The 72,089-nt window shown below is 41.4% G+C and overlaps 2 protein-coding genes across 5 annotated transcripts; both read left to right on the top strand.

Moving 5' to 3' along the window:
* The first annotated feature begins 15,282 nt into the window (after positions 1-15,282).
* Positions 15,283-40,796, top strand: wars2 (tryptophanyl tRNA synthetase 2, mitochondrial). Of its 4 annotated transcripts, none has more exons than XM_048979152.1 (8): positions 15,283-15,422; positions 26,630-26,722; positions 26,824-26,885; positions 27,308-27,571; positions 36,512-36,592; positions 39,018-39,100; positions 39,332-39,450; positions 39,987-40,796. In XM_048979152.1, exons 2-8 carry the CDS (start codon positions 26,650-26,652, stop codon positions 40,433-40,435), a joined length of 1,131 nt encoding a protein of 376 aa, XP_048835109.1. In that variant the 5' UTR covers positions 15,283-15,422; positions 26,630-26,649; the 3' UTR covers positions 40,436-40,796. The 4 variants fall into 4 exon arrangements, with proteins under 4 accessions (XP_048835109.1, XP_048835111.1, XP_048835110.1 ...); XM_048979153.1 differs by having other exon boundaries at positions 15,291-15,422; positions 26,827-26,885; XM_048979155.1 differs by lacking the exon at positions 26,630-26,722 and having other exon boundaries at positions 15,291-15,422.
* A 5,442-nt stretch (positions 40,797-46,238) lies between these two features.
* tbx15 (T-box transcription factor 15) lies at positions 46,239-68,316 on the top strand. Its single transcript, XM_048979151.1, has 8 exons — positions 46,239-46,794; positions 53,564-53,771; positions 56,388-56,489; positions 57,685-57,856; positions 58,811-58,978; positions 62,320-62,384; positions 65,145-65,242; positions 65,769-68,316. Exons 1-8 carry the CDS (start codon positions 46,593-46,595, stop codon positions 66,578-66,580), a joined length of 1,827 nt encoding a protein of 608 aa, XP_048835108.1. The 5' UTR covers positions 46,239-46,592; the 3' UTR covers positions 66,581-68,316.
* Positions 68,317-72,089: the final 3,773 nt, after the last annotated feature.

Genomic DNA, 72,089 nt, shown 5'->3' with positions numbered 1-72,089 from the left:
GTAAAAGATTGATGGAAAATTAAGCCAGAAAGCAGAATATAACCAACATTATTAAATGGCTGAAGTCTGCAGCAGTAGCCCTCTCCTGGTACTTTAAGCACCATATTATCTAGTACTTGAACTTCTGTACTATTTCATTGTAATTGCTATCTATCAAAGGAAACTTTGTCTTTGTCTTTGTGGATTAACGACTGTAGCAGCACACCATGGTGTTAGGAGGATAGAGGCTGCATCCTGGTTTGTGTCATTAAGGGCAAATGATGGTGTAATCAGGTCTCATTATAAGACTGGTCTTTAATGATGAGGAGTAGTGAGTAAAAACCCAGGGAAGGTGTATGGCTGTCCATTTCCATAATGGTCCAAGTGATCTACTTGGTGAGTACTTCCCATTTTCCTGAATATTTTGACATGCTCCCCTGTCCTGGGTTGTTCCCTGCCTTGTGCCTGTAGCCTCCAGGATAGGCTCCAGACCCCCTGCAACCCTGAAAAGTACAAGCGATTACAGGAAATAGATGGGAGGATGGATTTAGACATTCTTGACAATTCCTCAGAAATAAAAAATAATAATAAATTTGAAGAACTACTGAAATTATTATGAGTTTAAGGGAATATGATAAGGCCAGATGATCATTCAGAAAAAAATACTGCCTTGTACCGAATGTCTGGCAATCTACCTTGCCGAAATCAAACCAGCAATATCATTGCAGGTAAGAAAAATATCCATCCATCCATCAATCCATCCATTTTCCAAACTGCTTATCCTTCTGGGTTGCTGGGGGTCCGGAGCTTATCCCGGAAGCTATGGGCACGAGGCAGGGGATAACCCAGGATGGGGGGCCAGCCCATCACAGGCGTGCCCTATCATACTCTGAAAAAATGACGCTAAGGAAAAACTGTAGCTGGACAGAGGAATAAGAAAAAAAGACCTTTGTTCCTTATTCATGTCTTAGTTTTTTTTGACAATCTGTGCATCAGTGAGTAAGCTGAATCAGTACATAAGCATTAATACAGGGTGACAGTAGGCAGACCTGATCGCATCTACTGCAGACTTTGGAGTGGTGGTTAGATCACTGGACTCCAGACCGGAGAGTTTTGCAGATGTAGAACGGGGTTGAAACTTCCAATATGTGCGGCAGTATAAAATGACATAACAGTAAAATCTGGAATTTTATAGATATTATAAATGTGTCAGACTGAGGTGACGATGTCCGCACGGACTGACTCACATATATAACACATTAAATCTGGAGCCAAGCTTTCTTCCTCTCTGTCTATCTCCTTTTCTCCCTTTCTCTCTCACTTAGGATCTGGTTTCCATTTCTGCAAAATGAAGAGGTTGTGAAAATGGAAATACCTTTCCTTGCAAACCAAATTTGTGCAGGATGCAGTGAAAATCTAGCCTTTATAAGTTTGTTTATGTTGAATTTAGGCCTACTCTCAGTCCTGTACTACATAAACGTGTACGTGAAACCAGACTGAGGTATGTAAAACACAATGTTACAGAACCCAACCAACAATTTTCCCCCTGATACACTGATACATCACATTATTTACATTTAAGGTATTATGTTTCCTAGGAAACTCAATTTTCAAAAAATTCATTTTTCAACAACTGCGACGTAGATCATCCGTCAGGAACTGAACTACTTGGAATGAGGATTTTTCTTCATGGTAATGAAGAACTTTATTATAAAGCACCCCGTCTTCAATAAGTCATGCCTGTCTTTGGATATTCCCACACCACATTCTCACACCGATAGTTTATGTCATCCCCATTAGCACGGTGCTTAGTATGTATACCCAACCCTGGGATGCAGCTCACATTCTATGTTTTACTTTCTATCTACACTTACTCACAATATAGTCATAAATATTTCAGTGTTTCTTTTTCCCAAATGCTTCTGTGCATGCTGTAATACAGGGGTGTCAAACTCCAGTCCTGGGGGACCAGGGCCCTAAACATTTTTAGGTTTCCCCTCATTTAACACACCTGATTCAACTCCTTGTGCTAATTACCACACAGCTCTTGAGCTGAATCATTTGTGGTGGAACAGGGAGAGAACTAAGCTACACAGGGCTCCATCCATCCAGGACTGCTGTAATACATTGACTGAGGCAGTTTTATATCGTCCCCTAGAGGGCATTGTCAACATAGGAATGTTGTTTTCCGATTGCATTGTTAGAAAATGAAAACACTTGGTGTCATCAAACAAAACACTCTTCCATTGTATACTGCTGATTGGAAATTTGTATAAGGAATATTTCCAAGTAATAGTCATGTATCAGTCTCCTCAGAAAAGTTAGCGTATTCTTTTCTGGCCTCAGTTCAAGCGTCCAAATTTCCACAGCTCAAATATTTGTGCAGAAGAAAGTCACACGCATTGAAATGCTGAGCTGGAATGCAAACATCTCACCAGATATTAATAAGCTGGTTGTATTCCAGCAGGTCAATTCAAAGTCCAGAATTTACACTGTAATCTGATGCTCTCGTGCTGACTGGCAAATCGTGAAACACGAGACAGTTAGGAAGTGTCTATAGGATAGAATTCCCAGTGTTTTTAGCTGCATACTACAGAATATTTATGCAAAATATTTTTATCTTGGAACATAAAATCCCCATGCAAAACATTTAGAACTACAAATCATTTAAGATATTCAAACATATAGGTATTTAAGTTATTGATATTTATGTACAGCTGACCCTGTATATTGAAGGGCTGAATATATATAATAGATTTCGTGTTATATCAGTATCCATCTGAAGTAAATGCAAATGATATTTATTGACTTTACACTGAGGCCTCTGCAACTACAAGAATATAATCTTAGTTCCCACATTGACTTCAGATTCCAGTAATACAGTTCTGAAGGTCTCCCAGGATATCCCCACAAGGATTTGGTGGGTGGGTTATCAGCACATAGCTGTTACACAGGTGACACCCCACAAGGATCTGGTGGGTGGGGTTTCAGCACATAGCTGTTACACAGGTGACTGTTACTGTAATTCAGTCATTTTATCAGTTTATTTATTTAGCTGACACTTTTGTTTAAAGTGACATGCAAGTGTGGAGAGATTGGGGACTGAGAGCAGGGTCAGCTGCCATTCAGCTATACTGGAGCAAGTGGGGAACTTTGCTCAAGGGCCTAACTGTGAACTATGGGATTTCATCCTGCAATCTTCTGGATGCTAATCCACCGAGTTCCACGACATCCCACCAGTGCAACCTTGCAGACAGATAGCACCCTCATGGAGAACTCATTACAAGGATATGAGCAAGAAGTACTGTTATGTCAGGGCACATAGTCGGACCATATGAATTTGGCAGACTGAGGGTCAAGACAAGCAGGGGAGACCATGCATAGTTAGTGATGTTGCAGTTCCATATAATACCAGCAGAGGGACAACCTGAAGCATCCATCCATCCATCCATTTTCCAAACCGCTTATCCTATCGGGTCGCAGGGGGTCCGGAGCCTATCCCGGAAGCAATGGGCACGAGGCAGGGAACAACCCAGGATGGGGGGCCAGCCCATCGCAGGGCACACTCACACACCATTCACTCACACATGCACACCTATGGGCAATTTAGCGACTCCAATTAGCCTCAGCATGTTTTTGGACTGTGGGGGGAAACCGGAGTACCCGGAGGAAACCCCACGACGACATGGGGAGAACATGCAAACTCCACACACATGTGACCCAGGTGGAGACTCGAACCCTGGTCCCAGCGGTGTGAGGCAACAGTGCTAACCACTACACCACCATGCCGCCCCAACCTGAAGCAGATTGTCTAAAATTGTTAAACATGTGATTTATTTTCATGGTGCATTTAACTCCGGATCTCTTTATTAAATAAGTGTGCCCTACAGTGCTATTTGGTTATTTAACTTTTAAAATTCTGTTTTCATAAATAAGTTTAAGTTAAATCTTCGTATTATCTGAGAGACTTCCAAAAATGTACTTTTTAATGGAAGCTATATCATTGTTTTAAAGTTTTTTTTTTTTTTCTGATTCAGGACTAATTTAGGTTTCGGGTGAATACATCATTCTAGTGTGGTAGAAACATTATAAATCAAGCTCTCTGATAACACAGAGAGTCACTTAGAATAAAAGTCTGAACCTCTCAGTTTGGTGAGTAAAGGAAATCTCTTTAATTCTAGCAATCCAGCAAAGCGCTCCCCTCACACTCTGGCACTTGGTACCAAGTCACACGGAGCACACAGAGCAACCAGTTGATAAAGCATAACTCAGAATTCCCAATAAGGATATCTAAGTCCTGATTGGTCACAAAACACCAACAAACTGAGCTCAAACGTATAACAAACACAATTCTCCTGCTCTATTGGTTCACCTTGGTAGCAAGGTAAAATCCATCCATCTTCCTCAATTTACCGGAATCTGTCTCGGCTTCTAGACTCTACTTGAGATATGTATATAGATATTGATCATATGACGTTGAATCACTATTAATATTTGAGTGTTCCATTGATTAATGATTAACACATTGACGTATTGTCATTGAATCACTGGAAATACGTAGTTAACATACGATTAGTATGATTAACGTGATTACTTATACTTTTGCACTCCCACGTAACATACTATATATTGTCTGCTGCAACTATTTTATAAAGCTATACCTCATTGTGCACCAGTTGAGGCAGCTTTGAATATCTTCCTGCAGGTGGTTTCTCCCCTGTTTTGTTCCGCTGTCTGCCTCTATGAGGTCCGAGCTTTCCTCAGGGTCTGCGGAACTTACTGTAGACAGCTATCGCGAAGCGAGGTCGCACAGTATTCAAAACAATCTCTTCTTGCCTAAGGCCTGAGACATAACACACCCAAAATGCCTCCCTCCAATTTTGTCCAACTTTACTTCCACACTAGCCATTTCAGTAAAAACACAGAATATGTTCTTTGAAGGAAAAAAAAAACAAGTGGAACAGCTTGTCCCAGAAAGGGTTCTGCTTTTTGTAGCCCCAATAAACATCTACCTGTAAAAAGCGTAAACTGTGAGGTTTCAGATGAAAGTGTCCAGTAAGGAATAAAATGACAAAATAAATAAATTCCTGTTCCACACCTACATGCCGTCTGCTGACCGGGAAGCTGAACCTCCTTAGACCTGGTTCCCAATGAAATGTGAAAGGTACATTTCCTCTTCCTCCTCCGTGGGGAATGGGCCGCAGTCCCCGCAGTAAAACTGCTGCTTTATGAGTCAGGTCAGACACAGGGCTGAGAAGTGGCCACCCAGAGGCACCTGTGGCCAAAACAGATGATGAAACCCTCGTTACAAAAAGCAATAATTCTCCTGTAACATTAAACTACATTATGTGACATTTTTTTGGGATATTTATTATTAGAGTTATTGATTTTATTGGAATTTTCTGAAACAGAGCAAGCAATTCTTTTTAAAAACATCAAAGGTACCATGCAAAATTTCTAGAATAACATAGGAATGTTCCAGCAATGGGAGGGGTACAGAAGCCACACAGGGATAATACTGGATGATAAGCTGCAAAGGAACCTTTTTGACAGCTGACTGACTAACGTTGCATGTGTGGAAGGTACCTTCGCTTATGTCAGGGGTAGATACATGCTGGATTAAACCTTGACATATGAATGAATATTGGTTATTCCCATTGGCTGCCCCAGAACCGTGGTTACAGTTCTGGCTGTTAAGCTCAGACTCACAGAGTGATTTGTCAGAGACACCCTAACTGGCTGAGTCCTACACTTTGTTTTGTCATCCTCACAGCTGCAGAGAGGTGAAGTGTCAGTAGAGTGCAATGGGGCTGTTTTCGCTATGCCCCAGGGCTCTGTTCAGTGTGACAGACAGGCAGAGTCCTTAATGGCTGAACTTTCCCATGACAGGTTCATTGGAGTGTAGAACAATAAATTACAGAGCCGTGCACTTGGCTCCTGCTTTTGTTTTTATTGCCAATGCAGAGTGAGTCAGAGCAGGGCTGTCGGGCTGCTTCCTGTTCTGGCCATACCCACTTCATCTCAGGTCCTGCTGGAGGAGCATATAAGATATCAGTCTAAAAATCATGATGTTTAGGTAATGGAGAGGAAATCAGTAGTAAAGTTAGTTCTCTGTTCCACTTTTGGGTACCATCTATAATAAATAAAATAATTAATAAAAAAGACTGTTTTAACTGGTGTTATAACCTAATGAATAACCTAATTATAACCCCTTTATTAGAGCAGTCTTACTGTAAAGTAATACCCATTCCTGTCCATTCCTGTATTTGATGTAAAGTGTGACACATCTTGTTCCAAAAACAGAGTGATTAGGTTCTTGGTCTCACTTTTTAATGTAATTTATAAGTCTAGTTTGGCCATAATTGTGTCTCTTTCAAGCAGGATCTGATCACCAATAAATGGGCATTGTGGTTTGAACACCACTACAATGACTTTAAGACATTTAAATATCCTCTTTTTGATTGTAAAAAATGCAAATGTATACCTTGTAAAAATCATTCAGTGATCAAACTCTGGCTGTCCTCCACATGGTCCCCATGGCTATTTCTGTGTTTTTGATGGGATTCTCGGCGGTCACTGTGTTTTCAAATGAAACCTACTGTTAGTTACTTGAGAAACATCTGATGATTATTTTTTAAAGGAGTCAAATAAACCCTTGCTTTAAAAGAAAAAAAAGTCCCACAAATATGTTAATTAGGATTCAATCCTATTTTTGTCATCAGAAGACAACCATCCATCAGCATCGGCCATTTGGTCACAAACAAGATGACAGTAGACGGTGATTGGCGTTCCCTTCTGCTGATGCTGGCTTTGGTGCTGCTCTGACCATGATACAGACACCATGTATGGCAATACATGGCTCATCTGAGATGTTTACAATTTGCTTTAAAAATGCACAAATCTCCAAGGAGCTGAGCCCAGTGTCAGATGAGAGAGCCACACTGCAGTGGGTGGGGCCGCTCGGTGCTCCTTACTCAGGAAGTATCTGTAAATAGTAGCGTGTGGGCACCTGACAGTGCCCATTGTGCACTGTAAATACTACCAGCCTCACACACACACAGTGGAGTCTAGGGAGGGGAATATTTGGGGAGTGTGACCAGTTGCATACCAATCCTACAGTGTGGCGGAATGCAAAGTCTAAACACATGATCTGCTATCGCCCCCCCCCCCCAGCTTCTTAAAGAAATAAAATGGAGTCATTGTCCTTTGAAGAACTTGTATAGTTTAAACTATGAAGATGGTCTCTGAATTCTCTTACCATGTTATTTTCATATTTCAATGACCTTACACTGATTAAATCACAATGATATTTGGAGTGAGTCCATACTGTGTTTTCCATAGTGTGGTACCCTGCACATTAAATATCCTGCACAATAAATATCCCGCACAATAAATATCCTGCACAATAAATGCCCTGTGGTGTATTGTGGTTAGAATGATCAATGAGTATTCTGTATATGGAGCTTTACTGATTACTGAGTCTCTTGTACTTTACTGAGATGGATACAGTCGCACAAATAGGTATGAATGTAACAGTTTACACAGATAGATCTGAATGCGACAGGGCACATAGGCAGGTTGGGTGAGAGAGGTCACATAGACAGGTGAGGTTGAAGCAAGTCACCCAGACAGGTCTGAATGCGACAGGTTGCGTAGGCAGGTTGGGTGAGAGAGGTCACATAGACAGGTGAGGTTGAAGCAAGTCACCCAGACAGGTCTGAATGCGACAGGTCACATAGGCAGGTTGGGTGAGAGAGGTCACATAGACAGGTGAGGTTGAAGCAAGTCACCCAGACAGGTCTGAATGCGACAGGTTGCGTAGGCAGGTTGGGTGAGAGAGGTCACATAAACAGGTGAGGTTGAAGCAAGTCACCCAGACAGGTCTGAATGCGACAGGTTGCGTAGGCAGGTTGGGTGAGAGAGGTCGCATAGACAGGTGAGGTTGAAGCAAGTCACCCAGACAGGTCTGAATGCGACAGGTTGCGTAGGCAGGTTGGGTGAGAGAGGTCACATAAACAGGTGAGGTTGAAGCAAGTCACCCCGACAGGTCTGAATGAGACAGGTTGCACAGACTGTTACAGTACAGATGAGACAGATCACGCACACAGGTGTGGGTGAGACAATTTACATACATATGTGAAGGTGAGACAGGTCATACAGACAGGTGTGGGTGAGACAGTGTCTTTACTTGATATGCATCACTGCATTCAATGCATACATCAAGAACAAAAAAGTTTTATAAACTTTATAAAAAAGTTTTTGATGAAGAAAAACATCAAAAGTGAAACAAACAGAATTAGTGCCATCCAACAGAGTTTAAGACAAAAACAGTTAATGAGTAAATAAATTAGTAGCTTAGCTTTTCCATTTAATCAGCTGTCACCAGCCTGACTGCATCTTCCCACTCTCCAAAAGTGCTCCACACCAATACATAAATGAAAACACACAAATTGTATCCTATTCTCCCACTTTGCTGCGTGTGTGACTGTTCTGACCACATCTTGTGCCAAAATGATTCACAGATGAGAAAAATGATGGTCAAAGAAATGACTCACAGATGAGAGGGGTTCTTCACTGAACTCTTTAAACTTGACTGACATCTGCACATCTCTGTCTCACTCACTCTCTCTAAGGAGTTCCAAATAATTCCAGCTGCATTCAGCAAAGCAAGGGAACGAAGAAAGGATAAAAAGTAACATACACAATTAAACATCAGAAGGAACAGAGAAGAGGTATTTAAAATAATGAATGTCACACAGACTGAGTACAGCTTGATCACAAAAGCACTTTGCCACTTTGTGGAAATAAATGTTTTTTGGTTGACAGTAAATTAGTAAAGCCTAGATGGCATTTGTTTCCTTTTGTGGACTCATTAGGAGAAGTTCTGCCTTGCCAGTCTCTATCATTCCAAATGGTCTTGCTACTCACCCACACGAACATGCTGTATCTGATTGGACACAGCAGGACAGCTTCTGATCTGCAGGGTTTCGTACAAGGGGGCATGGTGACAGCCTTACTGCCCCCATACCTGGCCTCCTACCTCCAGGTCTGGCTGCCCCTCCAAATCTTTACAGTCCCCCTTATCTTCTCATATACAGTTATTTTCTCTTTGTATTAAAGTGCCGTTCTCAACAGAACATACAGACAGATCTGAAGGAGACAGGTTACATATGCAGGTGTGGGTGAGACAGGTCACATAGACTGGTGTGAGTGAGACAGGTCACATAGACTGGTGTGAGTGAGACAGGTGAAACACCATTCGGAACCTGAACCACTAGCTTAGAGGTCATGATCTTATCCTCCCTTTCCTCACGTCAATGCAGTTTCCTAGCCAGATCAATAGGAGGCAGGCTTGGCTCTCAAACTCAGGACATGGCTCCTTTATTATTCCTAGTTTAAACCAAACGTAATTTATCCCTGCTAGTGTAGCGGCCTTCTGCTCGGCAGCCACTAGATGCTAAATGCTGAGTGTGAACAAAAGTGAACAAATATATTTTATATGGAAAATCAGTCAGATTATGACATTGCATTCAAAAAGGATCAGAACTGTAGTATATGTTGTCATGGATTTTAGCTTAGAGCCCCTGGCGTGTAATAAAAGGAGCAGGAAAAGGAACACACTTCATATCCCAGATTAATACTGTTAGTGACTTTCTTTCTTCGTTTTTATATCTGTTCTCCATTTTGTATTAAAGGAAACTGTACTTACTGCAGCCCAGTACATGAATCAGCGGCTGGAGGATGGATGGTTAGATGGAAACTGCACTTGTAACTAAAAGACAGGGCAGTAAGTGTCCTCATCAGAAGTAATATGACATGAATTACTTCTGGTCCCAAAATCCAAACCTTTTGGGGCATATCCCTGTCACCTGTGCATATTACCTGCATAGGTGATACAAAGTGACCATTTTGCAAAGAAATTCCAACACACATCAATTATGTTAGTGATGATGTCATGATAGGCAGCTACTATAATGGGAGGCTATCTGAGTGGTCCATTAAGTAGCACTGTTGTCTCACACCTCCAGGATTGGGAGTTTAAATGCAGCCTTCCTATGCTTCTTTTCAGATCTAGAGGGTCAGAGGTGAGGGGTTCAAGTCTAGTGTGACTGAGAGTCTCTGAATCTCATATTAGAAAAACAAGCTTATCATCGTCTCAAGAAGTCACAATCTGCAAGATTCCCAGTGAAAGAAGTATGTAGGGCAGTTGCATAGATGCTGTGACCCTACAAGGCCACACTACAACATAAGGCCATTTCGAAACCGAATTGCATTTTCCTTGATAACAATTACAACCTGCCAGGGGGAACAAGAGAGACTGAAATATCTGAGTAAACATCATGTGAATTTGGTCTCCTGCATTGTTTATTACTGTTACTGAAGGTTCACTTAAAAAATTATGCAAATGCTAATAAACCTGCACTGTGGGTGCCACAAGGATAAAACCAGAGCTGTCTTTGGGTGCCGTGACTCATGTCAATCAGACAACGCAGTTGACCGGAAGGCACATCTTTCATCAGGTGGAAACAACCCCCCTCAGCCCAACAAAGCAGAATGCCTCTGCCACCCAGGGTGTGCCTATTATTACAGCTGGGGGAGGAGGGCTCAGCCACTGCCACCCGAGCAGCGAAGGTGGGAGGTTCACTAAGCTTTGCCCCTAGCATGTAGAGTCAGCACAGGGGTGCAAAGGCAAAACGTGCCCCACATGAGGGATTGACGTGAAGGCTTCCACAGTGGTGACAGCTTATGCTTGTGGGGGGAGATGGGAAGCATATGCAGTGTGTCACATCCAGCCTGTCATGTCTGCCTGACCCCCTTGATGGGCCACACCTGATGTTTGTTGCCCCATGTTAGTCTTTAAGTACCTGTTGGTCTCGTCCTCGCCAGTCCGCTCATTAATGTTGCTTGTAATGTGACATAGTGATTATCGCATTATTCAAATACTCCAAAAAACCTTGCCTTTGCAATATGAGACAGCATTTCCTTGACTCCCATAATGCACATAGACAGAGCGAGCTAGAGGTGTGCCCCATGTATTTCCTGTGTGTGTGCCCATGCATCAAGATACCAGTATGAATGTCGGTGCCGACAGCCTTCGACACCCTTATCTTTTAGCTCCTGTAGTGTTTCGACCTGCAGTGTGCAAAATCACAGATGAGATAGACACTGGTTGGAATTTTAGAAACACAACACCTAGCCTGCCTTATCTAATGTTATCATTTCGAAAAAAAAATTACTTTCATAAGAATTTTAATGCAAATTTACCAAAAGTCATGTGTGCACTTTGGTCAGCTTTCTGCCAACCTGCTTCTCTAGGAAAAAATGAGTACAAAAAAACTGACAGTCCCCATATAATGTATACCAAGAGTGCCATTATAACATTTTCCTCACACCTCCAGGTGAAATTATTTGTTTATAAGACTCCAGTTTCCTCACTATGTGTGGCCTCTTTGACAAAGACAAGGCGCACTGGGTCCTCTGTTACTGACAAGCCACGCAAAGCCTGACGACTGTAACCTGAAGCGAAGGGAAGCGGGACTCGGATGGCAGGGGAGGCAGGGAGGAAGAGAGCGATGTGTAACATAAGGAGTTTATTAGGCACGCCAACTGATGGAGAAGAGGTCTGCTGGGTGGGGTAGAGGGCGCTGACAGAGCCGCTGAGGGACCCATGAGTGGGTGGCCAGGAAGTGGAGAGCAGGAAGTGCGAACCTGTGCAAGAGAGCCGCGGATACAGTGACAGCAGCGGCAGTGCGAGGGGGCAGTGCGAGGCGGCAGGGGGAGGCGGCAGGGGGAACCTGCACAGGAGGCTCCCATTTCAATGCAAAGCCTACAGCCCCAGGAAATAAGAATGAATATGGAATGATATTTCTGCAAATGCCTCCAGATGGAAGAGTAAGATATTACCAGCAGATGTTGGGTTACAGGGATAAAATAAAAGGATCTGACCTCCAAGGACAAGTTCTGTACCTCGTCTGTGGCTTCAGAGACTCCATAATTAGGCATGAGCAGATCGATAACTCAGTATGGATATCCAAAAGTTACCCCTTTGGTAGTGATTACCATTTAAGTATCCATTACAAATGTTTGTTTTTCCTTAAAGGTGGTCATTCTCTTGTCATGATACGCAAATATCTCAAAACTTAGTAGGGGTACTTTGCAAGGTCCACAATTGCTCCACACTACCCTGGATGCTCTCACACTGATCTCAGAAGCTTTTTTAGTTTGCTGTAAGCTTTTTTTGTGCCATTGATCAACAATAAATTGTTGTAGTTTAAACCAGAGGCTGCTCATGAAACGACATCCATCCATCCATTTTCCCCGCTAATCCAGGGTCTGGTCACAGCAGTCTAAGCAGGGATGCCCAGATCCCCCTCTCACCAGCCACCTCCTCCAGCTCCTCTGGGGGAATACCAAAGTGTTCCCAGGCCAGCTGAAAGACATAATCTCTCCAGTGTGTCCTGGGTCTGCCTTGGGGCCTCCTCCCAATTGGGCATGCCCGATGCACCTTCCCAGGGAGCGGCCTAGGATGCATCCTAGATAGATGGCCGGAACAGCTCAACTGACTCCTTTCAATGAAGAGGAACAGCGGCTCTACTTTGAGCCCCTCCTGAATGTCTGAGCTCCTCACCCTATCCCTAAGGCTAAGCCTGACACCCTCACCTTCCATCTCAGCTCCCTCTTTGCCACAATATCTACATTGCTGCCAACGCTGCACCAATCAGTCTATCGATATCTTGCTCCCTTCTTCTCTCACTCGTGAACAAAACCCCAAAATACTTCAACTCCTCCACTTTGGACAGCAACTCATCCCCCACTTGGAGCAGGCAATCCACCCTTTTCTGGTCGAGAGCCATGACTTCAGACTTAGAGGTGCTGACCCTTATTCCGGCTGCCTCATATTCAGCTGCAAGAGCATGCTGCAGGTCATCAGCCGACGACACCAATAGGACAACATCATCTACAAAAAGATGAGGCCCTAAGGCCCCTGAACCTGACCCCCTCCACCCCTTGGCTACGCCTAGTAATTCTTTCCATAAAAGTTAACAGAATCAGTGACAAAGGGTAGCCCTGGCAGAGTCTAGCACCCACCGGGAATGAGTCCGACTTACTGCTGGCAATGGGAACCAAGCTTTTCCTACATTTATACAGGGACTTGATGGCCCACAACAACAAGCCTCGTACCTCACACTCCTGAAGCACCCCCCCAGAGAACCCCAAGGGATATGGTCATATTGTCACGCCCACACGGGCAGGACCAAGCACCTGCAGACAATCACCGGCTACTCGCTCCACTTCTCAAGCTGGCGAGCCCAGAGGCTCAATGCGAAGTATTGTTGCCATTGTCTATAATGTGCCTTACCGAGCGTCTTTCTGTCTTTTGTTCTCCCCGATTGCCCTACCTGCTCTGTCCCGCCCTGCTGCCCCATCCACGTCGTTCCTCCCTTCCCCTCGTCTGTCTTTCCTCGAAGGACTGACTCTCCCGGACACTGACCTCTTGCCTGCCCCTCGATTACGATTCTGGATTTCCCCTTTTGCTGTGTGTATCACTGGTTTATTCATTAAACCGTTCTGCTACCACATTACGGGGTCTGCCTCCTCTGTCTTTGCCGTACATCACACATATTTACTTTCCAAGTCCACAAAGCACATGTAGACTGGGGAAAACTCCTATGAACTCTCCAGTATTCTTATGAAGGTGAAAAGCTGACACAGGGTTCCTTGGCCAGGACTGAATCCGTATTGTTCCTCTTGGATCCAAGGTTCGACCAACCAATGGACCCTCCTCTCCAGTACCCTAGCATTGACCTTCCCAAGGAGGCTGAGGATTGTGATCCCCCTGAAGTTGGAACACATCCTCCGGTTCCAGTTCTTAAAGATTGGGACCACCACCTCAGTCATGAAGCACAAATACCTCAAAACATCACTGCCAAATTTTCTGCCATACCCAGTGCATACTTATCCAGAAAAATGCAAGAAACAATTTATGAATATATAAGATTTTAAAAAGATCACTTCAATGCTAACCAAACTTGAACTTCAATGCTACATGTTTTTTTTTAACCCAGGAAACAAAAAAAAGTGATGATAATGGATGCGTGAACAAATGAAAGATCCAAGCGTAAATTACTGTGGACAAGATAAGATAAGATAAGTTAAGATAAAAAAAAAACTTTATTTATCCCGAGGGAAATTCTTTTGTCCTTTACACGCTCAGTGCAACAATAGGAGTAAAGGTAAGGTAAAGAAAATAATACTGCAAAATAACTATGAGTAATACTTTGTATTATAACTATATAAATACTCATAAATACTCATACTCTGTAAAAAGTTAAAAAAGAAAAAACTATAACTAAGCTATAACAAACATAATAAAATAACAGATTATTAGTGCATGTGCAATGAAAAGTGACTAAGTGTTTGTGCCTTGAATAATTGCAATAGCAGCATGTGATGATGGATAAAACAAACATTCGATAACAAACAGAGGAGTAATATTGCACGATCCAAATGAGTCTTAATGACAGATTCTGAAAAAGTCATCTACAGAATGAGGAAGAGTTATACAGTCTTATTGCTACCGGTAGAAAGGATTTCCTGTGGCGTTCGGTTCTGCATTTGGAGGCAATTAGTCTTTTGCTGTGGGAGCTCTGATGACCCATCATGGCTGCGTGCATGGGGTGGGAGGGGTTGTCCATGATACTGAGAAGCTTTTTCAGCATTCTCCTCTCAGACACTCTGCCAGGTTCTCCAGTCTGACCCCCAGGACAGAACCAGCCTTTTTAAGCTATGTAATTCTGATGTAATATTATATATAAAAAGGGGTTCAACATAAAATTTCTCACAAAACCATGGGAAAAAGTGATTAAATATTGTCTCAGAGAATGCATGAGGCGCTCATACAAAAGCAGAGGAGATCAGCTTTAAACTGATTTTAACCATACAGCTACGAGATAATCTTGAAAAGACATAACCAATACAATTGCAAAACTTGATATTTTCCCCATATGACAGTAAAAATGTTTTAGCGACACGTAAACGCCCTGGTCCGTACAGAACTGAAAGTACAAAAAAGCCTGAAGTTAAGCTGACTAGCGATGTAAGACCTACATGTTCATAACATGTGATGCTGGTATTATTATCGCACATCATCCAGCCCTGTAACATATTACAGACATTTTTCGAATTTAGTACAAAATACCCCGGCTTGCGTTGTGATATCATTCAGCCGCGATAACAGTTGTTATGCTAATGAAACCATCTAATTTTAAAGTTCACGAGTAAATTGTCCTACTGAGGATCCGTAGTTACGTAATGCCCTGACATTTTTGTAAACCAAAATGGCGCTACGCTGTTTGAATAATGTGAGAAGTGTCATTGGACTAATTCAACAATTGAAAGTGATGAGAAGGACAATTAGCATTGCAGCTCAAACACTGAATAAGGTAATATGGATATTTTATTTTCGGGTCACTTTTCTGTGATAAAAAAACGTTTTAGATGGTTGCTGCTGGAGAACGATACCTTCAGATCCTTTCATATGAGTATGCTGTATGCCTGCATACACAGGTATCTTTATTTGGAGTAGTTAAAACGTCAAAAGCATTTACGTTCTCTGTTTAATACGATTTATGGTCTACTGAATTTAGTTTGTAAATAAAAGGTACTTGTGCATTACAAAATGTAAAATGAGCTTGTTGTACCTGATATATTCTAGTGAACCATGTATTGCTAAATGCAGTATTACGTATTGTTTATGATTAACATTGTAATCAATCATGTTAATCGTCTTTCTCCTTGAGAGAGGTTTTAAATCACATCAACCGATAAAATCTTTAGCACACAGTAGTAATATTTTGGGGGATCTACATGGCACAATACTGTTTGTTCGTTTGCTGGACGCAGGCGACACAAACACTGCTCAGCGTTGTAACTTTGTTCAATATGTTGGCAGTCGTTAACAGTATTCTTTGCATATTATTAAATAAACGACGTACGCGTCCGCTAGTGAACCACCGAGACTTCCTTTAATTTTTTGTCCGTCGCTGACATCTGACACGTGTTGCTGTAGATTTGGTGACGATAAGTCAAGTGGTGTAAGTTTCGTAGCTAAGAGTATTGCGAAGACTTTGGGAAGCTTCAATTAACTTGGTTTTTATGCTTGTGGTTGGTTAGTGAAGAATGGGTAGTTCTTGTACTGGTTATGTTCATAAGTTTTTATTTTTGCCCGAGCACTGGTTCTCTCATTTAAAATTTAGGTTTAATTATTTTAATGTTGAGGCTAGAAAAAAGTTATGTGAAAATCTAAATACTAACAGCCAGAACTAGGGATCCCTACCACAGATTGGTCTCAATGATTTTTTTTTCACACTGCTGTTCTTTTGACCCTGTGACATTTGTCTTTACCTCTCAGTCCCAAGACATGGGGTCCCTCTCAGCAGGATGAATTAGCTGAAGGGCATGAAGTGTCCCACCTGCTGATAAGTGACTTTGGTGTGGTTATTCAAGGGCAAATGCAACTCTTCTGCAGCTTTTTGGGAAAGGAAATCAGTCTGGAAATCTACCTTTAATAAAATGTTTCACATGAAATAATGTCTGTGTGACCCGACACTGTGTAAGTGATTATGGAACATTAATGGATGTTTCCGTCTGTCTTCATTCATTCATTCATTCATTCATTCATTCATTCATTCATTCATATATGTGCTAAAGACTCTCCAAATATCAGTAGCACAGAATACACAAAGAAGGCACTTTTAGGGACTGTTAGTTAATGGGTGTATGCTGAGTGCATTACAGTGTGGTAAAGTACCCCCCCATCAGCTTCTTTTCTTCCTCCCCCTGTTCCCCCTGATCTTGCCCTGTGATGGACGAGCTGTGTTTGCTGTGGAAATCCAAGCCTTCTGCTGACCCCTATCTGGGTTTTGTTAAAGTGGAGTATGTAGGCTCTGGAGAGGTGTGTGAGCCCAGTTGGAGTGAGGGGGTTGATGGCTTGGCCCCTGGCATACAGCAGGGGTTTGTTACCAAGAATAACATCATAAATGGGGTGTTGGTTTTCATTTGTTGTAATTTCCACCAAATGTGCTTGGGGGGCGGTGTTACATAAGGCCTTTAAGTGTGCTGTGTGTTTGAAAACTGAGTTCTTCCCTGTTATTCAGTTTGTTATGTTATTTAAGACAGAATATTCTGCTACAGTGCTCTTTTGGCTCGTTGGCCCTTGTCCAGGACGTGTGGCATCTCAGTCTGTCTTGAGAAGCTGATTCTCTCTGTTCGGCCTGGTTAAGGCATTGCATTATGGGATTTCAGAGTACACAAGTCTGCAGGTGCCAGTGTTGCCTGCCTTCATGCCTTCTATATGCTGCGTGGCCTGTGATGGGTGACAGGGGTCATGTGTCTGCCTGTACACTCCAACAAAAGAGTTGAGTCCAACAGAGTCACTGAGTACTGAAAGCCTCAGTAAATGATGCTTATTTTGTTAAGATGCCAACAAAGTACTATAATTCACACCGGTTATTTTGGTGTATTATTTTTCCTCTGGCCATCAGGGAGGTGGGCTGGGGTCTGGATATATGATGACCACCACCATGAAATCCTCTTAATGTTCCATGCTCATTTGATGCCTTGGTGGTGGGCGGGACTTGGCATCCAAGGCCACACCCATCTCTCATACAAGCCCATGGCCCAGATAGAATATTTTGTGGTCCTTAATTAGAATGAGGTGCAGTTGTAGCGCCTGCTATGCTCTCCTGGGCATGGGAGCAAGTTGGCATGTGCTTCAGAGAGAGCCCCAGTGTTCCCTGAAACTGCGTAAAGTGTCAGTGTAAACACACCACCTTCAATTTATGGAGTGTCGAATCCATAGCTGCAGCCGTGCTGTTTGCTTAACATTTAAGCCACATTATTAGTATGTTAGGAATTTGCTTTAAAAAAATGGGTTCCAAGCTTTTAATAAAGGACAAATGTGAGTCTTTAATTAATATTAATTTTGAAATAGTGTGCAGCCCAGTAAAGACCATGCTGCTCTTTCTGCCTAGTGGTTCCCAAACTTTTTCTGCCAGGCCCCCCTTTAGCAGATAAGATTTTTGTGCCCCTCCCCCATTAAACACAGGTCTCACCTCTATGCGAACTGCAGATTATTGAAGGAAACCCCTGTAAAGCTCTTATTATAGCATTGGCATTAAGTTTGAACAAGCAGTTTTTAAGGACACAGATTTAACTGTGGATGTGATATTTAGAGAGAGATAAGGAGCCTGCACTGATACAGCATGTTGCCTCACCCACCACACAACAAACCACCTCAGGGATGGGAACCTGAATGCAGTCAGTGGTATCTCAACACTACACTAGTTTGAATGGAGTGGAACAGTGTGAAGTTTTTACTGGTTGCTGGAGTGCCCATCCTGCTACCAATCCTCAAATTTTCCCTGAAAGTTGGAGGTCCTGCTTGCAGGGCTGGATCTAGGTTAACACCATACCCAGGATGCAGAAATTGCAGGTTTAGGGCCTTGCTCAAGTGCCCAACAGAGTAGAATTTAGGGCTGCAGCTATTATTGCAGATTATTTCAGTAATCGAGTACTCTATCAATTATTCCCTCGATTAATCGGATAAGAAATATTTTTGTCTTATGAAAGAGCATTAGTAACTATTTGAAAAAGAAAAAATAGACAGGTGTCTTTTTAGGAACATTTTTAATGATTGAACTCCATACAACAACAGACAATAGAGCTAAACCATTTTAGTGCATTTATGTACATATCTTTTTTTTTTTTTTTAAAGAAAACACTTTCTTAAATGCAAAAGTAAATGTGAAATAGAATTACTGAAAAAGGGTATACATATCTTAAACTAAGGCATAAATTAAAATGGCCTTTACTCTTTGTATTCTTGTACATTTATAGGAGGCATAAAAAAAGTTCTGACAGGATTGTATCTCCTGCATGAGGTAGTAATGGTGTGTGTATGTTCGTGTGTGTGTAAGTGAATGTGTAAATGAGAGTGTGTGTGTAAGTGTGTTAGAGAATGAGTGTGTAAGCCTTTAAAGGAGCATGTGGTGGTTGGATAATTCAGTGTCTCAGAGTGTTACTGGCCCAAGGCTGTTGGGGAAGTGGGGGTGGGTAATTTTTATATTATAAAACCCAGGATGGGGGGGGCAAACTCCCAACTCATGCAAACATGAGACTCGAACCTCGGTCCCAGAGGTGTGAGGCAACAGTGATAACCACTGCACCACCATGCCGCCCCTATTATTATAAGTGTGCAATAATATTCATATTAATCTAAATCTGCAAAATAATATTAATAAAGCCTTGAAATGGATCTGGTTGAGTACACCCCATGCTCCCCTTTAGACTCATTGACAAATTGTGACGGCTGCTGTCAGCCTGCTGCAAGTCGCCAAATTTAAATATTGTGTCAAACTAAGCTAACAGTTTATCTGCATACAAACAGCTTCTACTTTAACTTGTATAGCTTTACTGTAGCCTTGCTGCTGTGGAAGACAAACGGCGGTGGATGGGAGCAGCTGAAAACATCGCTTTTCTTCACCTTTCAGCTTGTTGAACAGCTGGTTTGGTTAAGGACTCTCGCCAGCTCTTTACCAGTAAAAGTTTAGTAGCGATTACAAGCACTGCTGTCGTTTTCCTTCACTCCACCTGAGTTCACCATCTCTGTAACGGAACCGTCTCTTTGCTCTTAGTGTATAGACAGGCTCCAGCTCTGTGTTAATTAACTACGACAGCATCATTTTCATTGCTGTTATGTTTTTATTGAGGAAAAATAGGGGCCGCTTGGGCTGAATCTCGTTATACCTTTTTTATTCACACATATGCCCATAAATACGTTTCTATCGCAGGTTTATTTTAGCCGCAGATGTTAGTGAAACACTCGCACTTACCAGGTACTGGTTCCGCTCTGTGGACTGGATGCATAGACTGGGTGCTTTCTGTTGAGATGTTGAATCATTAACATTATACTATTGTGGTAAGCTAATTCGGATTTACAATCGATACACTGTACAGTGTTTTCGCTTTTCTTTTGTTTGAAATGGTCCCAAACTTTAGATATTTTCCGTCTTTTTCTCGGACTTCCCTCGCTATTTTCCCTGTCTTTCTCCATTGCACCATCAAATCATCCCTGCTCCACGTAATGCAGCATAAGCTCACTGCGACAGAAATAATCCTCTGAGTGAAACACGCTGATCACTAAGCAGTACATAGTTGTGCGGATTACACAAAGCATCGAAGCAAAGAATTTGCATCGAGTGTTTTTTATAATTGAGTTATTCGATGAATTATTGCAGCTCTAGTAAAATCTCTCATGGCATTAACAGGATTTGAACCGACAACCTTCAGATTGCCAGCACAGATCCTTAACCTCAGGGCCACCACCGTATTCACATCCAAAAAATCCACCTTTCGAGTGTATCCAGTGCGTAGAACCTGAATACAGAAAACTCAAGTGTCCCGTCTCAAAAATATAAACAAGTATCAAAGTAGTGAACACCAGCTGGGTTGTGCTTTTTTCTATACCCTGTTCCGTCTACTGTGCCGGATTTCAAAATATTCAAAGAAAACATCAGCTGTTTATTTTTATTCATTTCAGAAAGACACTTTGCTGTTTGTTATTTAGCCATTACTGCCGCTCCATGCAGCTTGCACTGATTCTTGTTTTCTTTTGCATTAAATGTGAAATTTATCCATATGTCATTGTTTTCCCTACCTAAAGCCGACTGTGACACAGTCATAATTGCAAAACAGTTTACAGACAAGAGTTCACAGGTAAAACTGCATAGTTTCTGCTTGTCAGGTACATGGTTTACATGCTTTAAGTTGGTTAAATCAACATTATCATAGTCAACACTAACTAAAAACAGTTTCAAATTCATAACTTTCTGAAATTTTTGTCTTTTATTAATAGACAAAATGTGAGCGCATCATAGTTTTGTGTAATGGTGAATTTTTCTAAAATCTTTTTGTCAATGAAAAATCTTTGCCAAATAATTTTTTATTGTAGTTTTAATCAATGAAATTAACACTGGTTCAGGCGTTGCAAACCTCCCATCCCCCCCCCCCCTCAAGTGGGTGTACCTTCCAGTTTAGGAAACTCTGAGTTAAAATGTGTTTTGTGTTATCGGTTGGATTGGGGGGGGGTTCCAGTGTTTGAGGACCTGGTGATTGGTTTAAATCCATTTTGGCCCCTGATCATGCTAGAGCCATCATCAAAGGCCTGGGCCGATGATGGGGGAGGTTGCTGGTTCAAAGCCCCGGAAAGGGCAGCTTGGTCAGCAGGACTTGCAGGTGTGCAAACGAACTAAGCTGGAATTCTCCGGCATCCCTAGCATCCGCCAGGCCGCCACGTAAATAGCAGCCGGTCAGGGGGCTCCTGGCTTCTCCCTGCCCCCGCTCCCTTGGCTACACTCATGCTCTCTGGATAGTTATTTTTGGAGCATGTCGCTCTTTTGCTAAACGGCCCGGCTTCTATTAATCAGCCATTGGGACCCCACTGTGCATGTAGGGGTGGGGTGGGGAGGCCTGGCTGGCCCCCTTTGCTCCGCTCAGCACAGCGTGAAGCACAGAGGAACCTCATCAATCTCACCTGTCTGCTGTCAGCCGCTGGTGGAATCAAAAGTTTCATTCTCTCCCCCCACCCCCCTGCACTAGGCTCCCATAGTCATTTACACTTTATGCTCATTCTCTCTCCCCCCACCTCTTAATTCTCTAATCCTCCATACATTTTGAATTTCATGCTGTGTGCTTTAATGTAGACCAAGCACACGTGTGCGTGCTGCACTTATATCCACAGCGTCACAGTCGAGGGGGGGGGTGGCTCAGGGCGGTATTAGAAGTAATTTCCTGTCTGACGGCTGACTGAGGGGCATGGGGACGGGGCTCCTATAGGGCTGCTTGCTTTTCATTGTGGTGTCTGTAATCGGGCCATGGGCTGGTTCTTTAAATGTGGGCCAGCTAACAGCCTTCAGCACGGTCAAAGCAGAACCCCCCCTCCATGGCCGGACCTGTCAGGGGTAAAACAGGCCACTGATGAGTGTTGCAGTTGGCATGGCCAGCGCTGGAGCTCGGCTCGGCGGGGATGCTTGCATTTTGACCCGCAAGCGCCAGTCGGTCAGGGGTTCCTGTCCCGTTGAGCAGCTGTGAAGTAGGCAGCTCCGCCGCTGGGTGATTTGTGGCTCTCTTGCACTGAGCTAATGGCAGGAGTAGAGTAGGTCTTTGTTCCTCTGAGTCCTCACTACAAACACTCCATGCTGCCCTCTTTCTGTTGCCTCAGCGCTGCGAAGGTCCACAAGTTCCCGATGTCCCTGTGAGGTTTAGGTGGTTCTGAAGAATCCAGCTTCACAGGACCTGCATGGCCTCAGATAAATGGCCTGCACATGTTCCGTATCCTTCTTAACTCTGTTTCTTGTTTCATTCCTCCATAGAATAAGGACTTCTCCATTGCGGGGTTTGGATTCAAATCCGGAAAACAGGAGCAGAGCCAGGGAGGGGTTTGGGCGTGCTATAGATACCCATATGACAGCCAAACCAACCCCAGGAAATTTCTGTGGTTTGTTTAGAATTTTTATTTGGAATTTTGAATGTCATTGTAACTCACAGAGTGGGTGCTGCTTACACGTGTGTTTGTGTAGGCATTTCAGGGGTGTCGCAGTAGAAGTTAAACTGTGGCAACCAGCATATTAAAAAGAAACCTTAAATTTCAAAGCTCCCTCATTGAAAAGTCAAGCAACCCCATAGCACCAAAAAATAAAATCTGTGGCTTCATCCCTGCTGAAGAAGCAGGTCACTGGATGAGAATGATGTCACACTCAGTTACTTATAGCTTATTCCTGAAACGAATGCAAAGGCAAGCAGATGTCTATGAATTATTAGTGCAGATCGATGTGAATTGAAAATGCAGAGGTCAGGACACACAGTTGTCCTGCAGCCGGGCACTGTAGTGCTGTAGCGCTGTAGCACTGTAGCACTGTAGCGCTGTAGCGCTGTAGCACTGTAGCACTGAAGCACTGTAGCACTGAAGCACTGTAGCACTGAAGCACTGTAGCACTGAAGCACTGTAGCTTGGGATTTGTTCATGCAGCCAGGTCTGTAAAGCACCATGAAACTGCCTCAGGATCTTGATTACTCCCCTAGCTTGTCCATCTTGTTCCCGAAGGATCTGCCATTTCCCATGACGATAGCCGATGGACGGTTTGTGTTTTGTCCTGTCCTCCCTCTGCTTAGCTCTATCCCTGCCGCCTTCTCAGTTTCCTTGGGAATTCAGCTCTGTGTTTTGGTATTAATGTTGGTTAGCAAAGCGTTTTTAGCTGGCCCTGTATATAAACGATACCTTCATTTTCGTGTGCAACTCCCAGAGATGGGTAGTTCAAGTCCAGAGAGTAAAAGTCCGGACCAAGATTTTGTTTTCTGCAAAATGTCACCAGTTAAAAGACAAATGAATCAAAGTAAAGTGGTAAAGTAGTGTGCAGAGAAAAGTTAGAGTATTAAAAGAAAGTAGCCAAGCTGCCACAGCAAGCTGACATTAGCATGACGCCCATGTTAATGCAGCCTCTCACGGCTACTGCTGTGTTTTGTTAGACTGACATAATATAGCAGGAGCCAGATGATCAACATAGCTGTTCTGCTACAATTCATTCTGGTGTTAGATGGCAGGCACCATGTCTTCCTGTCCCTGTCAGATGCACAATAAAAACCCAGATCAGCCGGGAGCCTTCCTGTGCTGGCCAGGGCCCTGCAACCTGTTTTACATTCACTCAGAGTCATGCATGCATTTTGTGTGTGTTTTGGCCAGCTGCTCCATGGACCCGCCCCCGCCCCCCAGTATGGACATGGGCTTAGAGACCCAGCAGTCTAGGTGAATAAATGACACTGGTCCCCAATTAATGTTTTTTTTTTTTTTTTATTAATTGTTGACCCTCATGAAGTTCTTAAGTACATTCTGGAGGTTCTCCTCCTGAGCACCCTTTCTGCTGTGCTGTTTGAGAGGCATTACATGGTGCCTACACCCCTGAGTGTCATAAGCGGCAGTGGTTTGCTAGCTGTGTGCTTGTTCAGGCCTCCTTGTCTAATTGCCTTGCCTGTAGGTGCAGTATGCAAGGGCAGGTAACAAAACTAAACCCTGTGGTTCATCCTGTGGCCTCCCCTGTTTACAGAATGTCAGCCAAATCGCTTCAGCTACAGATGGGTTGCTAGCTGGAACATGACCCCGGAATGGCCTGTAAACGCCACGTGTCGCCTTCATTGGAAATGAATTATTCCGTTTCGCACTGGGATAGAAACAGCCCACAAGATCTGTAGTTCTTATATCAGTTGCCAACTTAGATTTTTGCCTAGATTAGCATTAATACATAACAGGATACAATTAGATTTATAGAACTGCATTACCAGTGCCAATCTGTGTTTTATATTTATTGTTATTATTATTATTATTATTATTATTATCTTTTTAAAATTTATTAACAGAACTGAAAGTTTCCAGAACCTCACATATGAAGTTCCTTGGATGGCCCACCCAATGCACTTAGCTGTTTTCTGTTCCCTCTGTGCAATTTTGATGAAGTTCTTCATGTTGTTCTCTGTTGTGCTACAGGGCTTCATATGTTCTAACACAGGCTCTGAAACTGGTCCCTTTGCTCTGCACTTTTGTTAAGCTGCACAGTGACTCGGTAGATGAAGCGCTTGCATCATACCTACAGTGGCTGGACTCTTCTTTCTGTGTGTGTGGAGCTTGTATGTTTTTTTTGTGTTATACAAGCTTCCTCCCCCAAGTTTAAAGCATGCGTCTAGCAAAACTGGCATCTTTGAAAAATACTCATTATCGACATTTTTTCTGTGACAAGAACAGAACAAAAACTAAATAAAAATGTGCCGTTAATGACAAAAACGAAGACTAATGCTCTTAAAATCACTGCTGACGAAAACTAAACAAAATAGACAACTGAACAATGAGAGATGTAAAGCTCTCTGCATATCTCTATTCCATTTGATACGGTCTGCCAGCAAATAGAGTACAATTGCAGTGGTGCAATTTTAAAAACTTGTATGCATGCTTGTAATTGGATAACACTAATTTGGGCACCATGAGAAAATAATCACGTCAAGCAGAATCCTGCTTCGCTGCACTATGCCAGCCAACAGGATTCTGACTGTTTCTTACCTCTCGTTCCTGCCACTGTGTGATTCACTTCAGCTGCATCTCGTTTTGCTCCCTTATTATTCCTTCTCTAAAAGTGTTTCCCAGTCCTGGCATTAATATCCATTCTGTTTATAGGGTTCCGTGCCCCCGGTTTTCATCTCCCTTGATCCAGGGTTACCAACTCTCACGCATCAGATGTGATGCTCGCACTTTCTGACTCTCACGCAAGAAAGCTTGCACCGAATCTATTTTATTCCATTTAAACCTATTTAAACCTAAAATTAGCTACATTAAAAGTGTTGGGGTAGTTTGCAAACCCTACAGACTATTTGAAAGTTAATGAAACTGTTACACACATGCAAATGCGTTTGCAGACTTGTCTTGAATTGAAAATGACATAGCTGACCAGAGTTGGCAACCCTGCCATGATCTGGTTCCTTTCTGTTTTGGTCTATTAGTTTACTATTAGTTTGAAGTATTCATTTTGGACTGTAGGTGTCACGATCGCGGTCGGGCGAAGCGGCGATCGTGCGGGTCGGCAGGCAGGAACGGGCAGACAAGCCGAATTCAGGGCTAACAAGGGGTTTATTATGATACGGAGCACGAACATCGACCAACATCAATGACGGACCAAGGACTCCGGTAAGACACGGACTGAAATACACAGGACTGATTGAAAATAAGCAGACACAGCTGGGTACAATCCGGGAAACACACGTGGGTAAGCAGGGGGCGTGGCACACAGGAGGAGCCGACGAGCAGGTCATGACAGTAGGACTGTTAATTTAATATTTCTTTAATAAAGCCCAGTTTGTTTGCCCCATCTCCTGCTCTCATATCCTTCGTCCCTTACTGCATGACAGTCTGATACTTGATACTTGATTGACACTTGAATTTTTTTTGTTTGTTTTTAATAATATGGTATGTGTAATAAGATGTTAATATGCAAGTATTTAGTTTGAGACTAAACTTTGGCATTATATTTTATTTATTGATCAAGTTCATATAAAGTCATTTTAGAATTTATACAGAATTGCTGTTTTTCGCATTACAGTAGTTAAATCTGTCTTTAAAGACTGCATGTTCATCTTAATGGCATGCTATTACAACAGCTTTACAGATGTTTCCTTTAGGAATCTACAGCAAAGAGAGTTAGACTGTGTAATGTGTACATGCATGTGTTAGACTACGACCAAAGCTGTTAGTTTTATTTGACTGCATGTACTGTAGATTTAGTCGACTAAATATCCCGTCATTTTCATTGACTAAAACGAGACCTAAAGCAGAAGAGAAACAGATTACTAAAATATGACAAAAACTAAGTTGCATTTTCGTCAAAGGGCTAAGACTAAAATGAGCAGAGCAAGACTTTGGGTTTTGATGTATTGGGAGCTGTGGTATACATTTATTGTTCGTTCTCTCTGTGACTGTTTGTATAAGAGAGAGAGAGGAATGATTGCGCCTGTTTGTGCTGCATGCTGCCATATCGTGTCTCTTTGCTTATGGCAGAAACGTACACAGAGCTGCCCATGACCCAGCAGGAAAGGGGGTCTGTGTGTCTCCTCCTGTCAGAAGCCGATATCTATAGTCTAATGTGTGCAGGTAATGGCTGTCCTTGACTTTTTCGGCCTTTGGCAGACGGCACCCAGATTTATGACACTAAATCATAAACACCCTTTCTTTTGTGTGTTTGTCTGCACAAGGAGGATTCATGATGGGAAAAACAACTGGATGGGATGTTCCCCCGGGTAAAGCAAGGCTGTGGGTCTGTACTTTCGAAAACTGTCAAAGTAAACAGTATCCCATCCAGTTTTCCGCTCAATTAGGCATTATGTCTTTACAGTGTTGCCATTTTCTCTTTGGTGCAGGGAGGCCCAGGGGGCATACTTGACACATGCGAACCATTAACAAGCAGCATGCTTTGCTTTGCAGTAAATTGGAGTCTTTTGCGTTTATTAGCACTGGATGTCCGTGCCTGGGTGAAGATGGCTTAGCAGAAACTAACTGTTTCTGGTGTTGTATGTGGGTTTGGCAAATCTCATGCTGCTGTCTGTGGTGTTACAAATATGCTAATGGATCTACCATCCATGCAGACACTGTGGTACTCCAAGACTGGAAAAAAGAGTAGCACAGGTGTTGCTGCTACAGTAGAATTCCTGAGTTCCTTCTCCTCCACCTTCTCTGCAGCATAGCTCCATCCCAGCAGTGCGCGTGTTCTCAGGGATCCAGCCCACGGGAATACCTCATCTGGGGAACTACCTGGGTGCCCTGGAGAGCTGGGTGGCCCTTCAAGAAAACTACAGCTCCATCCTCTACAGCATTGTGGACCTGCACTCCATCACTGTGCCCCAGGATCCTGCCCAACTGCGCAAAAACACCTTGGATGTCACCGCCAGTCTACTGGCCTGTGGGATCGACCCCTCTCGTGTCATCCTGTTCCAGCAGTCTCAGGTGGGTTTCTCAGGAAAACACTCTATCTATAGAGAAGCAGTATTGCTATTGTTCGGTCACTGCTGACACAGATTCGGTGTTGCTCTTGGACAGTAACTTAACCAGCAGAGATGCAACACTACTTGTGGTCAGTTTTCCTGAATTCCCCAGTCAGTGCTGTAAAATCTCGCCATTAATTCTGCCTCCGGTTCTGTATCAGAGTGTCTGCCCCTCTGTAGCTAAAGTAACGTTACCTATCTTCCTCATCAACTTCAGGCACCTTTCTCTTCTTGGGGAACTATTTAAGCAAACTCATTTGAAAATGCAATCAGGAATATTTTAATACGTAGCTTGTATACACATCACTGGCAATTGCTATTTGGTTTGGTTAGCTGGACCATTATGTCTGCACTCCCTGCATCCTTCATTTTAAACTAAAAGCTCTTTGCAGCGTTGTGCTATTGTGGCTTCATTACATTTCATAAGATCCTGAATCAGCAATAATTTTATTAGCAGAAATACTGTATCGTCTTGTGATGTTCTAAAAGGAAAATACTAGGGGAATACTGAAAAATGTCATGTTTATTTCAGTGCTTCATATCACGCTGACGTAGCTGGCCCTGGCTTCGTCACCTGTATAAATTCACACATCTTTTATTAAATATTAGCTGGAAACTTGCATAGTGCATTCAGTACAGTTACTGGAGATGTTTCATGTTCAAGAGAAGCACTCAAACTGAGTGCATTAGTGAAAAGTTAAGACTATATGCAGCTGTTCTGGTGTGAGAGCCATGTCCTGTTCAAAAGCATCATGCTTGAACACATCAGTGAACAGGAGAGGAGTGAGGATGCAAGGTTTTCAGGGCAGATGGTAATCACAAGTGTGTGTGTGTGTGTGTGTGTGTGTGTGTGTGTGTGTGTGTGTGTGTGTGTGTGTGCACATGTGCACACGTGTTTATACACACACCTCTGCACTCTGACTTTATTTCGGTTTAGCTTCATGCCACATATCTTGGCAGAGTGTGGGACCTCCCACTACACACACACGAGTCTGCACCATATGTCAAAATAGAGCTTTCGCCCAAGGAAAACACTGGACGTTACTGTGAACGGTGACAAGCTGAAATCAATAGTTTCTTAAGTGGGGGTTGTGGGGACTGTAGGGAGGAGGAAGGGGAGCCAGTCACTGTGTGTGTGTGTGTGTGTGTGTGTGTGTGTGTGTGTGTGTGTGTGTGTGTGTGTGTGTGTGTGTGTGTGTGTGTGTGTGTGTGTGAGTGATGGGGGGGGGGGGGGGGATTGGGTGGTGGTGCTCCTTGGAGGGTTCAGGAATCCTTACAGTTCTACGACTGGCTCTCGCGAAGCCCTGTCCACGCTCTTACGGGAACATGCTCATTGGGGGGGTCGTTTTCCTGGAATATCTTGGATGTCATGCTGAGTGGATGGCAGTGGCTGAAGCTGCCTAACGCTTCGCCTCTGCGCTGTGTCAGTTTCCCTCTGTTAACTCTTATTTGGTTCATGCTTACAGCTGAAATGTAGGCCGGTGCATTTTATGTAAGTTCGTCTGTCTGCAATTAACTATATAACAGTCTTTAATGTCATGGTTTTACTAATGGGTCGTGTTTGGGACAATGTTCATAAGCATAGTAAAAACTCAAGCTTTTAACCTCCCTCAAGTATAGCAGCTATCTGGGTTTTCAACCTATAACCTTCTTCTTTTTTAGTGATATCGTTAGGCCTAACTGTACTCCCCAAACTTCGGGGTTTACATGTGTTTCTGGGACCAGTCTGCCGCTACCACACACTGCGCTTGTTGAGATGATAACTTGGAAATCTTTGATAGATGTTATTCAAACTTTTCAGTCATTGTGTGGGAGCTGACCTGGAACTGATAACATTTTGAGACAGATCACCCCAAAAACGAAGCAACAGCACTGTATGGCAGTAAAGCAAGGACTAAGCTCTGACACCGGTCATACAGGGACCGAACTGCCCTTAAAAGGAGGCCCGGCACCCCATACTCCCGGAGCACCTCCCACAGGACTTTTAGCTACACACAATTAAGCAAAACAACATTTGCCCGGAAGTGAAAGTCCTGTACATCCTCCATATTACCATGTGGATTACTTCTGTGAAAACAAAGGCAAAGCATTCTTCATTCCTGTGAAGAATAACCAATTAGGGAAAGAGATTGAAGTGAAAAGAGCTAATCAGGAAAGGGTCATGAGCTAAGTGTGACCCAATTGGAGCTCGCTGATGTAGGTGTAACAGTGAAGAGCAGTGAATTTTCTCTCTCTCCCTCTGGGGGAAAAAAGGTCTGTGGTATTGCGGAATGGAGGTAAATTAGGAAGTGAATTTTTCCATCACTAAATGAAAACATTAGTGTGGATGGGCCCTTAAAGAGGAGGTTTGTGTATAGTGATGAATAGCAACTAGAGTGACAATAAGAACATTATGGCCCTTTCTCACTCCTCTTTGCCTGATCCGGAGCAGCTAAGAGTCAAATGGCAACCGTTCTGTCTGATTCAGGAGTTTAACTCGGTCAGCTTCACTGGCTGTTTATATTCCACCACATGCGAATACAGACAACACAGAACCTGAACTGTACAAAGTACTCAAGTCAACACCAAACCAGCAACTTGGATTCTGCACTCATCATGGCCAGGGACTTTATTTGGGATAATTAAAAAAAGAGTAATGTTAGACATATACCTGCACATTGACTGTCCAGCAAGAGGGGAAAGAACACTGGACCACTGCTGCTTGCAGTTGTACGACTGCTACAAAGCAGTGTCTCTGCCATTGTTTGGAAGATCTGACCATGCCTCCACTTTATTATTACCAAAATACAAGCAAAGCTCTGGGAAGGAGGGCAGCCACTCGCTGAACAGCCCGATCCGAAGCTGTCCTGAAAGATTCTTTGGACGACTCAGACTGGGACACATTCCGGGTCGGTAATGGTGACATCTATTCGTTTCTGGGAGCGGTCATCAGGTTTATTGTCCAAGGTGGCGAAGGAGATAATTTTAGGCACAAACTTCCTGATCTTCCTCAACCAAAAGCCATGGGTGGACAAAACAATTGACAATGTACTAATTGATCAGCTCACCAAACACTCCTAACAATCCTAAACCTAGAGAGCGACTGTTGAGGTTTGCCGATGACCTTTCTCTCACTAGTGTCATACAATCCACTTTTCAGATTAAAACCACAGAGGAATTCACAGCTAAATTAGCCAGGCCTGCTGTCACTTTGCTCCCGGCTCTACAGGTATCTGCATCCCGACCACCTGATAGCACTACTCCTTCTGGACATGCATTACACTCAGAGTGCATGCAATAACGTCTGTGGGAATTGCGGCTGATTTTATCATGTTACTAGTGCCTGGTCGTATTTATGGACAATGGTGCCAGTGCTATGGCAAAATTGAACAATTTTGCTAAAGTATGTCGCCTAACTCCTGCAAATGCTACAGCACTGTCACTCTTCCACAGCTATTCACACTGTTGGCTTCAAACCTCAGTCTTTTACAACCTGCCTTGTTAAGCTTGACAATGTATGTCTTCCCCTCTTATTGGATACCAAGGTTGCAGTGTCCCTGCTAAACTGCCGCACAGTGGCTCGATTTTTCTCTCACTTGCCACTTTCTAAGGCTACTGCTTTATATGGCTATAGAATTGCCAGAATTCAACATGGTAGGCTGCTTCCAGCTATCAGTCCACTATGGACTTAAACCAGTCCCAGACTGTCCATTTTGCTTACTGAGCCTTCACCCTTTCACCGCCCTTGGATTCCCCCTATTGGATACTACGTGATCTGCCATTTTAACAGTCAGCTCCCCATGGTAGCAGCAGCAGCACCCAGCCCTGTTCGTCTCCCCTTATTTGGTCATTAGTCCTCACATGATTCTTCTGTTACCCCAATAATTCATCTGCCGCGTTGGGTTTGTGTGACGATGTAACCACTGAGCTGTGCCTCCTACTGGAGGCAGGCAACATTGAGCCAGTTAATGCTTCTCTGTGGATTTCAAATCTTTGATAGCTAGGAATAAATGTGGAAGCTCGCATCTCTGTGTTGACCTTTGGGCCGTAAACATGGCCAATATCCCTGATAAGCACCCCCTCCTTTCTATAGGAACTTGTCTCCCACTTTCATGGCTTGATGATCTTAATGAAACTGGACCATCTTCTGGGCTATCTGTAGATTCCCCTCCACCCAAACAGCCAGAACCTCACTGCTTTTGTGATGCATGCTGGAGTTTAGTATACATGGATCCCATTTGGCCTTAGCTCTGCCCCAGTTGTTTACAGAAGTGTATGGCGACTATATTTACTGATATCCATGAGACAGTCATCTGCCTGTTTTTGAGGTGCTAGCTAAACACCACCTCACACCAATAATGTGTGTTATCTGTACCTGCCATTGCGTTTGCAGGATTCTACCTCAAAGCTGAGGGCCTCACCCCACTCCTGTCTAATATTGAGGACTTTCAGCATGTTCTTGAACCCATAAATGCAGCCCAGATTGCCACTTTCCTCAGCATGACAGCCTATTACCTGCATCTTTTGCCTGACTGCTCTACTACCACAACTCTGCTGCATCAGCTGCTGCAGAAGGATGCATGTTGGTCCTGGACGTCTGCCTGCTCTGAGTATCTCTAGCTCCTGAAGTCCCAGCTATCATGGCCTCCTGTCCCGGCGCATTTCTTCCTCTCATGCCCCACCTCTGACTTGTGATGCCTCTGCTGTGGTACTTGGAGCTGTATTGTCACTGCTGCATGATGGAGTTGAATGACCCATTAACTTTGTCTCCCTCACTCTCACCCCCACCAAACAAAAATATTCTGTGGGTGTACATGAGGTTCTGGCTTGTGTCTGGTCCTGTGAGTTAAGGTACATATAGTTTTACCTTTGCATTCATGCTGTGCTCCGACCACCAGGCACTGACATGGTACAGTGTGTGATTGTGTGTCTCAGTTTGTTATTATAACTCAATCTGATCTTTGATGGATCTTTTTACCATTTCGCAAAAACAGTATATGGATGAAAATCTACACCTGAAAATATACACTTGACCTGATCCATAGTCACCTCTAAACTGGAAAATGGGAACTGCAATGACAGAGGGATGCTGAGTACAGAAACAATAAGCCTGCCGCTGCCATCTTGTGCGCACTGCGGTCAGCCATAGGCATTACTCGGGGGGGGGGGGGGGGGGACGGATGTCGGACATCTAACCCACTATTCAAAACAGTGGTGTTTGTCCCACCCAGTATTTTACAGGATTTAAAATTTAAAAATACGAATAAAATTGTTGGGGGAATTTGGTTCTTATCTAATCCACTGACCAAAGGGGAAAAAAAAGCCTCGAGTCGACGATTCCAGTTGCATACGCATAAAGGAATACACGCACTTAGGCTGCGCGATATGATCAAAATCTTATATCCCGATATGTCGCTTCATATCCCAATAACGATATGCAATTATTAATAAATACATATATAACACATATTAGTTACATGGTATCCATTATTGTACATTAATGCTTAATGTAGACTTTACGGGACATGTCTGTATTATTTACGTTTGTGCATCTCGTCACGTTGCAGCCAATTTACAGCAAGTGGGCAAATGTAGCGGGATCACAAAACTACTGCGAGGGAATGTAAAACTATTTCAGTATTTTCCCACCCTGACGTCTTAGGAGCTCCATAGTAGCACGAACTGGACAAAAATCCTGAGTCACAAACGTAACGAGATCCACACACACACATGACGGGATCCACAAATGTGCAAAACACGTTTCACGTGTACAAATCCCTCTATTTATTTGGATATGGTTTTACACGACACAAATTTTAAAATGCATATTTGTGTATAGTTAAATATTTATGGCTCATGATACATATTTCACCCGGGTTCGAGTCTCCGCCTGGGTCACATGTGTGTGGAGTTTGCATGTTCTCCCCATGTCGTCGTGGGGTTTCCTCCGGGTACTCCGGTTTCCCCCCACAGTCCAAAAACATGCTGAGGCTAATTGGAGTCGCTAAATTGCCCATAGGTGTGCATGTGTGAGTGAATGGTGTGTGAGTGTGCCCTGCGATGGGCTGGCCCCCCATCCTGGGTTGTTCCCTGCCTCGTGCCCATTGCTTCCGGGATAGGCTCCGGACCCCCCGCGACCCAATAGGATAAGCGGTTTGGAAAATGGATGGATGGATGGATGGATACATATTTCTGGATTGTCTTCTGTGGGTAACAAATAATAAAGTCCAGTAAAAACTTCATGCAAGTGCCACATATGGTGGTGTGTAACCTGGCAAAACTGTCTTCCAAATTATGTAAAAATGTTGCCTTAAACAGCGTGTTTTACGACGCCGCGAGCAGAGCGTGAAATGATAGATGTTTTATTTCATCATCTGGTATGTATATCGTCATATTGCATAGCTCTCCATACGGTCAATATTGAATAGGAGGGTTAGCCTACACATAGGTATACATACGAGGTCATTCAGGATAATGTGAGAGGACGGATTCAACTTGCTCACTTAATGGATCTGTTTCTGTCCCCCCAAAATTGGACACTGTGACTCCCTTGCCATCAGCTATCTCTGCTTATTCCCTGGATCTTTTTTTCTAACTTCCCAAGTGTATTGTAGAGGTCAGTGATTCTAAAACTGTGGGGCTTGAGATGATTTTCTAAATAGTCTATGATAAAGTTAATGAAGTTTGTACTTTTTTGTCGCTAGCCTCCCCACTTGGCAAATTTTATTGGTAGCAGTACGATAGCTGGTTGACCAAATGTATAATTGGTCGTAATTTGAGATGGGTGATCTTCCAAAAAATCATATTGTGATCCATATGACATGCAATCTCGATTCACCATCTGAAATGCGATCTTCCCAATTTCTAAATGTACTGTCAAAAATACCCAGACTCCAACAAGCCTAAGGACCTATCTGTGGCACCATCTCAAACACAAAGACCCTGCTTTGAAATCGGTCGCTTAAAACCCGAGCTAAACTTCATTTTAAATATCAAAGATTTAATGAGCAGTCTGTAGATAATCATTAAATAACACAGATCTTTCAAGTTCTCAGGATTGATGTTGAGTACTTTTTGTCACCAGCTCCTCATCCACCTTGCTGATAGCTCACATGGAGTGTTTCTCAATATCAAGAATGCAAAGATCATACTTGTACTCTTGACAAGACTGCTCTTACTAAGCTGCCTTCCAGGAACAAACTTGGAGCACAATGCATCATGGGATTGATCTCGTTTGGTGAGGATGCAACCGGTGTATCATTGATATTAGAAGTGGGGCAGGAATGACATCCGGGGATTTGTACCATCCTCTGTACTTCTGTTTTTAGTATTGAAGCTGGTTTTGGGCAAGGAAAGATGACGTAAAACGGGTACACAAGAACGCATATTTTGATTTGTAAATACTCTTCTTGTTGGTTATAGCTAATCCCCTGTATATACTGTAAGTATGAACATCCATTTTTCTTTGTTCAGCTTTTTTTTCCTGTTTTGCAACAGCAACATATCAGTGTTGTCACGCAGTTAAGACTTTTGGGGATTTTGAAGAATAGAGTTTGCACCCGTCCTGTATATGCGCGATCATCCTGTATTGAAAAGTGAAATGCTGTGTCCAGTTATGAACAAATGTGGGATGCAAATTATCTTGTAGTTTTGACCAGGCCTATCAAGCCCCCCCTCCCCCCAAGCAAATATTATTGTTGTGGACCATTATTTCTTTAAATTGACAGTACAACTTTAGATGCCATTATTGTGGAAAATGTTGGTAATGTTGCAAATGAGGAATACATGGAATATAAATTTTTAGACATATATTCATAACAGAACAACTAATAATGCATTTGTAGAGCATTCTATACTTCTGTAATGGTATAAGCATTAAGGATGCAGACACACATATACCACCTTCAAGTCTCACTATAATTTCCTTAAAGTTCTAGTTACTCTCACTATTTTCCTCTTTGGTTTGCTGCTATCACTGCTCACTTTCTTAGGAGCCAAGATTACTGTATCACTAAATGTGCTGTAGATAAAGCACAAAAGAAATTCACTGTGAACTCAGGAACACAGCTTTCGAACGTCGAAATCAGTCAAGAGGTTCTGCGAGACTGAGAGTGATTCATAGACATCAGAAACCCAGTTTACCTTGTTTCATCTCGATCTGTAAGAGTTTTAGCAGGTCTGCTTTGTTTTGTTGTGTTCCAAGTTTTCGGTGGAGTTGCGGTTAGATTTTTCTCAACCAACCCATCCGAGCTCCAGATTGTGCCTTTTTATAAATATTTCTAGCCATGTTTATAATGCTTTATACTTCATATGAATATGTTTAGAAATTACTAACAACACGACTTTAAGTGTTACGGAATATAATTAATATAAATGACATTTTAAGACATGAATATGAATGAGGAAAGATTCTAATAGTCATAAAAGTGTAATGTGTGATAAATGAATAATATAGATTCAAACCTAAATGTCACAGCAATAACTCAGAACATTCAGGTAGACACGTTTGATTAAGTTTTACATTTCCAGTTGATCCATCTGGTAAGTCTAGGAATTGTACAGATTGATGAGTGTGGGACGAGTGCAGATTAGGTGGATGGAGCAGGTGAGGGGGCTATCCGACAGCTCCCCATTCCAGTTACTGGATTGAGGAAGTTGAATGCTGAATGCTTCAGCCCCCTCACACAGGAAAGAAGCCACAATGAATCACCTGAGTACCGCAAGGACTTTTGCCAGTAACACTTACTCAAGAGTATTCTAAGTATTTGTTGGACTGATGGCTCAGTGACACAGGCAGTCACACTTACTCATGAGTATTCATTGAGTATCTATTGGACTTGTAACCTGGTGACTGGTACTATGAAGTGTTGTGTGTTACGGCTGCTCTGTCCCAGCCTTCTCAGTGCCTCATGCTCCTTCACAGGTGTCTGAGCACGCGGAGCTCTGCTGGATTCTGGGATGCCTGACCAGCATGCCACGCCTTCAGCATCTGCCGCAGTGGAAGGTGAGTGCTGGGACGACCCCCATATATATATATATATATGCGAAGTTCAGTCTGGTCATAATGGTGTGATGTGGCTATGGGAGGAAGGAAAGATGCCTAAACAAAAGGCAGGAGGAGTGGGAAAAAATGAAGCCTTTCAGCAAGGGCAATAGAAGAGAACAAAACAGACGTTCAGTTTCTGCAAGGGCTACCGTGAGGTTCAGGCTCAGGCTTCAGGGCTTGTGCTGGGCTTAAGGAAGTGACAGAATCCCATCTTGACTGAAGGCAGATGTGTAATATATTAATGGGATTGTGAACTGCCCTCACTCTTCCCCAGAATAAGGTTTAAGTAGAGCCTTTACATTTACTTACAGTCCACACTCCGTATCTGCACCAGCTTGGTTCCAGCAAGATACTGTACACCCAGTTGGACACCCAGCAGATACTGTAATCAGCACTTGCTAAAGTCACTTCTGGCACTTTTGCACTAGCATACCGGAAGCAGGCTGTAACTACCCAACTCGCTTCGATCTTTCCACTGCCGAAGGGTCGCCTCGGTAAGGGCCTTGCCGGGATTGATGAGCGATGGTGATGTAAAATCGAAGCGACGTCTATTTACTGTTCGCAACGTGTACATCATGGTTTATTATGTGCTAATTTCCGCTAGTACATCTATGAGAATCCCTGCGTTAACTCCACTAGCGGTTGATGTTAACTTATCATTAGCTTACGTAAATTTGCATTACGAGTCCATTCAATTCACCCATACTCCAATACTTTAAGTAGGAGGTTGGAAATTTTCAAGTTCTGAGCTACTGGGAATACATCAATACATTACAATGTGTTATACTACTAATAATTAATAATATGCAGAGTATGCCATTTTTTCCCTTCAGATAATCCATGCATATCTATGCAGATCACCGGTATATCGTGTTTTGTCCAGTCATATGGTGGTGACGCTTTTGGTCTTGCTGATGAGCAGGGCCATGTCAGTGCAGTCACAGTATCGGAATCGGAATGTAATCGGAATGCTAGGAGAGCCTTACCAATATGGCAAATCGGAATGCTAGGAGAGCCTTAGCAATATGGCAAATCGGAATGCTAGGAGAGCCTTAGCAATATGGCAAATCGGAATGCTAGGAGAGCCTTAGCAATATGGCAAATCGGAATGCTAGGAGAGCCTTAGTAATACGGCAAATCTGAATGCTAGGAGAGCCTTAGCAATACGGCAAATCGGAATGCTAGGAGAGCCTTAGCAATACGGCAAATCGGAATGCTAGGAGAGCCTTAGTAATACGGCAAATCGGAATGCTAGGAGAGCCTTAGTAATACGGCAAATCGGAATGCTAGGAGAGCCTTAGCAATACGGCAAATCGGAATGCTAGGAGAGCCTTAGCAATATGGCAAATTGGAATGCTAGGAGAGCCTTAGTAATACGGCAAATCGGAATGCTAGGAGAGCCTTAGCAATACGGCAAATCGGAATGCTAGGAGAGCCTTAGCAATACGGCAAATCGGAATGCTAGGAGAGCCTTAGTAATACGGCAAATTGGAATGCTAGGAGAGCCTTAGTAATACGGCAAATTGGAATGCTAGGAGAGCCTTAGTAATACGGCAAATTGGAATGCTAGGAGAGCCTTAGTAATACGGCAAATCGGAATGCTAGGAGAGCCTTAGTAATACGGCAAATCGGAATGCTAGGAGAGCCTTAGCAATACGGCAAATTGGAATGCTAGGAGAGCCTTAGCAATATGGCAAATCGGAATGCTAGGAGAGCCTTAGTAATACGGCAAATCGGAATGCTAGGAGAGCCTTAGCAATACGGCAAATCGGAATGCTAGGAGAGCCTTAGCAATACGGCAAATTGGAATGCTAGGAGAGCCTTAGCAATACGGCAGATTGGAATGCTAGGAGCGGAAAAAGATATGAAGCCAAGCTACTTTTCAGCTGCTCCCATATTTGACTGAAAGTTGTACGAGCCAAAGCCTTTCCAACATGGTTCTCTGCATTCAGCAGGTTTAGGTTTTGTTTTTGGAACTTACTGGATTCCCCCCCCAAATATTTTCAATCCACGGTCGGTTGAGTCCGCAGATAAGGAGGACCAATTGTATTTAGCAGGTGCAAGGGATGTGTTGAGAAAGAATGGTCAGCTAGTCCTAGGAGCAAGTAGGATTTCAATGCCTTGCAAAAGGGCCCAACGGTGTCATCACTTTGCCAACCAGAGGACTTGAACCGACAACCTGCTAATCACGGGCACAGAGTCCTAACCCACCGAACCACAGACCAGTCCAGTAGTACACCTGAACGTCCATAGCAATATCACAAAAGGCATTAGAGGAAATGAGCAGTGCTTTATGTGCCAGCAGATTACGTATATCACCATAGGCCTAAAGTGTTTTTCAGGTAAACTCTGTTTCCCCTCATCCTCACTCATTCCTTCCTAGATGAAAAGCAAACAGAAGAATGAGGGGAGTGTGGGTCTGTACACATACCCTGTCCTCCAGGCTGCTGACATTTTGCTGTACAGGTGAGGTTGCTCATTACCATTTACGGAGCCTAACTCAATTCTAACATGCCTTACACAGATGTACTGGCATTAATAGTATTTGGTCTCCAATAAAATACAATAGTCCTTATAGTTTAGGCTTTTCTTAGCTATATTTTGGTTTCAGTCTGCATCAGAATTTCAGTGCTTTTTTTTGTTATGTCAAAGTACTGGGTGTTTGTTCACGTTCACTGTTCTATGTTCACTGTACAGGTCCACTCACGTCCCGGTTGGGGAGGACCAGGTCCAGCACCTAGAGTTGGCCCAGGACACAGCCCGCATCTTCAACAACCAGTATGGGGAGTTCTTCCCTGAGCCCCAGGCCCTACTTAGTGAGTCACACACACACACACACACACATACACGAACGATTGTATCCTGTAATTATCTCTTTCAGAAGAACACGCTGTTTCCAGTCAAGCATGCAATGGAGCTTTGATTAGAGGACTTCATCATCCATTCCATTGGCTCCAATTGCTCATTTTCAGAATGTTCCTTTGGCCTCCTCTTCATTTTAAGCATGCGGGACCAATTCCGGCACAGAGAAAGCAATGATATTTCAGGTGGTTGTCAGTCATTATGCTATTGGCCCCCTCACTTGTAAAATCATATCAGTCAAGAGACCATTACTGGCTCCTCCCTGAGACTCTCATTATAACTTCTCCACTGGTTGCCATTATCATTACTACAGAAACTGAAACCCAGGAGTCCATCCAGTCAAGAAAGTGTCTCTCTGAGTGTCTCTGTGCACATCTAGTGTGCGTCATTTCTGGGGTTTTGTACCATAGTCTCGTCAATGAAAAGGTCATGAATTATTTTAATTAACACTTAAACCCTCATCTGATCCCAGCCACTCTCTGTGTGGTAGGTTCCATGAGGAAAGTGAAATCTCTCAGAGACCCCACCTCCAAAATGTCCAAGTCTGACTCCCAGAAGTTGGCCACGGTCCACGTCACTGACTCCCCAGAAGACATCGTGCTCAAGTTCCGCAAGGCAGTGACAGACTTTACCTCAGAGGTGACCTATGACCCTGAGCGGCGGCCAGGCGTGTCCAACCTGGTAGCGATTCATGCAGCAGTGACTGGTCTCAGCGTGGAGGCAGTGGTGGAGCAGGCTCACGGCTTAGACACAGCCCGGTACAAGCAGGTGGTCGCGGACACTGTGGTCCACAAACTGACCCCCATCCGTGACCAAATCCAGAAGCTACGTGCAGATGTGGGCTACCTGGAAACTGTTCTGGCTCATGGAGCTAGCAGGGCCCGGGAACTGGCTGCTCCAGTTCTAAGACAGGTCCAAAAATTAGTTGGATTCTGCTGAAAAGATTAGTATGTACATGAAAGACATCGTTTATATCTGACGGTTTTCCAAACGAAGTATTCTGCACCTTTGTGCTGTACTTAAGCTTTTTTTGGATCATTTTATATTTATAACTAAAAATTACTTATCTCAGGTATGGATTTTATCTGATATGATATTAAATAAACTAAAGAAAATGGGCAAATCCTGGCTCTTGTCACTTTACAGTTATATTTAGGCTGTGAGTAAAGAAGAATTAATACTTCCAGTTTTTTCTGTGAATGGCAAAACCAACCACTAATACTTTGAGACTACACTGTTTACTATACTTTTTCCATCAATCAGAATATGATATACAATAAAGTAACTATTTCCTTTTTTACATATTTGTTCGTTTGTGCCTTGAACACAAAACATGTTTTCAAATTCTCAGATTTATACAGCGTCAGTGTATACGTGTATTGTTGCCACAGAAAGCTGGATTTCTGTGCTGTGTGAGTGTGCTTGTTTGTTTGTACTGTAAGTATTACATTGTGGTGAAAAGATTTCCCCACTGAAGGAAACCTTCATTTTTTAAAATCTGTGAATGTAATCAAAAAATACCAAAAGTATCATATGTTGTTTGGTTACTTATGGTTAGAGTTAGGGCTGGGTGGGGGTTAAGGTCATCATAGGTGGGATTGGGGTTATGCCTGTAGAACTGTAGAATTCCATAAAGATATGAATACATGGACATCCCCCCCCCATACAGTATAGACCATGCAAATTCAAGCCACACTGCTCCATCAGAAATACATCTTAGCTACATTCTTTTATTCCACGCAGTGAGTTTTTCAGCATGATTGCGATACTTCAGCCAATAAAAAATTACGTTTTAATCCAATTAAATTATGTAAACCATATTTTGAATTGTTTCCTTCACCACAGTAAGCGGCACAATTGTAAAATATGTATTCCCTTATAGGCTAATGTGATCCAACAAGTGTATGGAAGATACTTTTAAAACCACGAAACTATGCATTTTTCCAAATGTGTCGCTGACAACTATCCTGTTACACCCGAACAAAACTACATTATTTGTGGGTATATTTGGGGAAAAGGGATCTGGTAAAATATGACTTTCTTACCACGGCAGGCTGAAAAACAGCTCCATAATACAGACGTAATATAAACTGGCTACAGTTTGTTTGCTGTGGGAGTTGGAGACAGTGTTCGGCAGCAGGAATAAAAACTCCAGTCTTTCTGCAGACAAACGGCGGACTGTGAAACACGTCGTTCTCACTGTGTGCCTTGGCGCGAATAGTCGGAGGCAGACAACGGTTACAAAAATATTTTTAGGGATCCATGGTTCACCCTGGCACTCTCCCCCCAGGATCCGGCTGAAGGAGCGCATGAACTGCGAATGTGAACTTGCTCGCCGTCGGAGGCTTGTAGCTGAGACGCGGTCGCGAGTTCACGTCCTGGCACAGACTGACTTTCTGTTTTTTCATAACGTCCGTTTAGGTCTCTTTAAGTCTTCGTGTCTTTACCATGCATTCACGTACAGTGCAGTTCTTGATTGTTGGAGCGCTTAATTCTTTAGATTATATAGGTTATCAGTTTTAAAAAATCCTTATTTTTATCACCATTCCCTTTAATGCTTGTGTGTTTGAATTTTTATTTGTTTGTTTATTTATTTATTTTGCAATAAATGACAAAAAGGCGTATTTGCGTCAATAGGTTGACAATCCATTTGTCTAGACTTCGAGTCATCGTTTATTTACCCGACAAGGGTCGTTTTTCCGGCGATAATTTATTTGCGCAGTCAAGGACAACTTCCGGTACAAGGACAGCCTCCGATCGGGGACTTAAACTGAAGACCTTCAGTTGATTGCTTTTACGGTTCCTCGGTCGCTACCCGATGCTTTTCCACTAGAGCTCCACGCCAGGACGTGGCCTCATACCCTCCGGAAATTTCCGCACAGGGGATCCGATTCATCGTTTCAACATCTGGTTCAAAACTGACCCTCAAAGTCATTACACTAACGGAGGCTTCGGAGCGTGGTATTAAAGTTACCTTCCACTGGAGGGCTTTAATACTACTTTTAATTTGCCGTAAATGTTTTAGACATACTTCGTTCTTTTGGAAAAACCTTAGTTTTTAAAATTGTATCAACTAATAACATTAGAGGCGAGTATTTTCTTTCTTTCTATACCAACATGTCAAAATCATACATAAAATCCTGCAGGCCTATATTATGCATAGATCGTTTAGGGATTCTAGAAATGTTGCAGTATTTACAGTGCTGCCAAATACAACGTATATACGGCGTGTATAAAATTTATTTACTATTTCCAGTGCTAACAAATGTAATTAAATATGATAAACCAGGTCTGTTTAACAATACGGTTGTTTCAGAACAGCAACCAGATATTGCGAATTTATAACATTTGAATAGCCTCATATTTAATAATAAAATGCAGAAGTAAATATTAATTATTTTAATCTTTTTAGACTGAATACATTTATGTGGAAAATAATATATAGGCTCAATTATCTCGTGATTTTCAATTGAAGAAAATCCTTTTTGTGGGCTGCTTTAATTAGGAAATAAAAGCTACAGTTACTGAAAAATCCAATCAAATTACTTAAGAGCAACCTTCCGCACTACAAGCATAGTATCCAAGTTTGTGCAGTATTTTTGGGCTGAAGTCGCCGTTGTACAATATTTGCAATGTTTAGTGAATTAAGAGAAGCTGCGTTTACTCCCGAATGCCTCTGGTTTTGTTAAATGAATCCTCATGCAAAATTTGTAGTTACGTACATTTTCTGGATGATATTAGTTAGCGTTTAACTATACTGGTCGATATATTGCAGACAATATCATCCTGCAGGGGATCACGCGCGGTAAAGATGTAGGCCTAAGTTATGAATGACGGCACCATTGACTTTTTTCCTGATAATTTGGCCAGTCAAATATTTTTTTTGCTACTTTGGATTTCGAAACCGCCATCATTAGCCGGGTGGTTTCATGTTAATTCAGAGATCTGCTATGGTCCTGTCATGTTATAAGTTTATTGTAAGAATGTCTGCATTTCTCGGTAAGAGTTACAATGAGGACTGTAATCATTCGGCACCAGAACAGTACACGTCAAGACGTCAACATTATCAATTAAGTAATGTGTTTTATATAGCTCATTGCAAATTGTTTCCGGACACAGTAGTATACGTTTACGTATAGCCTAGTACGCTAATTAATACGAAAATCCGATAAGTTCGAAAAGAATATACTTCGTTATTATTTACGGGTTCACGTGTACGTCTGATTATTTAAAATATACGTGCAACCTATTTCAAGATACGAATATATTTTATTGACGCGATCACGGATTTGGTTTTATTGTCTATTAGAAAACATTAGCCTGTTCAATTCTAGTTAAATTGATATAAATTGTATTGCTACCTGCTGTTTTCGTATAACGTTTTAGCTATCCGAGCACTTCTACTAACATCACGAAGGGAATATGTAGAGTATGTGGGCAATTTATTTATATACTTGAGGTAGAATAAATGTGTAAATTGAAAAATATCGTGCCTGACACCGAGACATGAAAATGCTAGTGAGCGCATTTTTTAATTTTCCGCATTTCCATTTACACATCACGCACACAAAATAAGTAATTTCTATAAAATGCATAAGTCGTATTTCGTAGTTTTCAGGAATTATAAAAGGTATGGAATATCCATGTTAGCCATATACACAGGCTAGTATATCCAGCCAGACTAACATCCGGACTCACCGTTGAGTCCCCGCAGCAATGCGCTCCGATCAAATCGCCTTCCTGCGCACGTGCGCTCATCTCGCTGATGACAGCCCACCTTCTGAAGGACTGCTGGTTCAGAACAACCTGCCAAAAAGGTGATTTCTATTTCAGTGTTAAGGGTCAGTTTCAACTACGCTGTTACTATTTCATACTTTGATATTTAAATGTTTTTCAAACCATGCATTACATGTCGTTTTCTTCTTTTCCTTTATATGTCCCGTGCTTTTTAACCTTACAAACAAACTTTTTTATTTGGACAGATATTATAACGTAAGGGCTTATTAATTTTTTTTATTATAATGGGCTAATTTAAGAAGTCTTATACAAGATGGATTTGTTTATTTTTCTCCTTTTTGGTGTTACTAACTTTAGCGAGGCTCCAACATTTTGAATCATTTATTAGGCGTCGTCTGACACTTATTTTAGGTCTAATTTTATCTTTTAAACTAGTGATCTTGACAATAGTATTTATTATAGTACTTATACTTAGCTAGTAAATTAGCATTGCCAACAATGTTAATATTTCAGACAGCAAGTATAGGCCTGTATTCGTATTAATGAATAAATGTTTCAAAAATGATCAGTTTAACGACAAGAAATTAACTGTTGCATAAAAATGAACAGCATTGTTATTTTTCCACTATTTCGGTCAATGAAAACCAGTAGTCCGAAATGATCAAGCAGGTATCAAACCGCTGAACGTTTACAGGAGCGCGATACTATTTATAAAACAAAATGGAAAACATGTACGGAAAACTAATGCCGAATAAAACACCGAATAAATGGTATTGTCTGTACTGCGGGATTAATACGAGACGCTATGCATTTCCTAATGTAATTTTTAAAGTATTTATCTTTAGCCTCGACCTTCAGAGTGCTGTGCCTTAACTTAATTCCGTATGTGCGATTTAGGAATAGAAGAAATTTACAGTGATTTTGGATTGTACCATGATTAAAAATTATATTGCATATATACCAGCCCTGCTTAATATCGTGGTTGTGATACACAACGGCAACCAAATAATAGTCTGCGACGTATAGGTTAATTCCTGCGTTGCTGTTCATGTAAATCTAATTCCTAAAAAAAAGTGCACACGGTGAAGCACATTTCCTAAATTAATCTTAAAATAGTTTATTTATGCACTTCAAATTTTTTAAATATTCTAACACCTTAACATATTTATTTCTGTAATGTATTGCAGATTCAAATGCCCCATTAAAATACTAGTAAAGTCCATTAAGTCTCGGTCATTCAGATATATATTTGCAAATACTGCTTCCAAAATATAGGAAACTTTGTTCAAACACCTGAACGCACTTTTTCCGATCTAAAGTGATAGACCGTTAAAATTAACATCCTTCCTTGAATAACCCGCCTTGCGGTTCGGTTTCCTACGTAGATGTTTATTTTACAACTAGAACTGATTAAGCCACCTGTCTCATTTCTCCTTCATCATCTTCTGGAATAGCGTTGATTACAAAGGTCGACGTCAGACGATACGACTCTCTTGATACTCAGTATGTTCCGAAGAAGTTTCAGCAATTGTCAAATAAATTACACAGATTAATTCAAAACTGACAAGTGTAGCAGTCTCAAATAAACTGAAAACATTCTCTGGCTTTTGCTCAAAACAATTTATTGTACTTGATTAACGTTTCTTAACGCGTCGATTATTTATTCGGTATTTTTAGAATTACGCATACATGTATCATGTTATAAAATTCCCCGTTCTGTGAACCATTAGGTAACTGGATCCATTTACATTAAATGAAATGTTAAAGTTGCATTCGTATTCGTTTTAGATTGCACTTTAAATTAAACGACTTAGGCCTGTTTTATCATTAAAAACAATATATTTCACACAATCACCACGTTCAATAGTGTGCGCTTGCTGTCCTGAGTTAATTTGGTGCATAACGTCTCGTAACTGTAGTCCACTTTAAGGTCCCAGCGCTAAAAGTTACAGTTACACTTTTCTGCCATTGGAGGACATATTTTGGGTCTTTCTGTTTTGGCTGTTCTTATTGGACACACAAGACCCGACAAGGGATGAGAGGGTTGCCCTTAGTCCTTCGGAAAAGTGCTCCAGAAGTGTGTATCAATCAGAGTGAAAGAGGGAAGGAAACAGAAGAGGAAAGGCAGAGAGGAGGGACACAAAGCCAGACACCATCACAACAAAGTTCTCTGAGGCACTAGCTATAGCGGAAGAATGTCAACTCAGCACCCATGAAGTTAAATGCTACTAATTAGTTATAGTGGTTGGATTTCTTTTTACTATATCGCTACAACTTATTCTCATTTTTATCATTCTTTGTATATCATTCTTCTCTTGGAAAGAGTTTTTTTTTCTTGGTTGGATTTGCTGTATAAGAAATGAGTGACAGGAGGCGATCTGCCGCCGCTCTGAGTTCGAGAGCTCACGCCTTCTCGGTGGAAGCCCTGATAGGGACAAACAAGAAGAGGAAGCTCCGCGGCTGGGAAGGGAAGGAGCTGGAATTGTCCATAGCCAGCCTTGCAACAAACGGACAGTTGGGAGACAGCGAGGATTCGGCACATTGCCTGGATATGGACCCTGGTTAGTGTATGATATCCAGTTTATCCTAAAACGTTTTTGTAAAAAGAAAAAAGGAAAGAAAAAGGGAGTTTTAAAATCAAATGCCGTTACACATATATGGCACGTAAGTTTATGATTTCATGACCTATACCTGATCAGACACAATTTATTCATACCTATTCCCTGTGAAGCACGGGTTCAGTTATCTCAAAATCTGCAGTTGTGGTTATATGATCCTAATGGAGTCTGGATGACTATATTTATTAGACTAGAATCATAATAATCTCGTGTAAACATGTAAAAATATGCATTTAAATGTCCGCCTATTACAGCAGGCTTTGATTGTAAAAACGTGGATGATACCCCTTGTAAATATTAATTAAGCAAGTTAATCCTTGAACTATTAAAGGCCATAATTACCCTTACAAAAGTTGGTTTCAAAGTGATGGTATAAAACTACTTTTATTGTAGAAGTACAAGATAATGATAAGGCGCTAACAGTAAGTTTTGTTTGGTGAACGTATTATTAAAATTATTTTTGAGATAGGTACGTGAGTTACATACGTTTAGTTGTTTTCTGCAATTCCCGTTTGCTCAACCTATTTCGGGCGCATACATAACAGTTCAATTGTAATATATCTGCCTAAGTTGTTTTATGCTATTTTATGCACGTTTCAAGTGTGTAGGCCTATATAATGGAATATTAACTTCGATATCTGATGTAACCTGCTCAGGCCGATTACATACGATTCAGTGTCGGTTAAACATCGGATAAAAATAAATAATCGTCTTCCAATTAATATCAAGTATATTAAATAATGAGTTTGATATAATACGAATAAATTAATATTTCATATCTATGTTAATAAATTCATTTTGTTATGCTAATACGGTTTAACACGCGATATTTTTCAATGGTTTCTAATGTTATCTTTATATATATCAACCAGGATTGAAGCAAACGATTTTGTGCGTCGCTGGCGTGCGGGAAACTCAATCATAAATACCAATAATTTGAACGGAATCTTAATATTAATTTTCTCTATATTCATTCAGTAATATGAACTTGTCTTACTAGGCCGAACACATACAAATTACGATTTACGAATGGTAGCAATATATTTTAACTGCGGCATCACGGCAGGGATTCAGTCTGAAATCCACCACGTAAAGACTCAAAATGAAAGCGTACATACCGTTATATTATTTATTTAAGTATCGATGAAACGCAAATGTTCACTGAAATGACAATGAAATACCGTATGAAAAATACACGCAACACAACACACAACTGTTGTTATATTGGGCCCACATCTTACAGATGGGTGCAATGGCTTGTGATGTCCTACTACTTTTATTCCTATTTCTTAAGTTTATAATTAGGGCACTGTGCCACAACCTGAAAACTGTGCTTCACCATTTACTAATTCATAGTTGCATTAATATGAACTACACTACTCCGGGTGCACTTGTCCAATCAATATAAGTCTGCTTCTTCAAAATAAGAACACGCCACACGAGTTCTAAGAAATAAAGCCATGAGTAAATAAACGTCTATTGGCAGTCTGTTATGCTGAACATATTTAAAAAGTATTTTTTAAAAAGTAACAAAAAAAACGAGGACAAAACATTGCAAAAAAGTTAAAGTTTCATGAAATCTTAATGTATAGGTACTAATCAGTTCATTTCCATTAGAGTTGTTAGACATACAATCGGAAGTTCTACGCTGTGTTATATAATAGGTTAATCTTTCCCTTTAATAATTGTGATTAATTTGGAAACTATGAGAAATAATTTATTAGTTATATTAATTACAATATCGGAAGTAAAACATAAGAAATACATACACCTGCGATGGGTTGGCGCCCCGTCCTGGATTATTCCCAAATTATTCACGTGCGCGCATAGCTTTCAGGATAGGCCCCGCACCCTCGGCATATAGGAAATAGATGGATGGATGCATTGATTGATTGAAATACATACATATACATAGAATAACTTTATAAACACAGCGCTGACCATTTTACACAAAGTGACATGGTAATTGATCTAACAGACTGGATAATACTTCTGATTGCATTTATTGTTTATTGTACAGTGAAATTAGAAATTGGCTGTTGAATTCAAGAGCACCGTTCGACTACTGCATATAGTCATATACTCGGTGAGGTTAATGACCAATGCAGCGCATATAAAGTTTCAGGCATTAAATTGATTTTTTTTTTTTTTTATGGAATTAAAAATGTATATTTTTTGGCAAAAACATTATAAATCACGCCATGCGTGCATTAATCGCTTGAAATCGATAGAATAGAATACAGAAAACCAATAAATGCATTAAGAAACAATAATAAGCAACATAAATATTAGTTAATTGTAGAACTATGACTTTTTCCATCGGCGACCCAATAAGAAGCCTCGGTCACAGCTGGAAGTTGTTTTGAAGCTAAGTATTATATTTAAAATGCTTTTAGGAAATGTACAAATTATCATTTGTTAATATCATCGTCATTATTTAACCAATACCACGATATCAATGGGTTGTGTGGATTATATCAGTCTTCTAGGGCCATATGTGCGCGTACATTTGATTGAATCGACTTGTTGTAGCTAAATGCAGAGAAATTTTAACTGAATATAGACCTACGTTACATTTTAATATATAGGCATACAAACACAAATAATGGTTAACTATTCTTGTTTAAATGTATTGCAAATGACAATGCGACTCACGACCTTGCAAAATAGTCCAAACCATTTGCCCTCTAGAAAATATTGCCTGACGTGAAATAAAATTCACAAATTTTTAAATATGAAGCGTATAGACTGCGTTGGAAAAAAACAATTACATGTAATGATACAAGAGCTTGATGAAGCGCAATTATAGTCGGTAATGGACGCTGCATACTGAGAATCTGAGCTGGGAGACGAGGGAATTATTTCTGTAATGACGTATTGCTTTTGCCATCGTCTCCAGCTCTCGCTACAGGAGACAGGAGATATTAGAAAGACTTACACGCGCCTTCAACCGACGACGGTTTACGTCCACAGGATGGCGAGCTGTTTGAGTGTGGAGTTGATTGAAAAGGTGCCTGGGTCCAAGCCGTTGAAAGGAAGTTTCTTGGCAGCGTTGTCTTCAGGATCTGGGTGTCCTGACTTTCAGAGCGACGGGAGGTGCCACGCTCATTCAAAACAGCTCGATTCTGAGCTGGGCTGTTCTTTTTTTGTGTAAACTCTGTCTTGTGTCCCATGTTAAGCCAGAAAATAAGCCTTATTGCGGAGGTATCAATTTTGGGAAATACAGGAAATCTTTATAATTCCTAGCGTTCTTTTTGAACTTGTCCATCGTTTGAATTATGCATGCGTGACCTTCATTAAGCTCGGCAAATAAATTAAGTGGTTTAATTCCTATGCATCCTACAAGAAACCGTAGATATCTTACATAGATTAAGTTTCCTAATATGTGCAGTTCTTGGAGAAACAATGTTAGTTGTTGGTTGTAAGAAAGCATTATCAATCATCTTTATTTGTGTGTAAATATGTACATATTCAAATATTTGAATGGGAATATTTGAATGTTTAGGTGTCCAGCTCAGTACAAGTTTTTAGTCCAAGAAATTCTGAACAATGATCACACGTTATTCTTTAGCAGATGTTTTTAATAATGTATGTTTTATACAACATATTTTGGAAAAAAAAGTATTTCATTTGTATTTACAAGTAATACATTTTTAAAAACTTAAATTATGTAATATAAAATAACAAAAATATGTATTTACTTATATTCAAAACAAGTTAGTATATAAATTCTCCACCATCTTGTCTCTGCTTATTATGGTAATAAGCTTTTGAATTGGTTTTCAAGCTGTCAGTATTTGAAATTTTAACTTTACAAAATGTAAGTTTTACTAAGAATTTGAATTATTAGTGATAGTTGTAGTAGTATTTAGACAAATCTAGATAATTTTGGACTAGTGATGTCTAGGAATTGAGTAGAGAACTGTATTCATTTCTATTAGAGTGTTTAGAATGTGTCACACACACACATATATAATACTACACACACACACACACACGTGTATATATATATATATATATATATATATATATATATATATATATATATATATATATATATATATATAGTGAATGCATATTTTCTTTGCACTGCACTGATTGTATTAAAACTGCATGTCTTTGGATATATCAATACGGGATTATTTAGTATCACCACAGTGTGGGGTGCATTAATCAGGGTTATGTGCTCACAAGACTGCACGTTATAAGAGCACACTCACTCACAAATAGCCTTTCAGAACTGACCAATAACCATTTATTACATTCAGACTGCTACTTAAAGACAATCCGTTGTCTCTATTTGAAGTATATTAGTCAGAATAACAATTCAGAGAGGAGCTTTATAAATCTGAAAGCCAGTTGGGTTAAATAGTGGAAAACAGTTCCCTAACTTCGGGAAAATAACTTGAGGAAAGTAATGCACAGAAAATCTGCGCTGGCAGGAGCTCCAGTTTAAAAATCCAGTTAATACTGTGGTATATAAATGCTTCTCCAGGCTTGGTGGACTATGGAATTGTCATTACAGTAACGTTGACATCAGCCTGTATGGATCTCAACCTGTGACAATTTGATCTCAAGTTCTATGGCATTTATGGGCCCCCCAGTTTTACAAATATTTACCCATGGTCCAGAAGTGATTGAGGGCTAAGTGCTGTTATGTACCCTTATAGCATACAGCCAAGTCCCAGTCTGAAACTCTTATGCTTACAGGTTGTTGTATTCATTAGATCGCTTGATAAAGATATCAAGACTTAAAAAAAATCACATTCTTGTACAGAATATGAAAACGTGTGGCTTGTAAGACTAGCTCAAGAAACATTCAATTAGGTTTAGCTTATTTTTTCCAGCAATGAAAAGAAATCTGGGTAAGATCGCATATTACAGAACAAATGGGGGCATCTTGATGAGCGTGCAAATAAGCAATGCGACAAGACCTATCCGGCCTTGTTAATGCGACAGGACCTATCCGGCCTTGTTAATGCGACAGGACCTATCCGGCCTTGTTAATGCGACAGGACCTATCCGGCCTTGTTCACTGGCTCAGGACCAGGAGGGGCTCTTCTTCTTGGCTTTGTTTTTTAGTTTGCCAGCAGTAGTGGTCTTTCGTCTCTCCCTTAATATGGCTGGTACACTCCACTGTCTTAGACCTGACTGCTCCGTCTCCCTGAAGTGTTAGGGTGGTATGTGGGGGTTGTTGTTGAGGTCAGGCCTTGATACACACTTTGACCAACTGTCAGGCATTCTTTGTGACATCCTACATGCAGCCTCTCCTTCTGAACTCAGCTGGACTTTGCTGAAAATTAGAAATTTGGCTAAAAATAACCGGTTATTCAGAAATATTTAGAGGTTGATTTAAAAATTCTCAATCAAACTGATGGCATTTATTCATCTACATATTTGTTAGACTATCTCCTAAATCAAAATTTCAACCTTTTTGTAAATTGAGACCCTCAAATGAAAATGGGCTCAGGACTCCCCCACCCACTGTCAATAATACAGGTGACATAGGTGACCGCCATCTTCTGAACAGAGGCCACCTTAGCAAGCCAATCTCACTTTGTACCGAGTGGGGTGGGGGCTTGCTAGGGCTCCACTGGGCTTTGGCCAGCACTGTTCCTGCCACTACTGCATGATCACATATTCCACTAAGAACCAAGCATTTCTCCCCTTGAGTATCTTTCTAGTTGTGTAAAGTGGATTTCACCCTCGGTCGAAAAGCCCTGTGCTAAATGTTCTTTATAAAATGAAAATTAAACTCAAATTACTTCTGTATTTACCAGGTTATGTGCCATATTGCCCTTTCATCCAGAAAAGCCTTGTGACTTGAAATGGCATGCAAGTTTGTCTTGGGAAACCACAAGTTAATTTTGATGGCAAATAATTTAGTGCAGAATGTACCGCTAATGACTTCAACGAAGCTGTGTGTTGACGTGCAAGGTGTGCTCACAGCCAACACTTAACGCCCCACCAAGGCAATACGCAGTGCCTGCCTGCTAAAAGTAAAATCACAAATGCATCTTTGGAGTATTACATGTATCTGAAGCACAATATTCACTACACATATACGATGTATCTCGTATGTGACAAACGTGAAATTTGAACTTGGAGTTAAATGTAACTTATGTCAATATTATGTAGATATGGGGTATATATTTGAAGCATTCAATACAGAACTTTCCTTTCTAGAGGGTTCCCAAAATTGGGTGATAAATATGAACACATTGTACAGTTTTTCTATTACTATATTATTATTGTATTATGGCATTTTTAAATATGTTAGCAGTCACATTGAAAGACAAGATAAAAAAATATAATGAACGTTTCAGTTCATCACGGGAAATAACACCAAGGTTATTACTTCGGCAATTTTTTCATAGGTTTTCATAAACAGATTTCCAGGATTTTAATGTAATTTTTACAGTTAATTTATACTATTAGAAAAGTTATGCTGTTAATAACAAGCATAACTAACAGCACTGAAACTTTGAGCTATGGTTATAGGTAAAATTATTCATTCGCAGCTACATATTATGCTTATCTATTATCTTTGTCAATTTTACATCATGTTGCACAAAATAGCCTAGCAAATAAATTCGCTCAAATCTTGCAGATAATATTGCTTCAGCTGTAATCAACATATCTGCGTATTTACATATGTACAGAATGATTTGGACAATGTCTAACGAGTTCATTGAAATTGTGTACTTTTCAGAATCAGAGGCCAGCCCGGGCTCAGACGGCGAAGGCCTGGCTGAGAGGTCGTCCTGTTCCTTTGGTTCCCCCTCAGATCTGACCTCAGCTACTTGCGATCCACCCACCCTTTCGTCCATGGATGAAATTCAAGTGGAGCTGCAATGTGCTGACCTCTGGAAACGCTTCCACGACATCGGCACAGAGATGATTATCACAAAAGCGGGCAGGTAAGGCAATATGCGCAACACGAGTGGACGCAGCCCGTAAGGTGTACGCACGTATTTCTGCGAATAGATTTCCATTAAAATGTTTCTACTTAGTGAATACAGTAATTAAATAAGGAAAAGGGGTTGATTTTCTTTAATGAATAAAAGCCGGTTATAAAGCTTATATTGAAAGGAATACGAGTGATCTGCAGGTTCACGCATGTCCACTTGGCGATATAGCGTACAGGGGAACAATCCGTGAAAGTTGCGTTTCTGGGTGTTTAAGAGGGGAGGTTTTAACTATCGAACATATCAGGGGCTAACTGAAGTTTACCTGGGGCTTGACTCTTTTTAAGGAACCTGGCATCTGGGCTAGGCTTAACATTCTCCGACTATATGATGTTGAAAAACATAAAAAAATAAAATAGAAAATAAAAAAATCGGTGACGGAAATAATTTCTGTCCAATGGTAGGTATAGTTGAACTCATAGGCCTAAAGGCTATGGGTCTGCTGAACTGACCTACCTCGAGGAATGTTTTATCTATGGGTTTTTTAAGTTTATAAACAACTAAAATATATATATTTAAAGTTTTAATATTGTACATCCGGCAAAAGACCAGTTCTTTCGTTAAATTATTTAAAGCCGTCGATTCTTTATTCGCTAATGCTTTCATTACCTTGTTTGTACTAGAACTAATCAATAGTACAATATTAGGCTATAAATGTAACACAACTGTTTTGTCCTTTTAAAATTTATATTAAATGTATATTATATTTATATTAATTTATATTAAAGTAGAAGAAGATCACCGGAACCATCTATACATTGCCAAAAAAGAATCAGTTATGCTAGCATGGCACTAAATTTGTCGATACTAAACAAAAAGGCTCAAAATGGCTCATTTAAAAAGTCTTAGCTAATTTTTTTTGGCTAATTTTAATTGGTTACTAAAAACGTATTGGTTTCTATCACATCATTTAATCCAGTGTAGCTATTTTAACATTAGGGCATTAATACAGCTTATATATATATATAGCAAGAGTCACAATGAATGTACAACTGGCATTAATTAATTAATTTGTTTGTGGTAAACTGATTCCATTTTATAGCCAATGCAGTCATTATTAAACTATTACTTTTAACTATCCTTAAAATTAAATCTTAATTCTTATAATTGGTTACAATTGTAATTGGTTAATGTTGAAGTTCTGTGGTTAATTATTTTAGCAATTCTTTACAACTGAATTAATCCTGAAATAACCCTCTCTTGCTGGAGATAAATCGAGGAAGGAAACCGAAAAAGTATACATTTTCATATTCTTTCTAATTTTATTGTCGAGTAATTACATTTTTTTTATTATTATTGAGTGTTGTTAAGAAAATCGTCATAGACGTGCCCTTGTTTTATATAATTTCTTAGGCCCGTAATTAGTGCAGTTTCAGTTTTTTAAATTACATTTGCAGTGGTAAGTGCATGGGCTTTAGGATTTAATTACTTCAATCGTTATAACGAAAGTTATTTCCTCGAATAGGCCGCATTTATTACTTGCTTCAACTAATAATGATCCTCTAAATTTAGAAGAAAAGCGAAAAAACAGTCCTCTCCTTTCATTATAAAAGGAAAGATTTATGATACTTAATGAAAAAACGCGACGTTTAAAATGGTACGGTGGGGAATTGACTGGAAACGTCTGTCTGCTCCAGCCGTACATTTTAATATGGCAATGTCGCTAAAATGTTAAGTTTATTTCAAAGCTCGCAGAAATTGTTTAGAGTGAATTGGGTCCAGATTGTGAAACAGGCTAGTTTACTGCCAGCTTATATTTTACAACTACATCGTTTTCTTTCCTTTTAGATTATACGGAACCGCTGAATCTAAGTTTATAGATGCACGCATTACATTTTGAGCGTCTACCTTGACACCTTTATTATGGAATATATTTAACAGGTTTATGCGTTTTTATTTTTACCCCTACTCACATTTGTATATTGGATACCATTATGAATGAGGTTTACACATAACTAATATTCTAATTTAAATACGATGTTTTAAATCCATTTGATAAATATGCAAGACTTTTTAGTAACAAAACTCTCAGATCTCCACGGGTGTCCGCCGATTACGGTTAGGTTACTGGGTAAATTTGTCAATCAAGGCAAGCATATTATATGGCACTTTAAAGTAAAACGTGTTCCCCTTTTATATGAAACATGTTAAGCAATTCAAGTCTAACCTTATATTCCTCTAGCATCCTATTGCAGCCTGTCTTCTGGGAACCACATTGTGTTCAAACTATGTGAATTTTGTTATATTGGGGCCATGCAGCATGTTCTGACAAATGTGGTAATCATCTATTCAAAGAAATATCGCCGTTACTTTTCTTATATTTTATTTTTTTATTTGCCCAAAATTGCCTTAAATGTAAAAATAAACCCAACTGGTTTGTAGAAAACAATGGTCTGTAAATAAATATAAGTGATGAACTAAAATAAGTTAAAAAGCATCATCCGTTTGCGGTACAGGTTAGACAGAAAAGGGACTGCATTGTACCTAAGGCCACTTGAGAGTGTGGAAGTGATGTCCATGGTCATGTACCATCTTTTCACCTCCACCTCTTCACTTCTTTCCCTTCAGGAGGATGTTTCCAGCCATGAGGGTGAAAATCACTGGCCTGGACCCCCATCAGCAATATTACATTGCGATGGATATAGTGCCGGTGGACAATAAGAGATACAGGTGTGTAATCCAGCCTTTGTGTCAGAATGGGAAAAGAAAGGTCAGAAAAATCCAAGAAGACTGCAATATTGCTTTTTATTTCTGTTTGGCTCCAAACACTCCTGCGACAGACATTCTCTGATTTGCATTGGTCTGCAAACCAGACCTCGCACAGCTAAATATATGGGCTTGGACTCTATTCTCTGTAGTTTTTAATCAAAAGTAGATTTCAGACAGTTAAAAAGCAAGCCTTAGGCCTTTAAGGAAACCCTGTAGAGATCCTCAAAATACATGCAAGACTTTAGAGGCCAAATGTAGTTATAAAAATTAAATTGGATATTTTCCGTGGCGGAGACATTTCCCACAATCCACTATAACCATTACATCATGGATTGCCGTTTGTATCACCAGAATGTTTGCTTTTTTCTTAGCTGGATCCTGGAATTAATGACTGAAATGTGGACCTTAACGACGTCCTGTTTTGGTAAATCAAATTGGGTGTTGCCCATGCATTGTTTATAATCTTCAAACTCAGAGAGAAATAAAGAGGAAGTTAAACTGTCCATTCGACAGCCTGCCAATCCTTTAAACATAAGAGGCATTTTAGCTGAAATCACATATTGACTCTTATCCTTTGTATAGTGGACAGAGAACACAGTAGTGATTCACTGGCATGGATGCAGTGTGCATGACTGTGTTTGTGTGTGTGAATACCCCCCCCCCCCACTTCCTGTCAGACAGAATGTCACATACAGTCCAATCTTTATTGCTTATGTTTTTGCCAGATGGCACATCTATAAGAGTTCAAAGAGGAACCTTCCGATTTCCCTCTGTTTAAAGTTAGACGTTGGCTTGCTTTAACACGTTCCCAGCTTGACACTTAGACTCCTCTCACATGAAATGAAGCCAAGCCTGGCACTCCCTGTGGTCGGGGTGGGCAATAACAAGGGTCCTACGAGGGTTTCTCTCCATGTTTTATCCCTCGTAGGTGACCACAGCTGAAGCGTGTCTATGATGTATGGGGGCTATTAGCTGCTAGTAGGGTTTTGGAGGTGGATAGAGGCATTTTCTTTTCAGCTTTTCTGTTGATTGGCCAGCCTTACTGGGCAGTGACTGGTCCGTCTCCCTGATGCTAGGAATTTTACTGGTCTTTTTCAGTATGTCCTCCTGCCCTTTGGACTCTGATTAGTGTCCCGCTCTCTCCCTGGCTCTGCAGATATGTGTACCACAGCTCCAAGTGGATGGTGGCAGGAAATGCAGACTCCCCCGTACCCCCCCGTGTTTACATCCACCCTGACTCACTGGCCTCTGGGGATACCTGGATGAGACAGGTGGTCAGCTTCGACAAGCTAAAGCTCACCAACAATGAGCTGGATGACCAGGGCCATGTGAGTTGCTCTGCCCCCTTTCCCACTTGTATGGGGAACATGCACCCATTTGTATCCACGGATGAGTAACAGTACTGATTACACTCAGGTTAAGCAGCATTCTAAGCCTGTGCACCTGAGTAGAGCTCTTTAATTTTCTTACACGTTGCTGTATGTATGGAGAGTGCCAGGCTTGGCTTTATTTCCTGTAAGAGTGGCGCCTGTTTTAGGGTTAATGGGGCCCTTCGCTGGGGACCCAAGGCTGGCAATGCCTATGTCTAATGCCCGTGTATTAATCTGCCCCTGTGGGTCAGTTCCTTTTTTATCTTGGCTGGCTCCCTCTACCTTTTTTTGGGAGTGAAGATGGTTGGCAAAAGCAACAAGTACCTTATCTGCACCATGAAAGTGCTTCTCCGGAAGCTTGTAACACAAGCAGAGCGTGGTGGACACAGGTGATGATTTATAACTGCAAGGAAAATAACAAGGTGCCCATTTCTATGATATGTTTTTACATTATATTTAGTTGAAGGTATTTTAATAACTAAAATGAGCTATGGGATGTTTCAGATTTGTTGTGTCCCAAAGTTTACCGTCAGCTGGTTTAAAAGGGTAATGTCCATTTGATCTTCAAAGAGGATAAAAAAGGCCTGACTCTCAAAATGCATGTTCTCAGCTACAACACAACCATGAACCTGAGATCCAGCTCAGTAGAACTATCTCACACATGGATGGATACTCTCTGCTTAGCATCCTCTTCCACAGTGATGCACATACTTTTTCTCAGATGCATTTTTTTCTCCCATACAAATAAACTGTATAAATTAATATGTTAAAATGGTGTTTATCTTATTTGCCTTATTGAGATGATCTTTTTTCAGTAATCACTGTCTTTTGGAAGCCTTTGTCCCAACTTCTCCATGCAAAGCGACTTACGGTTGCACAGTATGTGACTGCATATTCTCTGTCTCCTTATAGGTCATCCTGCACTCCATGCATAAGTACCAGCCAAGGGTCCATGTGATCCGGAAGGACTTCAGCAGTGACCTCTCACCCACTCGGCCAATCCCAAGCGGAGATGGAGTTAAGACCTTCAGTTTTCCAGAGACTGTCTTCACCACTGTGACTGCCTACCAGAACCAGCAGGTCAGTCTGTCATAGTACAATGCCCTGGTGAACCTTCTTCCAATCACTGGGATCCAAACAGAAGACATTCCAGCTTTTTCTGAAGTTCCAGACTTTTCTGCAAATTTACAGTAGCTCCCTGACACCCACAAATGATGCACAGTGTTAAAAAAATCTGCTATTCAGCCTCAGTAATATTCATCTGCCTCCCTGACAATGGATCATTACACCTAAGGTGGGATGTCTGAGCCATTGGTCTGCAGCCAATTAGCAGTAGTAAATTTCTTTCAATTACACTACCCATTGTAAGACATTTACCAATAATTAATGCTGAATTAGGAATCTTAGAAGATTCTGCCAATCAGTGGCATGCAGCATAGAGGAATGACTCAAATTGTAATATACTGGAGGGAAGACAGGAGGGAAAAGTTCTGCATAGTACAAAAGGCTGCAGTTAATAAAAACAGCTAATCATTATTGTGTGTAAAGCTGCAATGCTCCAGTAGAGTGGGTGTTAGTTTTAGCAGGGCAATGAATCTGAATCAGAACCCAGAATACTTTTAATATCTTGGAGGAAAATGTAGTTACAGACTGCATAGTACACAGATATAAACAAACAAAAATAGTAATATACAATGCAACATATAACACAAAAAAAATTAAATGAAATAATCAAATATATGAAGATTAAATCGGGGAACATAAAAACAGTTACTGTGGCGACAAAAGACAAATTTGCAGATACTTATTGGACATTGATAAATCATATATATAGTGATTCACTATAGTTTATATAGTCTACTACTTCACATGTTCCTTGTTGATTTACTGATTGCACAATCTGATGGCCATTGGAAAGAATGATTTCCTCATTTTATGATGAGGAGTCTATGACTACACATTCTTTTCTGTCCAACCACAACACTATGAAGCAGGTAAGTGTAGTTGTCCATGTCACGACCGGTCGCGGAGGTAAGCGGCGATCGTGCGGTAGGGCGTGGAAGGAGAAGGCAGGCAAGCTGGATAACAGGAAAACGGGGGTTTAATGAGGTAACGGGGAGCAGGAGACATGTAACGCCACTAACATCAATGACAGACCAAGCAAACTGGGGAGACCAGGACTTAAATACACCAGACTGAATGACAGCAAACGGAAACAGCTGGGTACAATTCGGGAAACACACGTGGGTAAGCAGGGGGCGTGGCACACAGGAGGAGCGGACGAGCCGGGCGTGACAGTCCATAATTGACCAAAGCCAGGTCAGCATCCTCCTCCCTGCTACAGCGCCGATAGTGTCTAGCTTCTCCCCAAGAACCAGCTCAGTCTTCCTGACAGCTTGTTGAGTCTGTTTATATCCATAACCTGCACACTTCTGCTCCAGCACATGACAGTGTAGAAAAAGTCTCTGGCTACTACCGACTCATACAACATCCACAACATGGTGTTGCAGACTCTAAAGGAATTGAGCCTCCTTGGGAAATAATACCTGCCCTGGCCCTTCTTGCAAAGGGATAGTACAGTTCTTTGACCACTCCAGCTTGTTGTCTAGGTGGACACCCTGATACTTGAGTCCTGGCTGTAGTATGCCTGTAGCATTCTCACAGTGGCTGTAGTATGTTCATAAAGCCTAATGGCTGTTATATGCTTATAGAGTCTGATAGCTGTTATATGCTTATAGAGGCTAATGGCTGTAGTATGCTTATAAAGGTTAATTGTTGTAGTAAAGGACACTATAATTCTTTGACCAATCCAACTTGTTGTCTAGGTGGACCCCCAGAAGCTGTAGTATGCTCTTAAAGGTTGTAGTATGCTCCTAAAACCTAATGGCTGTAGTATGCTTATAAAGCCTAATGGCTATAGTATGCTTATAAAACCTAATGACTGTAGTATGGTTATAAAGCCTAATCGCTAAAGTATGCTCATAAAGGCTAATGCCTGCAGTATGCTTATACAACTTAATGGCTGTAGTCTGTTCATAAAGGCTAATAACTCTAATAACTGTAATATGCTCATAAAGGCTAAGTGCTGTAATATGCTTATAAATGCTAATGGCTATACAGTATAATCCTGTTATAATGGACTTTAAGGGATCTGGCAAAACAGTCCGTTATATCCAAAGTCTGTTATATCCAAAGTTGCTGTATGTCCAGAACACGACTACAGGACACCATTTACTCATGCCACACCCCAGCAAACACACTTGTGATATACATTATTATATTGTACATGTAGTAATCCAACTTTACCTGACTGTTGGAAGTATATATGGCCTATAAGTGGTTATACATGTACGGTACAGTAGAAACCTTGACCTCATTGCTTACTGCATCCCTCCAGCTGTGAGCGTCGTCTGCCAACACACAGCGTGTCTGGTGATGGACAGCCACACAGACCAATCAGTGTTGCCTGCTGTTACGCTATGTCTATTTATAGAGCGTGACTATTAATAATCCCGACTACGTATCTGCGCTGGATATCACCGGCACGTCACACGCTTTGTAGGTGGAGCCTGCATGTCCGTTATAGCCGAAAAAGACCAAACTGTTTGTCCGTCATAAGCAAAATTCCGTTATATGCGAATCTGCTATATCCGATGCTTTTTCTGCATGTTCGTAAAGGCACACAGCCGGGACCAGCGGACCTCGTCCATTTTAGACGATTTTCCGTTATAAGCTATTCCACTATAATGGGATTATACTGTAGTATGCTTATGAAGCCTAATGACTGCAGTATACTTATGAAAGCTAATGGCTATAATATGCACATAAAAGACTTGTGTGTTTGCTTCTTTCCCCAAATTTTGAAAATTTATCCTTACATTTTTTTTTTATTGATTCAATTAATCAATTATTACCCTATAGTATTTTAGAAGATGTAGAGGCTTGTGTGTGATACCAATCCATGGTCTTTTTTAATAATTTCAGAACTAAACAAATTGATTCACCAAGACCCAATTTGTTCTATGTGAGGACAAATAAAACAATAGGAAAATGAATAAAATGTACATGCTATGTAGTGATTTTGGTTAGCAGAATTGAAAAAGAGCTCAATGAGCAACACAGATCATCATGTCTGATTGGCCAAGTTCATATGATGACCCTTCTCTGATGTCACAATGCCTAACAGCAAGTTCCCAAACAAGACAAGATCCCCCTGGGGGCTATAATTGGGTGCACATGTTGCAGGATCTAGAGCTGAGCCGTAAGTGTGCTGCTCTGAAATGATTTAATTGTTGGTTCATTAGAAGTGAAAGTTAAAAATAATAGAATGAATTTTGTTATCTACTGCCCGCTTATTATTATGCTACTTATATATTTGTTTGTTTATTTACTTATTATTTTTTCTGTACTTTTTTTCACAGATCACTCGACTTAAGATCGACCGCAATCCCTTTGCAAAAGGATTCAGAGATTCTGGCAGAAATAGGTGAGAAACTTAAACATAATGAGGACGTGTCATGTGCGTGTGTGTGCCTGCCCATCCATCCACCCATCCATCCATTAATCTCCTAACTGCTTGAGTATATGCTAAGGTGTATATTACTGTGTGTGAGTGTGCACCTTTGTATATACGTGTCTGAGTGTTGTACAGTTCATGTTATTTAGTGTTGTATATGATTGGTGCAGGTGACTGTTGTAAAGGGGTATGTGTGATGCTTTTACATTACCAAGTGTATGTCAGAGTGTATGATTGTTGTGTAAAATCTTTTTTATTACTCAGTATGTTTATATGCACAGAGAAGTCGAGCTAGTGTTATAGCTTGACTACGAAATTGAATCAGACTACTGTCATTGTCCTATTATACATGCATGAGAGGGGAATTGATTTATTGACCGAAGTATGTCCAACTCCACTACAATAGGTGGCGATATGGTTTCTTTCAGCTTGTTAGTATTGGGTTTTTTCGGTTGACCTTTTATGTTACAGATGTAAAAGTAATAATGAAAATAAACAATAATGAATGCGTGGACAAATGAAGTGACGCAAGCCTTAATTTCGATCTGGTCGGAAGAACATATACAAGGTCAGGAAAGCAAAAAATACAGTATTTTGCATAATATACTATGACAGCACGGTATTGGAAATTTTTGAAATATGTGATATTAATATCGCATGTCGTCCAGTCCTACTACAGCCATTTTTTTAATTCAGTAGAAAATATCCCTCTTTGCATTGTAATGTCATTTGGCGCTGGTACCAGTTTTTACGCCAGTGGAAAACCAACACCTTGAAGTACCAAAAGTACGGTACCTGGTGTTGTGGAAAAGCGCCCTTTAGCAGAGCAGTAAACTGACAGCTTTCCAGCTGTACGTCCTCTGCTATAAGCCAAGCTTCTTCTGTGTACAGGCTTCTTATGTTACTTCTGGGTCAAAGCCTGGGTGGGGAGATGACCGTGGAGCATGCGCAGAGCGCCTAGACCAGTTTGAGTCCAATTGAATGTGTACATGCAGGAGTAAACTGACTCCCAATCGCATTGTCTGGGTGTCTTTGTCTGACTTTGACTTTGATTTAGCACAATTTCAGTCAGACTAACATGTTTACATGTTTACTTTAAATGTCCGGTTTTAGTCGGACTAACACAATAATTAGATTTCCTTAGTGTTCATGTAAGCTCCAGCGGAACATCATTACACTATCACAGTGTAAAGACAAGAAAAGACTAGGCACCTATTTAATCTACACATCCATTCATATCAGGACATTTTTATACAACAGTATATTTTTGTTCCTGCTAATAAACTTGATATATGATATATGCTAGACGCACTGTCTCTATCTATCTATCTATCTATCTATCTATCTATCTATCTATCTATCTATCTATCTATCTATCTATCTATCTATCTATCTATCTATCTATCAATTAGGGGTGTAACAGTATACAAAAATCAGAGTTTGTTATGTACCTCGGTTTTGAAGTCACAGTTCAGTATGTTGTCGGTACAGTGGGAGTAACAGAATCGAAACATTAATTGCTCCTTTCCTCTTCATTAAACATTTACAGATTTACAGATTTACAGAACATAGTATGACTGTCTTTCTGAAATAAAAAGCCTCTGTGAATGTTGCTGCATGCAATTAATAAAAAACTAAAATTTACTCAAAAGTAAATCAAAATAAATATTATCTCAAGTAAAAATAAAAGAAATATCCATTAAGGTGCACATTTACAAAATGAACTGTACTTGATCTGTATTGTTCAACTTCATATCAGAACTGTGCAACACAAATGCCTCATAAAATATAAAGCATAACAAAATCTAAATGCATTATGGTGCAGCATTTGTAAAATTGCTGTGCTGTACTTATATTCACATGAACGACTTCGGGCTTCACATTAGGACGTAGGCGGATGTGTAGCAGCGCGGCTTCATCCACCCCTTTCTGAATGTTGCTCTGGGGAAACACACAAACACACAAAGGTTCATACCGAACCAAAAATTGTTGGTACGAATACGTACACACACACAGCAAAAGTTTCAAATTTTTACATCTTTAAAGGGAATTTTTTTGGACTCTGTTATAATTTATAAATTTTATAGACATAATAGATGTAATAGAATTAATCATAAATGATAATGCAGGTATAAGTAGAAGTAATTATTACAATTTCCTCAAATATTTGTAGATGACATGAGTGGTATTTTACTGTAATGTTAAATGATTTTGAATTTCCAGTGAGAGTATATATTATGAGTTGATGAGACCACAGCACTGGGACCTCACAGAAGTCCACTTTCCTTATGGCTTTATACCCAGAAATATCATTTTGACTGTATTTTTTGAGGGTTCCTATTACTGTGTTTTGGAGAACTTGTGAATTATGATGTCTGAGTACCCCCGAAGCTGATGGGCTGGTGGTCTTAACAAGGCAGCCTTGCCAGTGAGTTACTGCTCCTGCACAGGGGCCAGTCCTTGGTGGGGCCCAGCCCTGGTGACAGCAGTAAATCATGCAAGAGGCAGAGATGAAACACAGCCCAGATTTATGTGCCACTTCAGCAGGCTGTCCTTCCTGCTTCAAGCTCTCTCTCTCTCTCTCTCTCCCCTCCCACCTCTCCATCTCTCCGAACCCTCAACTCCAGACTTTCCCTATTGCACACCACTCTCTCTTTCACACATACACCCTTGTACACTAATAAGCGCAAATGCTTTCTCTGTCTGTCTCGGCTGCTCGTGTGTGTTCAGGACTGGCCTGGAGGCCATCATGGAGACCTATGCCTTCTGGAGGCCTCCTGTGCGAACGCTGACCTTTGAGGACTTTACCAACATGCATAAGCAGCAAGGTGGGCCTTCCCTGCAGCCAAATTAATAACTGTGAATGCTGTGTAGCAAAACTTCGTGGGACTTAATGAAATTTTTAAATATTATAATGAACAATATTTATGATAAATTTAATAATTATATTAAAAACAGATGTATGAGATATCATTAATATTACATATAGATAGATGAACATGCAGAATATTTATGTGCTTGATTAAAATAATGTTCTGCTTGGCTCACTTGTATGTCACTTTGGACAAAAGCATCTGCTAAATGAAGTAAATGTAAATGCTGAGGGAGATTAAAAAGTCTTTTTTCCCCCCCATGGATGCAACAAAAGAGTTTGTTCTGGGACTGATCCTGCAGCTAGATTTCTTTTTTCATTAGGATCAGAGTCAGTGTGAGTCATTTAACAGTGTGTGCAGGGAGCTGAGAGTGTCGTATGAATATGAAAGGCCAGGCAGCGGCATATGAGCTGCAGCTTGTCTGGGGTGTCATTGACATCCACCTGACAGCATGTGCGTTTTGTACCCCCCCCCCCCCCAGGTGGCAGCACAGGAACCTCCCCCAGCACCTCCAGCACAGGGACACCCTCACCCTCAGGGGCTGCACACCTGCTCTCACCTTCCTGCTCTCCCCCCACTTTCCACACCTTCAACATGGGCTGCCGAGAGAGCCAGTTATGTGGCATCGGCTTGTCCGAGTACCCGGCCTGCGCCCGTGCCAACATGGCAGCGCTGCAGGGCTACACAGGACTGGCTGAAACCCCATATGGCCGACTTCAGGCGGGGGGCACCCCCACCCCAGTGTCAGAAACCACCTTCCTGCCCCAGCGGACTCCCTCCCTCATTGCTGCGGGGACACCAACTGGCGGAGGCGGACCCAGTGGAGGTGGTGGGGGCAAGTTGGATGCCTACAGCGGGCAACTGGGCTCATTTCCTGCCTCACAGCTGCAGTATGTGATGCAGGCAGGCGGGGGCCATGCCCCTGGCTCCACCCACTGTCCAACAAGCACTGGCCACTCCAGCCACATGTTCAGCAATGCTGGCGACAGCACCGGGCATCACTTGCAGCAAGGCTCTTATAACACCTTGTCCTTGCACAGTCCCTACAACCTATATGGATATAACTTCCCAGCATCAGCACGGCTGGGCCCCGGCCAAGAGAAGCTGGCACCAGTCCAGACGGGCCTACTGTCCCCCTCGGCCCCCGGGGCCTTCGGCGAGCGTCAGTACCTGTCCAATGGTATGGATGGTGTTCACATGATCAGCGGTCCAGCTGCTAACCAGCAGGGGGTGGGCCAGTGTGATGGACGTCAGTACGGACCGTCCTCTCAGATGCCGGTGCACATGGTGTAAAGCAGGATGCCGGCCCTGCGCCTCCCCATGCCACCGACCGCAGCTCTGTCCTGCCTTTGCTTTCCACGGCACACGTGACAATGGACTCGTGTACAGAGGAAGGCCAAACATGGGCCGTTGAGACATTTTTTGGCTGCATTTGTCCAGAGAAGCCATTAAAGTAATTCTTTTTGGAATGCCTAAATTGAAAGACATGAGTGTGATTGTGGATGTTATTTAAATATCTTCTGTGGACATATTGCTATCGTGATGTTATCACCTGTGTCTCCCGTTTGCCAAAAAGAGTCACTTTTCTTCCCTATTTCTGACTTGCTTTTGCCACAGCTGAGACTTTGTGGATTTTTTTTCCACCTGTGGCAGGTTTGGGAAACAGCCAAGACTCAACTTTAAAAAACTGCTTTGTGATTTTCATATGATACAGCACCATTGCGGGATGTTATCTGACATCTGGAGCTTTGGTGTTCAGTTTGGAAACAAGGAGTTGTACAGGAAAGATGAAATGAAATAGGAAATTCTATCTAAAAGGGGGTAAGACTGGAATGCTGAGAACAGAGAGAGTATGGATCCATTTAGTACTGTGAATACGGTTTGAGGCAAAAAGCATCACAGTTTGGAAAGGAATTTCAGATAGGAAAGCATGGTTTCAGAGTCCAGCTAACAGCGAGCAGAGCGGATCATCATGCTGCAAAGGCAGCCACGCTGTTCGCCAGGGCTGACTGTGCCGTTTCGTTAGCAAATGCATGCCGGTGAACATAAGCGGCAGTATAAGCATTCAGGGTGCTGTGTGTTGATGCAATTAACGAGGCGACAAATGACTCCAGCGGTCCCATCCTACTATGTAGTGCCTTTCCCTGTCCCCATGAAATGTTTTAATATATTGTCAAATGTTAAATTCTTAAACATTAAAAGATTTAAATGATATAATTGGTATTATGAAATTAGAAAGAACTGTACCTCAAGGTCAATTTTAAATTGTTTCCCTATTTTGGTTTGAGTGGACGTTACCAGGTTTGCATGTCAGATGCTAGGCATTAACTTATATCAGACTGGTAATTTATTATTTTAAAAAACTTAATATGTTTTTTTCAATCCCTGATTTAAATATAGGCTATAAAGTGATCATTTTCGTCTAAAGGCACAAGTTACACTATCACAAAAAATATTCGCATCATTCAGTATTATTACAACTGCACGACGCGACAAGTAGAAAAAAGGGCGTTTTCGCGAACTTGCGTAGCTAAGCCAATCCCATGTGGTACGAGCGGGGTCTACACGTTAGTTTCACAGCAGTGCAAAATTGAGGAGGATCCTAATTATATGCGCATTTGCACGTTATGACAATTTTTAAAAAAATAATATACTGTGGGAGTGCAGTTTGTTGCACCGTTGTTGCAGCTACAGTTTGTTGCACCGTTAATACACCCTTAATATGTTTATATATTATACACCATACTGGGTGTATAACATATTAACATATTAAGACATTTGATGGAGACAGAAAGACGTCCTAGGCTACACAGTAAGAATGAACCAGGTATATTTCGAGTGTTGTAGATTATTGTATTTATGTCCCTAGAAATAAGACAGTGGTATCAATCCGGACCAGTGAGTTTTGTCTAGAATCCAAAAAAGTCAATACAAATGGATTAAAATGAAAAATGGGACTTTTTTAAAGGTCCCTCTAAATGTAAATACACGTGCCAAGCACAAAAAGCTTAATAAAGACTTAAGTTCTTTTCCATGTGTTGTTCTTTTTGTGCATGAAAAGCACGTCGGTTTGAGAAAATTATTTCGGATTTAAGCTTTTGCCTGTGAGGGGTGAAAATCTGTTTCAAAAGTTTAAAAGCGGGTTAATAGAATAAACCCCCCTATTGTTGATGTCCAGGCTAATTCATCCTGAAACTTAAAGTCAGATGTCAGTGCCCTAAAAAGATCTCTGACTGAATGCGTTCAATCAGTCTCTGTTATTTAAAACGCAACTGAAACGTGATTTTCTTTTTCCCGATCGGTTGCCATTATTTTTTTTCCAGTGTAATAGCATCTCCCATATCTGTCTGTTGAATACGATCGCATGGAGAAAAATAGTGTACGATTGGAAACACCTGTTTTCCAAGTCCTCTATTTAAGAAATAGCTGGCGTAATGACTCGATCAGCGTAGAAGAACATGACTTCAGGATTTGGCTGAACGCCCTCTTTCTGGACATTATTTACAATAATTATCAATGTACTGCGTTACATGCTCTCATCAGCGCACGATGAGAAACCAACAAATGAAGCAAATTCTTTTACCACGCCCGAAATGCTCTTTATAACACGGCACGTAACGGAGAACGTTCTGTATTGTCCATTATGGACATTTGCAAATTATTCATTCAAAATCATTCGTCATATAAACGTAGGTAGGTCGTTCATAAATTGACGGGAAGTTTGACAATCGTACCATTCCAAAATAAACCAACTAAATATATTTTCTGAACTCGATTCCCATCCAGGTTTTTCCCTAGGGCGTAACTTTGGTTTGAACAATGGGGGTTGAGGTCTCCGCCCATTTAGGGGGATACGTGATTATTGTGGGGGTTGTATTGGCCGGTTTTGATTATTGGCCCGTTCCCTGTGGTGTTTCAGAGACTAGGATAAGTGTTTAGATTATGGATGGATGTCCCAAAGGTGTGTGAAGCGGACAACACTGAACTGATGGATGGACAACATATTTTCTTATTTGCCTCATTTCTTGTTTGCCTAATCTTGTTTTCAATAATTAACTGTAATGCCTAGAATCCCAAAGAAACAGAAATTGTTATAAGCTATGCAATTTGCCAGACAACTCATCTGGAAACTGCCTGAAATATCGATGTAAAACTCGGACCCAATTCATATTGCCAGAACAATAACTTGACGCAAATACAAGAACTCTTCAATAAAGACGCTCATTTTCTTTGAAAAGATTTCAAGTTTAAAGTTAAAACTTTAGCCGACTATTTCTGGAGCCCAGCTGTCCATTCCGCGGTATGTCGACAGGAAAAAGAAAAGTATTTATTTTAAATGCTGCCTAAATAAGTACGACAGACAACGACGCAATAATAATCATGGAAAATTGTTGCCCTCTTGTGTTTCTGCATCTGCTTGTCAGACCGTCTACTATTGTCGAGGATTTTCCCGGTACCGCCGCTGTACCGGGTAAGTCACTTTCGGTATTATGTACCCGCATTGTCCCAACTGTATTACTTTGTAACCTATTCTGGAAAAATATATCACGGAAAATTTAAAAACCACTTCTCGCCGATGCGTCTCTTTAACGGCAGGCCACAGCCCAGCCCCATCTAATCCTGCGTTCGAGTAGTTTCCCTGAAAACCGCGTGTCAGCGATTAGATTTAGCGATACCATTTTTGATGCTGGAAAGCAGGCGCGGTCTTTCATCTCTTTGGTAAAGCCAGCCCTAATAGCTATTGCCTGTCCATAGCGTGGCCGTTTCTTCAAGTTACTTTAAATTTTGGATGCTAAAACTGTCAATATATTTACTGTGCAATAAATTGAAGGACTGAGTCAAAGTTAATGGTTCGCAGTGTCTTTTAATACACTTTTAATCCTTATGTGAAACGTAATGTTTACTTGGCAGCTTGGCGCTCCTGCGGCCAGATGGACCACACTCTGGGTCCAGTTAAAGCAGACCAAGATGTCGGCCCTCCTGCACATATCAATGTGTCTCCAGGACAGCCGTGGCTGTTGATACATGGCTTCAGGTCGCTGCAGTATGTTTGATGGGAAGCAGTGGAACCAGACAGGCTATCACAGGCTACTCTTAGGAATACAGTTACGGGGGGGGGGGGGGGGTGTCAACAGGAAACACTCTAAAAAAAGAACAAGGCCATTGCCCTTGATACCAGTCACCCCAAACTACCTCCCCCTGTCCCCCAGACAGATGTTACTGATAAAGGCCCAGTCAGAAACAGCTGGGGTCTCGCAAAAGTTTTGGTACCTGTTGAGCTCAGAAATAGAGCGCTAGTCGATGGTGCTTCCACCTTTAAATGAGGTCGGTCCAGTCTGCATCCGGAGACACTGAGCGTTGTGTACCTAATGGAAATGAACAGCGCGACCTCCGCTCTCTGGTCAGGCCCCCTCAGGAGCTGAAAGAGAGCACGGGCGGTGAAAATGGCGGGACGTGGGGCGGCCCGCTATCGCATTGCATTAGGGACTCGTGGAGGCATGCCACATCGGACATTTGCACTTGAAAAAGAGCCATAGCACTGGGCAGGAATGGCGTGCAGATGTGGCTCCTCAATGGGGGGGTGGGGGATCAGAGAGAGGGGGGAGGTATGGGGGTGCTAGATACAGGGAAACAGGTGTCCTTCCCCTGCCTGCCAAGGGAATGGGCAGGGGGTGGGGGCTGGCTAATTTTTATGAGTGAGTGAGCTTTTCTGACTGGATTATAATAAGATATTGGTGCTGGCCCCAGAAAGCTGGTCTACCTTCAGCCTGCAGTTACACAGAAGAGTCTAGTGAATCCCGTTTGTTCCACAACTCAGCACAACCACGTCTCCTGTGCGAGACAATGCCAATGTGAGTGTTCAGGCACAGATGTTGACTGGTGTTTGTCAGTCATTGGTCTGCAGCCCAGTACGAGGATGTGAGTGGCTTCCAGTGGGCCGTGGAACTGCGGCAAGGAAACACAGTTTGGTCCACAATGGGCCAGCACACAAACAGGAACCTGATCTCCTGATCTTTAGTGTTTGATATCCAACAGATGGTGCTGTGTACTGTAAATGCGGTCGAAATTAAACTGAAAATAATGTGAACTTATTTCACCACTGGAAGCATTGCCATCCAGTGTAACATACAGAATGCTAGTGTTTACAGTTAGCAACACCAGCTATTGGGGTTTTCACTTTCAACCTGAGTAAATACCGGACAATTTGCATCGAGTGCTGGTTAAAAATGGGAGACAGTATTTTGTTTTTCACTCTACCAGGTGACAACTCTACCAGCACTGTCATGTTTTATAGTGCCGTACTGCCCTACTTCAAAAAAGTTCATTTTTGTATGATTTATTAAGGCTGTTAAAATTAGATTTCAGTTTGCAGTCCATTCAATTTGTCACTTTTTTCATGTTTTGAATCGGTTTAAGGGAAATTCTAAAGAAATTTTAAACAAAAATGTGGCCATGAGGTAAACAAATAATGATTTATGAATTATACAGTAATAATAATTATTATTGATAAATGTAAAAAAATAATTGTGATAAAATATTTTGCCATATGGCTAAACCCTATTAAGGAACCCTGGTCAACAAAATTTACTGGGGTGGACCCCTGGAAAACCCTTGTATACAAGATATTCCATCCATCCATCCATCCATCCATCCATCCACACATCCATCCATCCATCCATTTTCTAACTGTCTGTTTTGCTCAGGGTCATGAGAGGCTTAGGGCCTGACCTCTGCCCTATCTCCATGTGTGTGGAGTTTGCATGTTCTCCTTATGTCATTGTAGGGTTTCCTCCGGGTACTC

The sequence above is a fragment of the Brienomyrus brachyistius genome, chromosome 16, assembly GCF_023856365.1.
Source record: "Brienomyrus brachyistius isolate T26 chromosome 16, BBRACH_0.4, whole genome shotgun sequence".
NCBI classification, from domain to species: Eukaryota; Metazoa; Chordata; class Actinopteri; order Osteoglossiformes; family Mormyridae; genus Brienomyrus; species Brienomyrus brachyistius.
The sequence above is the reverse complement of the archived record's forward strand: the minus strand, read 5'-3'. Positions and strand labels throughout refer to the sequence as shown.

Coding starts and splice junctions, on each gene's coding strand:
- tbx15 (XM_048979151.1), top strand. CDS start 46,593: ATGAGTGACAGGAGGCGATCTGCCGCCGCTCTGAGTTCGAGAGCTCAC. Junction 46,795..53,563: donor TTGCCTGGATATGGACCCTG/GTTAGTGTATGA, acceptor TGTACTTTTCAG/AATCAGAGGCCAGCCCGGGC. Junction 58,979..62,319: donor CTGCCTACCAGAACCAGCAG/GTCAGTCTGTCA, acceptor TTTTTTTCACAG/ATCACTCGACTTAAGATCGA.
- wars2 (XM_048979152.1), top strand. CDS start 26,650: ATGACCCAGCAGGAAAGGGGGTCTGTGTGTCTCCTCCTGTCAGAAGCC. Junction 27,572..36,511: donor TCCTGTTCCAGCAGTCTCAG/GTGGGTTTCTCA, acceptor GCTCCTTCACAG/GTGTCTGAGCACGCGGAGCT. Junction 39,451..39,986: donor TGAGCCCCAGGCCCTACTTA/GTGAGTCACACA, acceptor TCTGTGTGGTAG/GTTCCATGAGGAAAGTGAAA.